Genomic DNA, 72,089 nt, shown 5'->3' on the forward strand with positions numbered 1-72,089 from the left:
AAAAAAAAGAATGCCTGGAGGATCTTTCCACTTTCTCTTAGGCATCTTCTCCAAGGCTATGGGAACTCCATGTGTGAATTCAACCCAGAAGTGCGGGTTAAAGCCCCCAGGACACTCCACACCTCTTGTGCCTGGCAGCTCTTCTCTCATCTGGTCTGTGGTGGGAAGCGTTCTCCATACTTCTCAGGAGATCCTGGGGAACCAGTCCCCAATATCCATAGTGACAGCCTCAAAAACACATCTGAATCTTGGCTTTTCTTCCCGCTCTGTCTCATTCTCCTCATGCCCTAATTCCTGCTTCCAAGGTCGCGTCTCAGGCTGCGCTTTCAGGAGAACTGAAACTAAGACATTGCCCCGAGCCTCATTCTGCCTCCGCCTCAGCTTATCCACGCAGGAGCACAGAATAAGCAGCTCACAGCATCCTCGTCCTTGTACTATCATCCTTCCTGTGTCCAAAGCAATTCTCTGTAATCTTGTTGAGACAGTTTTCTGGTTACAAGGTATTTTTTAAATAAAATTATCTACTGTGTGTCACACATGTTGCTACATGTCTTATACATGTTACTATGTGCAGTTGTCATAACATTCTACGAGTTATGTTAGTCCCATTTTATTGATGACGAAACTGTGATTCAAGGAGTTAATGGAATTTGTCTGATGTCACCAAAATCATAAGTCGCTTAGTCAGGATTCAAATCCATATCTGTATAGCTCCAAAGCCAATATTCTATCCACTCCTTAGAAGAAAAATACAGCCATTCCCAATGATTGAAATGGCCTATACTACCCATTAGATTTATTCAGGAACCAAGGATGTTTTTTGTCACTATGAAGCATCTCTTGGACAGCTGTTCTGCCTTTGCCTGGAGATGGGTGCTGATTGATTTCAGCATATGTGTGCTCAGTTACAGCAGAGCTACCAACTGGTGGAGTTAATCCTCCTATGAGAGACAAGAAAGACTTCATGGTGGACGTGCTGCAGGATGACTCAGATGGCTTCAGCATCATTTCTGATCTGTGTGATGTTTGGCACTTAATTCAAATAGCTTCCAGTATATCACGTCTCCAGCAGAAGTAATTTTGAGTAAACAGGATTCTAATCAACCAATCTTACCACACAAATTACACAAATTATTATTGTCTTACTAATAATGAATGTTTCAGTCAATACCATTATATCACCTAGATAGTGAGAGAAAAAAATGAGGTTATCATATGTTCCCATCTCCTTTTAATGTCACACCTTTTGAGAAATATTTGAGTCACTGAATGTGATGCTAATCTCATTTTTGAGAGGAGGGACCTGGAATCCAGGCAAGGTACATGATTTGTTCAAGGTCACAAAGCTAGAATTTGGCAAACTGAGCCAGACCCTGATTCCCATGTCTGTAAGCTCATCCCATATTGACTAAAATAGCCACATAGCTGCCTATAAACCCTATAATCTGCATGAAATCTGCACCTTACCTGTGCACACTGCTGCATACCAACTACCTAGCATAGCACTCAGCAAGTGAAGACTCTCAATAAATCCATCTGCGATGATTGGATGCAGATCCAACAGGAACTGCACTCAAAACACCAGCGATGCTTCCAAAACGCACTAGGAAGAAAACTGCATCTACATATGCCTTTAATTTCTCAGTCTGGAAGAGCAATATGTGCTTGGTTTTCATACATGGCTCTTCCAAGGAGGCAAGGCAGTACTCTATAAGAACCATGGAACAGTGGTTCTCGAAGTGGGGTCCTTAGAGAAGCAGCATCAGCATCATCTGAGAACTTGCTAGAAATACATATTCTCAAGCCCACCATGTCTCCTGAATTAGAAACTCTGGGAATAGGGAACCCAGAAACCTCTATTTTAACAAGCCTTCCAGGTGATTCTGATACATGCCAGGTGTGAGCAGCCCTGCCATAGGTCACTACAAATCCCTCTAAAGCACTGCTTGGAGTATGAAGCCACCAAAAATAAATCATGGTTATGGAATGGGAATTGAATCACCATTATAAGCTTTAAAAGGTTTATAAAGTGTGTGTGCGAATTCTCTTTGTCCCATAAGACTACCTGTGGTAAAATTTTCAGGATACTTGCAACCCAAGGGGTAACTTTTAGTTATGTAATATCAAATAATGCAGACAAGAGAAGGGAACAGAACCCTAGCCATCAGCCAGGCCCAGTCTCCCGCCTCCCAGCCCTAATCAGCTTCAGCAGCCTCAGCTCCCCAACACTCCTCATCACACATCCTAGACTCCAGCCTAGTCTGAGCCCAAGTTTGGGGTGCATCTAGTTTTGTGAAAATGTAGGAGAAACAGCATTGACTCACACGGTGAGAATGTCATTCCATTTTCGGTTTTCTTTCCTTCCTTCTGACTGTACCACTTTGGTGCGAGTGACTCTACGTATCTCTACAACCTTTTTAATAAGAAAGGGAGCATAATGCAAGGCCAGATCTTTCCAAGGCAACATTCTTTGATTGCAATTTAATAACGGTATTTTGTTTTCATTGCTTGAATTTGTATGGATCCTTTTGTTTAAGGATATGTTTGTTTTTCCTTTACAGTTATCATATAAATACATTTATTTGAAAGAAAAAATTGAACTGATTTAATAAAAATATTAACATTTTAATAACAGCTTATATCAAATGACTGGATTTGAGAAACATTCTCCTAACTAAATTGGAATGCTTGCTGTTTCCTATATTTTCTCCCTTCATACCTATTGTGGACTGGACTATACCTCCCTGAAATCCTGTGTTGAAGCTCTATGCCCCAGTGGGACTGTATTTGGAGACAGGGCCTTTAAGGAGATAATTAGGGTTAAATGAGGTCACAAGGATAGAGCCCTAATTCAATAGGACTGGTGTCCTTATAAGAAAGGAAGAGACAGCAGGAGTGTGCACGTACAGAGAAAGGCCATGCAAGGACTCCTGCAAGCCAAGGAGAGAGGCCTCAGGAGAAACCAAACCTGCTGATACCCTGATCTTGGGCTTCCCAGCCTCCAGAATGATGAGAAAGAAATTTCTGTTGTTTAAGCCCCCATTCTGTGGTACTTTGTTACAGCAGCCCTGGCAGAGGAATTCAATACGTTTATTTATTAATTCACTCAGCTAAGATTTATTGCATTCATCTTTGTCAGAACATACTCTCCTAGATGCTTTAGATGCTGATGTGAGTCTGACAGAGTCCCTGCTCCCAGGGGATTCTGAAACTCATGGCGGGAGAGGGGTAAGGAAAGGATTAATAAGCGTTTAGTGTCTTAAGAGCTAGCCTTCAGCAATGCAGAAGATATTCGGAGGAATGATATGGGGCACCTCGCCCTGACTCGGGTAGAGGGAAAGGCTTCATGAATGAGCATGGCCTGAGCTAAGGCTCAAAGGTTGAGTAAATGGCTGAGAACTGTTGCGGATGAGAGGATGGGTAGAGAAGGCATTCCAGGCAAAGCAGAGGGAATAAATACAGCCACAGTGTCAAGAAAAGGCCCTGCTCATGCACCTTGTGCACATAAAATACTGGAAGGGACTGATGAGCGCAAAGGAAAGGCCAACTAGATAAACAGCTTGTTTGCCACGTTAGAGATCTTTGATTTAATCTGGGGGGGTCACAGGGCTGCAAGAGTTTCTCAGCCTCAGCCCTGTTGACATTTTGGCCTGGATAATTCTTTGTTGTAGGTAACAAAGAATTAGAATGTTTAGCAACATCCCCGGCCTCCACTCACTAAATGCAAGTGTCACCCTGTGACAACCAAAAAAAGTCTCCAGATGTTGCCAAATGTCCAACTGGGGGGAAGGAGGACAAAAATGGACTTGGATTGAAAACCAAAGCACTGCCTTAGAAGGTTCATAATGATATGAACCTGGAAACAGCGTGGTCAAATTTGCATTTTTATCCACAGTGAAGAGCAGTACGGAATAACAGTTTAAAAATGAGGACTCTGAAGCCAGCATGCCTGGGTTCAAACCCAAGAGTTGCTACTTACCTGTTGTGCAAATTTGTGCCAGTTATTTAACTTGTGTGCCTGGGTATTTTCGCCTATGAATGAGATAAGTATAGCTCCTTCTAGAGTTGTTGTGAAGTTAAATAAGATATGTAAAGGGTTTAGAATAGTACTTGGCAGTAAGTGCTATGTAAATGTTTGTCAAATGAATGAAAAGACTTATAAGAAGAATGAAAATAGGGGACAGATCAAGGAAGAAGGATGGGTGTTAAGTTTGGTTGAAACTTGAGGCCTTCCTCAATGCCCTTAGCAGAAGGTAGTCTTGCCCTCCCTCAAAATCACATAGAGTTCTAAATACTGTGTTGTTACAGTTTATCTTGTTCTGTAGGTTATTATGCAGTTGTCACATTATCTTTTGTATTCATCCACAGTGCTTTTTAGCATATGCTCAACAAATATGTTTAAACTAAGGAATAGAGAAAAATAGCATGCCAACCACTAGCCTTCTCTGCTGAAGATAGGTACCAATTTTACACGAAATATGAGTGCCCTCGGTTATTTTAAGTGTAAAGGGGACAGTAATGGAGGATAACGGGGCCCTGAATTCTAAACTGATAAGATTGCTGTTTTTTTCACTCCTGTGGTAGCAAGAATTCCAAGATGCCCTGAATGAACCTCATCTTGCAAAGTCTCCTCCCCTTTGAATGTGGATGGAATCAATGAATGTGACGACGTGTCACTCCCATGATTATGTGACATTATATGACAAAAGAGATTTTCCAGGTTGAAAATAAATCTAATCAGTTCAAAGCAGAATTTTCCCCAGCTTGTGACAAAAGGGAAAATGAGAGAGATTGGAAGCCTGAAGTTCGCTGTGCCGTGGTTGGCTTTGAAGATGGAGAAGGCCACATGGAAGAACCTGAGAGCAATTTCTAGCTGCTGAGAGCGACCTGCCAACAGCCAGCAAGGAGACGGGTCGGCAGCTCTACCTCCACCAGAAACTGAATTTTGCCAACAACTTGAATGAGTTGGAAGTGAATTCTTCCCCAGATGTCCAGATTAGAGACCAGAGTGGCTGTGATTGCTGAGAAACTCCAGCGAGTGGCTCCCTTTGAGGGAGAGAAGGGAATAGAGATGTGAAAGGACCAGCGGGCAGGGAGCTGCGCCTGCGGTGCTGACAATAAGCTGTGTCATGACTAGGGGGTGATTACATGTGCGTTTACCTTGTGACTAGACGCTAACAAGTAAAACTTGCTTTATGTACTTTTTTGCATGTTTTATTTTACAAATGTTACAAAGTGAATACAGACGTGCATGGTGTTGGCTGATTCATTTTATCCTAGTGCACACAGTTGGAGGCTCATGACTGCCTCAGGAGGGGAAGTGAGAAGTACCACGCACAACAGCTGCCAGTCAAGAGCCCAGGCACATCAGCGAGGGAGGCATCTAAGAAATGTGCACAAAGGCTCCTCTTGCCTGAAAACCTCACATCTTTCCTTGCTCGCTCTGGGCTCATGAAATGGACTATTTTCTGTTCTTTAACTTATTTATTATGTGTTTTTTTGGAAGCAGTCACCATCTTTGGAACAGGAACATAAATTACCTCGGAAGGAGCCCATGCCTGCTCTGATTCACCGTCCCTGCTATTTTCTTAGATCAGCTCTTTTGTTTCCTGTTCTGTTGCTTCTCTCCAGAAGGCAGCTGAGATTTTGCCAGGGCAGCTAGTGCTAATGCCTCCTGCGCTGTTCCTTCACCGATGCACTGGCCTCTTTTACAGCAATGTGACTGGGAAAAGCAGTAATAAAGATAAACTGCTGATCGCTTTGTTCCTTCTCCAAAACAGTCCCCTGGACACTTAGAATTGTCCTGCTCTATTCCATATGTCTATCAGATAGTTTTTTCTTTTAAAAGATATCTAAAATTGGAACTTCATCACCATCATCGGCATTCAGTATTAGAGGGTCTAAGCTATTTGGCAGGAGAGAGGATGGATGTCCCTTAAGCCTGCTATCCTGTGCTAAGAATCAGCTTGGCTGGAGAAGGGCGTAGACCAGTCCATCTGATTGCCATAAAAGAAAAAGAAAGAAATGCCTTTTTGTTTAACCTTACAGATGTGCTGGTATAGGTTTCTAAGGAGGTTCAAAAGCAAGATGGAATAAGCAGTGCTTGCAATACCTGTAAAGCCTTACAACATCAGGATTCAACCTTAATTCCATCTCTATATTAGCTGACTCCCTGCCATGCAATCCTTGCTCATCCCTATCTCTAAGTAGACTCCAGGATTTTTTCATTGCCCCTCATGTAAAGTGCCTTACCTCATCACTTTTTCCTGCTCAAATTCTACCCATCCTTGAAATCACAGCTCAAGACTTCCTCCCTAAAGCCTTTTCCAAACTTATCAATATACAGGTCCTCTCCTATAAGTTCTTGCCACTCCTTAATCATGTTCCACTTAATTGGCATCTGATCATGTTACATTTGTTATCATAGATCATCACCTCCTTAGGAGGCAAGTCGTTTCTTTTTTTAATCATGTACTTCATTTCAGGACATGTTAGGTGCTGAAAAAGGGAAGCAGGAGAGTCATGGGACCATGAGACTTTAAAAAGCAGCTCCTCTTTGGAGAGAAAAATAACCTCATCCAATCTTAAAACTATAAATTATAGATACTCAAGAGAAGTATGATTGAGCCAAGTGATTCCTGGCATGTATAACTGTGGGTAGTTGGTAGAAAGTCTTGTTAATTGGATTGATTTAATATAGGAACAAGAATATGGCTGGCTTTTCCTGGAAACACACAAAAAGGAGAGAGTTTATTATCTAGGGGGATAGTTGGAAGTAGAAAAGGATCTAAAATCAAATGAGTTAGGAATAACCTTCGTTTTTAGCTTCAGCTGAATCTCTGTCTAACTAGAAGTGAAAGAGTCATTGGCATCGTCATCACCGCCATCATCTTCATCAGCAGCATACATTTAATAGGCATCCATATATTTTACATGGGTAAAAAATTCTCATCTGATGTGCTTAAAAATTCTAAAGAATAGGAATCATCATTATTCTCATTGTCTCATTGAACTGAACAAACTGAAGTTTAGAGAGGATATATTAACCTCCTATAGCTACTGTAGACTCTATTACTAGAAACTTTTGGCTTAAACCACACAAGTTTATTGCCTTATACTTCTGGAGGTCAGAAGTCTAAAGTCAGTTTCACTGGCCCAAAATCAAAGTATTGACAGGCCTAGGTTCTAGGGAAGAATTTTCGTAGTCCCTTCTTCCATTTTCACGACCAGCAGTGTATCATCTTCAGCTCTCTCTCTGTCTCTTTCTCTCTCTCTCTTTCTCTTTCTCCCTCTCTCCCTCTCTTTCACAGTCTGACCCTTGTAATTATACTGGGTCCACCCAGACAATCCAGCATAACACCCATATCTCAAAATCCTTAACTTAGTCATCTCTCCAAAGTCCCTCCTGCCAGTTGAGGTCTCATATTCACAGGTCTTCAAGCACACCATGCTCTGCCTTACCAGCAATACTGTGAAGTAAGCTCACTGTAGGTACAGGTGGTAAAGAAGATGGCTAAGAGCCTGCAGAATCCACGTCCAAGAGGCTGGAAAGCCAGTTTGATGCTAATCAGATAGAAGATGCTAACCAAAGAAGGTCTAAACAACGTTTCTCAAAATGTTGGGCAACCACCTCACTGGAATTATCCAGAGTCTCTTTTCAACGCAATTCTTGAGACCATCCCAGCATACTAAATTAAAATTTCCTTATACCATGTTTCCAAGGTGATGCTTATTCATGTTAAACTGTGAAAGCTACTGGGACAAGAAAAGAAGACCAACAGTGGGGGAGGGGTGGCTGACAGACACAGGCATTACAAGGCTCCAAAGAAAAGTTCCATGGTTAAGAACGTGCAAAATTTAACACGAGCAGCACTAGTAAGCAGATATTACGAAAAATAAGTGACGCTATCAGTGTGTCCTGTCCCAGAGTGCAATCCCTGTGAACCATTAATATTAGCTCCAACCAAAGGGACTCAGATGAGGCCCAACTCTTTTTAGGCAGAGCAGCCTTGTTCCCTGTGAATTCTTCATAGTACACACACACTCATGAATTCTTCCCCAATCTTTCAAATCTTGTGGAGAGTCATGTTTTCTGAGTTTACAGACACAAATGCTCATTTCTGAATATGACCACCATGCTAAATAAATGGATTAAAAATAACCTTGTTTTATCTTGCACATTTCTCTGAAGAACTCAAGACCTGGACAGATACGATTTAGTTGCTCTCCTTTCAATCCCAGGGATTCAATCAGCAGAACCTAATATTTGCTATTGATCTTTGAAATACTTCTATCGCTAGCACATATCCTATCCTCAGGTGTGTGATGGTCACGACAACTTTGCTCAATAATTGAGATGGACAGGCAACCTTCAGGAATAGGGCCTTGGTTTCTTTTCTCATGTTAAATGGCAACCCAAGTTTATTCAAGGGACAGTGGAAAGCCATCAATTATTTCTTCTGAAGGAAGCATAAATAAAATCTCATTTCCGAGCCATACCGTCTCAGTTCAATTGACCTTTTGTTTGCCATGTCACCAAAAATGTTCCTTTTATATACAACCTCATAAGAGACTGCAAATTTGTTTGTCTTTAAATTTCCCAAGTTCTGACAAGCAAGGTTACAAAACAAAACAAGAATTCTCAATAGTAGATGAAGATTTTATCAAATTTTTTCTCCTTTTCCCCCCTCTCCTTTTTCTCTCTCTTTGGCTCCTGGGCATATCTATTTCATTCCAGGTCCCAGCACAGTGTCTGAAAGGCCATGAAGACCCAGACTTTTCTCAGAGCCTTGAGCCCTCCCAACCTCAGTAACTGCCAAAGCCTATTAGTGCCGAGCGAAAGAACAGGCACAGTGGTGGTTTGGCAAAACATCCTATAACCATTTGAGGGGGCCGTGTCACTGTGACAAGTGTCATCAAAAAATGTCTTATCTACTCTAGGGATTTCCTTTCTCCAGTGACTGAGACAGAAAGAAAGAGAGGAGAGAGAGAGAGAGCCAAAGATATTTTTCTGTCTATTGTGTCTCTAGAGATTTATTTTCAAATGTGCCCAAGGACTCTATTATGATTCCTTGAAGAGGGAAGCGTGTACAAGAGCATCAAGGTGAAAATGGCCTTCTTATCACTTGATGATGTGGTAATGTCATGTACTAACTGGGCACATGATGCTGATCTCTGCAGATATTATCACAGATCCCGCCATTAAATGAGCCACCTATTACTGTCAGAGCTGCTCACCAATGAAATGGGATTTGTATTCTAAATTCTGGTGTAAATTTGTCCTCTGTCCATATCAGCGAAGGCAGCCTTATGGAGAGTGTCAAATGAGAAAAGACCTAAGATCCATAAGCCAATTATTAAAACAAAAGTCAAAATCAGGTGACGGCATTTGAATAAGAGAGAGGAGCCATCGTGCAAGATGATGAGCTAGATTCTGAAAAGCAGCCAAACAGCTCCTATGCCTGGACCTCATAATGGTGTATCTCCATTTATGGATAAGACGACTGGGCAGCTACGGGGTGGTATGATTTGAGGACTCAGAAAAAAATATATGATACATACTCCAATGCCTGAGTCTCCAGCACTCAAGAGTAATGTGGACTTTTGTTCATTCACCTATATAATATTTATTGAGGCTTACTTACCACAAGGAGCAAAATAGCCACATTCCCTACCTTTGGATTCCTGGCTTTTCCAAGGCCCTAAGTAGCAACTATCTCTAGAAGCAGCTATGGCCGTAAGTCATGACCAGGTATTAAGGGAAGGAATGATTTCCAAATTTTATGTAAAAAACAAAAGTTTACTCTCATAAAACAAAAACTCCAGAGCAAGACCCTTTGAAAAAGAGACAATAATGCGCAGGGATCTGTGAGGTGAATGAACTGGACCAACTGCGGGCTGGGCTGAGCTAGAGGCCGTGCCCATCCCTGCCAGCAGCGCTCATCAGCAAAGCCAGGTATGTCAAGTGCACACATGGGAGAAAATTCCTTTGAGGTCTCCAACAAGGCAGATGACTCTTAATAGCAATTCACCAGAAATAAATTTGAGGAATAAAAATAATTTCCTTGCCAAATGATATGAGTAATCAGAAATAGAGCTAAGTCTTCTGAAGTGATGGCTAAGTGGGGCTAAGGAGATGTCAAGTCACATACACACAAGACACACCACCCCTTAAGAATGGGCTTTAACTAAGGGTCATGCATTGCAACAAATATCAGATTTGACACAAACCAGAACATCATTAAGTTATAGTTATATTTCTTTTTTTCCCCAGAAAGTTAAGTGTATTTCACACAGAACATATATGATGGTAATCACTCATCTCATGAGTAAATGATTAACATGTATGTAAAACCCTAATAAAACCACACAACCAGCTTATACCACAACAGCCTGCGGTTCTCAGTCAATAAGAGACAACCTCTGGGGGCCTTAGGGGAGCAACACGGAGGTATGATTAGAGACCATCATATCTATTTGCTCTCTAAACGGTCTATAGATTGAATAAAACATACTTCACACACTTCTATGCTCCTTGTCTTGTATATTAAAATGACTTGGTGGTCAATAAAATATTTTCAAAATCTTTACTTAATGTATATAAACATCAGTCATTGTATATTTTTTTTAGTCAACAAATATTAAAAGCAAACTATTAACCCAGAAGGGAAGAAAATGTTGTCTGGAAATTTTATTTGTTAAGATAAAGGACCTCATTCTTGAGAATATAGGGAATGACTTACAAAGCCATTCCCACGTGGAAACCCAATCTCACAGACCTTTATACCGTTCACCTAACTGCAGAGAAGGGAATTTGGTAAAATAGATGAAATAAAGAAACAAATAAATATTCCAAGAGGCCAAAGTTAAGCCTGTCAAAATTAAAAGACATTCCAGCAGGGTTTGTAATTGATTTCAAACAGCTGGTCCTGCAAATCCAAAAGACTATCACCCCTCACGCTGGCCCCTTTGTCTTTCGGGTCCATATTAGGCTTGTGATCCTTGAATGGAAGTGCAGGCTGGCACTGCCTGATAAGAATGCTGCCGTCCCCAACTGCAAGGTTCTCCCCTCCCTGAATAAGAGGAAACAATACAGAGGAGGTTCTGACAAGTGAAGTCCACTGATGACGACTCTGCTTTGAGAAAAGTTATAATAATGACAGAAAGTGGGAAAATTACAGATATGGTCAACCCAGCCGCTGGGGGATTAAGAACCGTCCCAATCTTTACCAAGAGCCAATATTTCCTCTTTTTTAAAGAAAACTTGATTTAAAGTAAGGAAGTAGAAGATGGCAAGATTTGAGGAGAATGGGAGGGCATGTAGAAGCAGCAAGGTCTTGCCAAATTCTTTAAGAAAAAATGTGAGAGAAGAATGCTAGTAGGTTGTGAGGCCAGAAGTCCAACTTGTATTGTTCCTGACATTAAATTTTCTCAAAAACAGCATTACTATAAGTGATATTTAATTCTCCAATCCACATTCGAGCTATTCTCATTCTCTTGGAAATTTAAGGAAAAATTTTAAAAACCCTCTCCTCCTCCTCAGGTGGCCTGAGGAGAACCCATGCGGGTTTTGGGGCAGGGGAGCAGCACACAATCTGACAGGAGCCAGCAGGAGCCCGGGGATGAGCTCGTCATATGACACCAGGAATCGTACCTCTTCAGAAAATAGCATGGCAATTATCACAAATAATTACTTTCAGAAACAAAGCTTCTTTTGGTAAGTCAGAGTTAATTTTCAAGTGTGAAAGTTCCTGCTACCACAGCACACATTGCAAAAAAGTCACAAAGTTGAACAAAAGTATAGCATTAGGTCAAATAGAAAACAGTTTGGAAAGTTCAGACCCAAGAAATACTGAAGCAGTTTAGAATAATGTTGCTGTTCTAATTAAATGCAGCTTTCAAATTTCCACAAGCAAGACAGAAAATAGCACAAAATTTCTAAAATGAGATCAAGATACAAAATGAGAAGCCCAGAAGATATAAATTGAGGATTAGGTGGTCCTCAATTTATAAACAATTGTATCAGTAAGCGTTTCCACATAAATCTGAAACTGCCTACTCCTCGTGGGTGCAGTTCTTTTATCTTTTGATTCTGAACAATGGGAGATTGGTTATCCTGAGACACCCTTTCTGTTACATGGATACAAAACTACATTGAGTAAAAAAGTTCCTTGATGCTTCCTGGGTGTGCCCCCAAAACTACCTCCTCTGAAGACCCCGCTCTACATCAATGCTGGAAATGGCTGCTACTACTGACGGGGCAAGACTTAGAATTAAGAAGTTATCCCTTTGAAACAAGGGAACATATGATGTAAGATGTATTTGAAACAATTCCAATATATCTAGGTACCGTGTGTTTAAAGTAACTTTGCCAACATTGGTCAGAGAACATAATAATCACCCATTATGTTATTGGTTCAGGAAAATGTCTTCCAAGATCTAAAGGAACTCACTTACAAAGGATTTTTAGAATGCTATGCACTCATCACTTGAGAAGAGTCTATTTAGATAATAACAGAATGGCTTGGAACAAAGGAAATGATTCAGGACGCTTCCCCGCTGGCAAAGAATTGCATTAATATATCTTGCTAGTTCATCTCGTTTGAAATGTCCTAATTTCCCTTGAGAGAAATTTTGATGTGTTTTTTTCTCCCTCCTCCCATTCCAGATATATATCAAATGTCCTTAAAAAAAATTTTAATGATCAATAAGCAAGATGAGAGATAGAGCAAGTGATATCATTGAGATCCTAGAGACAAATCTACATAGAGCACTGGACCTGTCCTAGAGGCATCTCATTGGCAAATGTCTAGGGCTTTCTCCCTCATCTACCAGCTGAACCATATGAAAATTACATTTTGAAAATCAAAACTTGTCAAATATTGACTATTTCACTCATTTCTGCCTTGATGAAATAAGGTTTTATTAGATGGACTCTAAGATGCACCCCAGCCCTGATATTCTATGGTCATATAAGTCCATTCTTGGTGAAATATAAATAATCCTGAGAACCATAGAGATTTACATTTTCTGGGGAACACGGTTAATCATATACAAGCAACTTTTTCAGAAAACATTCTTTCCAACCGCTTTATATTTATTAATCTTCATTTATACTCAGGATGGGAAGATGGACTATAGAGATAGATGGCTTAGCACGTGTGTGTCATGCAGAGTGTACAATGAGCCCCAATAAACCATCTCTTCTTTAAAGAAAAATATAACAGGGCCAGAGTTTCAGTAGATCTGGAAAAGCGGCACAAGAAGTAATAGAAGTAAGGTCATCATGGAACCCCTATAAATAAAGAAAAATTCAAATCACGAACTAAGGACTGAACACCTTTTCATTATAGACAAAAGAATTGTGATGTATCTAAAACTATAAATAAATCGTAAGATAACTGTTCCATCACTAATCGTTAGGAAATATGTGAATATCTTCCTGAAAAAGGGTGAATCGGAAACATTTTATTTCAACACGGGTCACATCTATTGAATGTACGAAATAAAAAATTACAATACTGAGGCTGGCATTTTTCATTACTCTCATATTATCCAAGCATGAAGCAATGGATTGTTTGCAGTTGAGTAAGTTTAAGTCATATTAATGGCTAAATTAAAGCAACTATTAAAGCAATAAAATTGATAACTTGATGTCAACAGGAACAACTGATTATCAAAATATAGGCTCTAGTAGAAAGAAAAAGAATAAAAGGGAGCAATGTTTATATTGGGCTTTTCATTTGAAAAAATAAACCAGATAAATTACTGAATTGGATGATCTCTTATAGGGGTATGCGAAAATCAAGGAGCAAAGAATGCAGGGCAAGTTCCCAAGGATGGGCTAAAAATTAGCAATGGATCAAATAGTAGTTGTGAAACAAATGATCCTTCTGGAGTCCATGTACTCCCAAATATCAAGAAGTAAGATAAGTAGGAAACAGAAAAAAAACAAATTTAAAAAAATGAGGTGAACACGAAATGCCAGAGAGCAAGTAGGACCAAAGCCAGAAGCTAAGAGTTCAGGAGATGGCCTCTAACGGATAGGGAAAAACAGAGCAAACTGGCGGTATTACCAATAAGATGGACTTTTCATCATCACAGAGGGATGTTTTAGGACCCAGTGAACTAAGCTGGAGACAGCAGAAAAAAAAAACAGAGAACAGCACTGGAGAGGGCAATGAAAGGACCAAGCAAAGGGCCCTTTCTAACTGTCTACACCAAGTCTAGAAAAACTCAGTAAGGAAACGTTGGGTGTACTAGTTTTAAATGAAAAGAAGGCTTAGGATTTGTAGAAAAGAAAAACACCAATGAAATTTATTTTAAAATGAACTTGTTTCACTCATTTTAGAAACGCAATAACTGTTAGAACTGCCAAGCCAGGAATAATGGTGCAGGGGAATAAACTCTTAGAAGGAGGATCCCAGGTCCATCTCTCAAAGGGCAGACAATTTAGTGGTGAACTAAGACAGAGACCCTCAATAACTAGTCAAAGACATTGCAAACATGGATTCAATGAGAAATAGAAAGTGCTTTCCAGATGAAGAAAAGAGATATTCTGTTATTTTCAACTAAAGGATTAGCACTATTGCTGCATAACAAACCATTCCAAATCTCAATGGCTTAAAAGAGTAATCATTTACTAAGGCTCACATGTCTTTGTATGAAGGAGCCCTTTGAAAGTATAATTGCTGGGAAAATGAAGAAAATAGAGAAAACATGATGGAAAAATTAACGTTGCTGTGTTCATTCAATGGAATCCTTACATGGTGAAAATGGGTAAATTATACCTGTAAGTATTAACAAGAAAATCAACCTTAAAAAGCACAACGTGAAGAAAAGCTAAGTTTCAGAGAAACAATTCTATTGTGATAACATTTCTATGCTTTAACAACACAAAAATATTAAATACTGTTTCAGAATACACACATGTGATAAAAGTGTCGCCAAACATTGTTTTGATAAACAACAATGGTATCCGCTATTTCTGAAAAGAAGAAGGAGGAAATGGAAATAAGGATAATTGAACAGTGGGAGTCAAATGAATCTGTAAGGTTTAATTAAAATATCCAAAGCATACATGACAAAATATTAAGATTTGACAAAACTGGGTGAGAGTAGATATTCATTATGATTTTCACTATATTTTTCTTCATGATTAAAACATTTCATATTAAATAATGAGTTATGTATAGAGAAGTTCTTTATTCAGAGAACTGTATTATTGACAGAATAGGAAGCTTAATTAAATCTGTTAAAGATGTTCTTAATAAAGCTGGTGCATCTTCCACTCACTGGCTCTGCTCTTGACACAGGCATAGCCGCTGTTTGTTCAAGATACTCAAACATGTCACAGAGGTTTTTCTAGAGAATTCTAACATGTATAGAGAGCTTAAAATCAAGTACTGGAGAAAATATGTTCCAGACTACTTCAGATGTCCTCGGTTCGAATAATATTTTAATGAAAAATTGTGTGTAGGCTAGAGCCTGAAGCAAGAAAGTCTGGTTGAATGGATTTGCATCACAGCGTTAAAATAAATAAATAAATCTCCCCACTTGAATCTGTGCATGTGCTTTAAAAGAAAAAAAAAAACAGATATTTTACGGTTAAATATAACCATAAACTTAACGGATGTTTCATATGAGGTAAAATTCTGTCATTTGTACAATTTGATGTGAATATTAGGAAAATGCAATAGCTATCAGGCTTACTGAAGAAATAAGATTATATTCTAAATGCTTGGCTTTGAGAAAACACTGTTAAAGCACATTCTAATAAATTCTTTATGTTAAATAGAAACTTTAACTTTAGTATATTCTACTTATTCTCACAAAAGTTTGGCTCTCTAAGGCTAGCATAAGTGAAATACCATGTACATATAGCATAATATGAGCAGGGCCACCTTGAGGACTCCTGTCCCAAACAACCTCCTCTGCTGGCTAGTCCCAGCCTGGAAAATTCCCTCTAGCAGTAAGGATCTTTGCGATTGGCTGCAGAAGAGAAAGGAGGCTCCTGAGCGGAAATCTTCTATCCTATAGAAAACAGAGTCAAATAAGTGAACCTAGGAAAAAGAGAAGCTCTTGGAAAGCGTGCTGGAGGATGGAGATGAAAACAAAAGTGCCCTTGGAATGACGAGGACAGAGTGTATCCGAGAGGAAAGACACCAGAATCTAACTCGCTTGAGGCGTACCACAGCCTTCTGGAGTCACTTCTGCCCCTACGGAGGAGGGCTAGGTCTCCAGGCTGGATGGTCTTCTACCTTGAAGAACACATTGCTTCAGGTGGGAAACTGGAGGTGTTAGCTGGAGATGTGAAACTCTCTAAACTGCTCTCCATAAAAGAAAATGAGAATTTGGGGGGTACAGAAACTCTAGTAGAGATTGGAGGGCAGGGTGAAAGCAGAGGTGAGCAGAACGAGGCATTTGTTGGCAAGATCTAAGAAAGGACCACGAAATCTTTTCATCTCATCCTTTTGGCATTGAAAGTTGGCCCTAGAGGAATTCTGACACTGCCGTGCACAGCATAAGAGCCATTTAGCCAGAAAGAAGTCGTAACTCTGCATCATGCAATGATCTTGTTTCTGTACCTGCCTCTCTGTTCCTCCACCTCTGGTCTGAGTCCTCAGTGCGTACCCCTTCTCCTACCTATTTCATTTGAAAGCACAATAAACAGAACTTCCCAAGCAAAGGCTTATATTACTTATATTTATTAAATGATAGTTGTTCATTATTAAAATTGATAATGTTATTAATTAAGTTCAAGCTGCCTGTATTCAACTTAAAATGAATATGTCTGGTAGAAATAATCAACATAAAAAGTTAAAAATGACCAACAATACACATATCAAAATATGTTATTCATTAAAAATTGTCCGAAAAATCAACTTTTGGACAAAATTTAGATTTGGAAAATTTAGCATGGGGAAATTCAAATTATTATTAAACCCCAAAAGAAAAACAAAGAGCTATAATTGATACAATTTCATATGGATAAAGATACTGATCTCCAAGATAAACCTTTCTATCAAAATTTAGCCTACAAAGAAACTGCCAAATTTTTTAAAATTCAAGAAAATAAGAATAAACATTAAAAAGATTTAACTTTGTTGTCTAAAAAGATTAATCACTTGCAATTACATTTGATTAATTATTTTCTCTATTTTTCTGCATAAAATACTTTTTACACGTGGATTACATTTTATGAATGGATATTCATACTGAATTAATTCTTATAAAATGTATTTATTCAAAAGTTCCTCAGGAACAGCGGGGCCAAATATCCTCTACCTAATGGAGCTCTTGGAGAAATTTTGCCGGTTAGAAACTTCTGTCTGTTGGTGCGAAGGATGAGGTGATAAGAAAACAACTTCATGTGCAGCTAATTTTTGACAAAGAGGCCAAGAACACACACCAGAAAAGGGAAAGGCTCTTCAATAAATGGTGCTGGGAAAACTGGACAACCACATGGAGAAGAGTGAAAGTAGACCGTTATCTTACATCATACACAAAAATTAACTCAAAATGGATTAAAGACTTGAATTTCTTTAATTCAAGACCTGAAGCCATGAAACTCCTAGAAGAAAATATAGGCAGCACGCTCTTTGAGATCAGTCTTAGTGACATCTTTTTTGAATATATCTCCTCAGGCAAGGGAAACAAAAGACAAAATAAACAAATGGAACTACATCAAACTCAAAAGCTTCTGCACAGCAAAGGAAATCATCAACAAAACGAAAAGAAAACCCACAAACTGGGAGAAAATATTTGCAAATCACATATCCAATAGGGGTTAATATTTAAAATGTATAAAGAACTCATACAATTCAACAAGAAAAAACAAACAACCCAATCAAAAAATGGGCAGAGGATATGAACAGACATTTTTTCCAAAGAAGATATACATATGGACAACAGTGCATGAAAAGATGTTCAACATGAATAATTATTAGGGAAATGCAAATCAAAACTAAAATGAGATATCACGCCACACCTGTCAGAATGGCTATTACTAAAAAGACAAGAAATAACAAGCGTTGGAGAAGATGTGGAGAAAAAGGAACCCTCATACACAGCTAGTGGGAATGTAAACTGATGTTGATTCTATGGAAAACAGTATGGAGATTTCTCAAAAAATTAAAAATAGACATAGCACATGATCCAGTTATTACACTTCCAGGTGTTTACCCAAAGAACATGAAAACACTAATTAGAAAAGATACATGCACCCCCATGCTCATTGCAGCATTTTTTCACAATAGCCAAGATTGGGAACAACCTAAGTGCCCATAAATGGATGAATGGATAAAGAAGATGCAATATTCATATGTACACTGGTATACTACTCAGCCATAAAAAAGACAAAATCTTGCCACTTGTTACAACATTGATGGACCTTGAGGGTATTACGCTAAATGAAATGAGTCAGACGGAAAAAGCAGTTACTGTATGACTTCACTCATAATTGCAAGATAAAGAAATACGTGTATGGTGACGGATGGAAACTAGACTTTTGGTGGTGAACACAATGCAGTCTATACAGAAGTTAAAATGTGATTATGTACACCTGAAGTTTATATAATGTTATAAACCAATGTGACCCATTAAATAAATACATACATAAAAAGTAAATTTAAGGCAAATATTTTAAGATTTTATTTTCCATTTTTCTCCCCAAAGCCCCCCGGTACATAGTTGTATATTTTTAGTTGTGGGTCCTTCTAGTTGTGACATGTGGGATGCCACCTCAGCATGGCCTGACGAGTAGTGCCATGTCCGCGCCCAGGATTCTAAGCGGTGAAACCCTGGGCCGCCGAAGCAGAGCGCACAAACTTAACCACTCGGCCACGGGGCTGGCCCCTCAAATATGTTAAAATGTTGGCATTTGTTCATTCTGAATGATGAATGATATTGTTCTCTGTAGTTTTCTCTGTTAATAATGTTTTCTAATTTTAAAAAATTAAAATGTGACAGAGAATTTCTGTGGTGTTCTGAGTTAACAGCCAGAGGCTAGAGCAAAAACATTAAAAAAATAAAAAGGAAAGGAAAGAACTTCAAAGAACAGGGGTATCTAATCCTCACTTTTTAGGTGAATTGCTGTATATGTTACTGCAATGCTCCCTCACCTATCCCCTTGACTAAATCTTCACTATAATCTGCTGTATCTATAAATGTTCTCTGTGCCTGGTAGATGGGAGAGCTTAAAGACATGGGCAATATTCCTTATTTGAGTAGCTTATAGAGAAAGCAGCTAGCAGAAGTGACAAATAGATCAAATTCAGAATGAACCAGAAATTGGAATGAGAAGTGACTGTGAGAATGCTCACTCCTGGGAATTCACAGAAATGCTGGGAAAAGCATTGGATTTCTTGTTGGACATAAAAGAGGGGATGCAAATCAATTTTATGTGTATCTCAAAGGAGAGAGTAACTTCTAATGATGTCATGATTATAGTCCACACCAAGAAAATCTGTCTACTTCCCAGAGTAGACCTAATGGACTTCAAAAGTGTAACTATAAAAATAAATAATAATCCTATTTTGTAAATGTATATAACATAGTTATATATATATATATATGTAAATGTTTATAGCACAGCTTCTTCTGGGAGGAAAAATTACAGATTTTCTCTATATAACTAAGTCTCTTTCTGTGTCCCAATAGGAAAACGTCATAAATATGTAAGAGTTGTACATTTTCTAAAATAATTAAAACTTTACCACTGAGACCACATTCCACGTGAGGACCATAAATAAGCAGGGTAGCTACACAATTTTCACACTCAGGAAGAGAACTAAACCCAAAGGAGGTTCTTATCAAGTCAATATTTCCTCTTAAGAAAGAATGAGACCCAGACTTGTCAATACTCAGTGCATAGTCTTTCGATATCTTAACAACAGCACACGTGAGAGAGGATGTCTCTCTCAATTTTGAACTTGGAAGACTTGCCATTTTGAGAGGCACAAATCTCACTTCATATTCTCAGATAGAAATAGCATGTTTTTAGGGGAGACCACTCTGATCTGCTTGGGTGCCACTTAACTGAATCCTTCAATTTACACACATGCAAGGAACAGGCCTTTCTATTGTTCTTGAGGAAAACTTGAGACAGTGGGTTTGCTCTTTGGCCTATTAACTTTACTCGGTTTCCTTAGCAGAGCAGTACCCAGAGAGAGGTGGACAAACCCTTTATCTAATCATCAATGTATTTTGTGTTTCCCTCTCAACGAAATCTGGATTTTGTAAGTCACCTCGACTCGCTCCGTGTTTATCTTTCTGAGGAAGAGTGTGTATGCATATTAAAGCCCTGTATCAGACTGTGCCCTGAGAAAAATAGAGTCCCTGCCTTGCTTTCACCTCATGTAACAGAAAAACTATGCAAAGGAACAGCCATGGACTTGGCGCAGCTCCAGACCAGACTAGGACACGATGAATGACATAATTTAGGATTCAAAACTCAGTTTTGAAAAATATACTATAGGATAGCATGATTGACCTACCTGCTAAATAAAATTCACTCTACAGGTTTGTGGTGAAGGCAATAATGGGCATGAGAATGTTGTGGAAATTTCTCGAGAAGATGTCAGGTTCCTGTGACAGGATAGGAAATCGGCTGGAGGAGGAAAGAACGTGTGTTTCTCAGAGGCACGAAAGGAAAGTATATGTAAAAACTGAGATACACCAGTATCAGGAGATTCCCATTGTGGGGACTGAGTTTACCCCATAGTCACACAGGGAAACCTTGTAGGAGCTGGGCAGATATCCTGAAAAAAGTCTTTGAACAAATTAGTAATTACAATTATGTCTAGGACAGATTTTAAGCTATTCCATGTGTTGTCCAGTACTGTAAGGTTTCAGCAGTCTTGTTAAAAGTCCTGTTCTGGTCTAACTTGTGCTTTGGGGAAGGAAAGGGAGTGAAGTTGCCTTCTTCAAGGCCAAGTGGTGTCTGGGCTGAGGAGGCAGGACTGGAGGAGTCAAATGACCCAGACGGAAAGACCGTATTTCAAATTGAAAGGAACAGGGGAGGATGGATGCAAATTATAGGCCACGTATTGTTGAAAGCAGTGCAGCAGAAGGGCTGGCAGTGGAGGAGGTTTGCTCAGCCAAGAGCTGGCTCACCTGGGTAGCCAGCAGCTGATACAGCTAGGTGGTGACCAGAGTAAAAGTGATAAGACCAGATCAGAGGTGACGGAGGGCCTCTTCCGGAGCTCAGTAAGATTACTGCTCGAGGAAACTTCCAGGAATAACATAGAGGTCTTTAAAGGGGTGCTACTTTCCCAGAAAGAGATCAGGGATGAATCACCCCCTAGCCATTTTGGGGGAAAATGGAACCTAATCTTATTTGATAGTACCAGGCTGGTGAAACAGGAGCACATGGTTACACAGTGAAAGACGTTATAAGCTGTCCAAGGATGTACAGCTTTGTGCGGACACGCCGTTTCCACAACAGGAGTGAGGATTCCTAGAAGGAATGGTCAGATTTTACTCTTGGCTGACAAATGCAGAACTGCCTCTCCTAAGCCTTCCTTTGGAGAACCCAGATTTCAACTCTCCATGCCACCCATTTCCCTGCCCTGCTGCTAGATCTGGCATCCATCCTCAAGATGCCCTCTCACTCAAGGCAGGAGTTTACTTTTGGCTTTCTTGCTTTTCTGGTTCTGCTATCCCTTCCCAGGTATGCTTCCACAGAATCATGTAGGATTGCCTTCCCTTCGCGGCAACTTTCTAGGGATCCTTTGATCTGGATAACGTTCCTAAAGGTAGCGATCCAACCTGGAGAGAAGAACCCAAATTAAACCGTAATTGACCTATACCAGAGTTTGCAAGGCAAAACTTTGATAATTCATTTAGTAAATATAACCTCCTTATTAAACAGATTGACATTACTAGGACCTGGAGGTCTTAAATTTTTTATAGAAGTCAGTTCCAATGACTGCATTTTTAGGAAGCCAGAGGTCAAGAGAATGAAGAGCCGTGAGTACACCGGACAGGGAGCTCGTCAGCACACTGCCGGCCGCACAGCAATCTTGTTAAATGATGATTTCACTCTCAAAGACGGGGCATTTCTACGACTCTTGCCAGAAATCTTGCATTCCTGCTGGACTGAATGCTCAGATTAATCCCAATGCTTAACTTCACAATTTTTCTGAAGCAAATTTTATACTGTATATATTTGCATTTCATTTTGGAGTCATAAAAGAGAATCTGATATTTTCCCCTCAATATCTTTTATAATGGATTTGTTTTTTGTCTTCTTTTCTTTAGTCAGAATGCTCGTGGGTCATCTCCTCTCTGTTTATAGTTATAATTTTTTAACCTCCAATAATGCTCATGTCTCTTCTTTGCTGTGCTCAAAGACAGCCAACCACTTCTCCAAAACTGTTACCCATAATTGTACTTATTATTCTCTTTTAAATCTGTGATAAATAATCCTTGCCTCAATTACTTATTTAGTCTTATGACTTAAAACATCTATCAATAAATGTAATTCGGCCTTGTACTAGTCTTTTTTTTTTTTGTCTGCTAATAGCTTGTATAAAAGAAATACTTTCTTTTCAGAACGCTGCTAGTTTACCAACACACAACAAAGCTTTGGTGCTCCCATTTATTTGTTCTTACTCAATCCATTTTGCTTATTGATTGATGTTTTAATGCCATTAGATAATCAGACATTTTCTCTTCTCTGCAGCCTGAGTGAGACCCTAGGAGAGCTGCACAAAGTACACAGACTCTTGGAGGAGAGCAGGAGGCAAGAGGATTGTGAAAAGAAATTACTAGCAAGGAAAGTGGGAGAAGATATTCTGTTAAAAGGAATATATTGAACAATTTATTGGGAAGGCTTGGCTTGAGTCATTCACAAGAGTTAGACCTAGGGGGTTTTAGAGACATACAAATTCAATATAAGTCAACAGTATGAGGAAACAATCTGAGAGGAAAAAATCTAACTCAGTCTTAGGTTGTACTAATTTAAGGACAGTGTCATGTTCAGAAAGGTGACAGCCCTGATGGCTTCTGTAATCACTACACTCTACTCAAAGTAAGTTCAGTTCCAAGTTCCTCAGTCATTCTGTCAGAGTGAGGTAGGATAAGGAAAGAATTAAATTTTGCTTGTTATCTGCTATGTGCCAGCAATTGAGCTGGACACTCACATAAACTAACACATGGAATGTAATGCTTAAATCAACCATTTGACCTCGGTATTATTTTTCTCTTTTGGCTATATGGAAACTCAAAGAGATTGACAGCGCTTGTAAATGAATTAAAATCTAATGGCCAAGTCCATGTTCTTGCATTTTTTAATACTGAAAAATTAAAGTAACCTATATGCCTAAAAATAAGAGAATGATTAAAACAAGTATTGCAAATACGTGCAATAGACACTTCAATATATCCTCCCTTTCAAGGATTACCTTTCTCTAACATCCGTTACAAAGGAAAAAACATCATCTCAGATGCCTCCCAGCTGGTTGACTCAGAAGGGTTCTGAAGCACTCTATGTCCTCAAGGCACGTGCCCACTCCCTCTGTGCTAATTAGTCACCATCCCAAACTCCTGGGTGAGTCCTCCCTCTCAGTGGGCAATTGCAGAGGTTAAATAAAAAGCAGGCGCCACAGACTGTAAGGAGGTTCACTCTTTTAACAAAGTATTGGGCTAATTAAAGGGAATTATAACGTAAGAGAAAAAGCTGAAACCTATTTGTTAATTATTACTGTTCCTATATGACAAAGGAAAAGAACCCAAGAAATTAAACCACCTCAGGACATTCCTGTATGAACATCTCCCACCACGCATCCAAGCACTAGCCACACCGCCTGGGTAGGGAGTATGGGCAAGAAAGTCTGCGTTAAAAGACAAATTAATTTGGCAATTCAATTGATTGATCTATCATGGGCACAATAGTTTATCATGTTTCTATGATATTAATAGTGAAAAAAGCTTATGATAAGACTTCTAATGTCCTTTAATGTAATCAATATTCCTATTTGAATATTCAAATATTTTGTGGTCACTATTATAAAAGGAAATCATTCACAATGAGATATCTTTATTGAGGATGGAGAGCATTTAAATAATATCTCTATCACTTTTTAAAGTTTTTTCGTTTAGATTTAATTTTTCTGCATTCATATTTCTCAATTTTGTAATTTATAAAGACTTTTGACAACAGTTTCTAAAATTTCAATATTCTCTCTGCTATAAATTATTGCTGCTTCTAAATCTAAGTATTATTTATCAACTTCTAAGGCTTCTAAAGCCAATTTCCTCCTTAAACTATTTTAAAATGCCTTTCATGTTCTCTTTAACCTCTTTGCTGGGGTTTTCTCTTTCCTAGTACCTATAAAGGCTATCAGCTATTTTTAAATTACCTCTCTAATGTTTTTTATCTTCTATAACCATCATTCAAGCTAATCCTACACATTTTTTTCAATGAAGATATTTGTTTTCCTGTTGACTTCTGATAATTTCATGGTAAAGAACTATTGGAAGTTTCCAGACCTCTATTGGCGGAACTGTAATCTGCTCTGCTTCCCATGTGGTGTCCTTTAGAATACTCATGAATTTTCATATTTCCTCTCACTGAAACATAATAACCAGATACTTTAATTCCTGCCAAATTGATTTATTGGAAGCTAATGGTATTGAAACGCTGTTGTATGTGATCTTATTATTTAATATTCTAAATTTTAATATCTCGTAGGCTCTAAGTGCAAAGCTTGCCTGACTGTAATAAAAGTGTCCTGAAGTGAAAGGCTTTAGAGTTTGTCTTCTTCCATTTCTTGCTTTGGTAAAATGATAATGATGCCATATTGAACAAACATAAAGCTATGTTCTCTCTCTAGCTCTCCAAAGGACATTCAAGTTATAACTAGGTGGTTTAAAATCTCTGGATGTATTATTGAATTATTTAGAATTTGACACAAAGATCTCTGAAAATTTTTACACTAAAATAGGTTAATTCAGACGGCAGCATGTTATATCAGTGCTGACATTCTGAAAATGGACATGAAGTCCTGTGTGCACCTTTGCATTTACATCCACTTGGATTTTCTTGTGTCTGTTCTATCTAAAATCCCTTGTACTTTTTCTATAGATGTTAAATATGATATGTATCTTTCTTGCTTCAGTTTGGTACATCTAGAAGTCCTTCTGATCCAGAAGCAGTGACATGAAAAATGAGTAAAGTAGGATATTTTTCTTCGTAGTATTGATAAACAGAATTTCTCTCTTCAGTACATCTCTAAAAGTTTATACATGCTGGATTTATTAGTCAGAGTTCTGCAGAGAAACAAAACCAACAGTATGTGTGTATATATAGAGAAGGAGATTTAGTATAAGAAGTTGACTCCCGTGAGTATAGACACTGGTGAGTCCAACACCTGCAGTGTGGGCTGGCAAGCTGGAGACCTGGGGGAACCACAGATGAGGAGGAAGTCTGAAAGTGTCTGCTGGAGGATGCCCTCTTGCTCTGGGAGAATGCTGTTTTTGTTCTATTCAGGCTTTCAACTGACTGGATGAGGCCCGCCTACATTGTGGAGGGCAATCTGCTTATTCAAAGTTTACCAGTTTAAACGGTAAAAGTAAACCAGTGTATCACCCTCCAATTTGACACATAAAATTAATCATCACACATGCATTAAGATATGTAATGATAGATGTATTATCTCAGATGTTATCTATCTCAGTGTTATCTCAGATGATAGGCTAAACTGCAGATGTGACTGATAATTTCCCAATAGTGGCATTCTTTGTGTACCCTGGGACAACAATCCATGGTACATAATGTAACCACTCTACCATGTTAACATCAGTTCAGATTTCAAATTGGCCTTATCTCCTTACTCCAGAACTGTGTAAATTCCATCAGTATAGGGCCCTGGGACAAGTAGCATTCCTGGCAAAGGACACTTTTTAAATTAGTCAATACAACAGTCTATTCTTTAGTCTGTCAATAATCTCCTAACCACACTGTTTAACAGGATTTAGAAAGAATCTAAATCATCTTCTTTGCCCTTCTAAATTATCTGTAAGATACTAGTGTGTTAACATAATAAAAAAATCCCCTTGCCTCTTTATTACACGATTTAGTAGGCAAATATTTCATAACGTTATTCTGTAACTTAGCACTTTAAGCCCAACATTCACATTGTCTCATTTGGTCTTCGTAGCAACCATATATGGTAAGTAAGAAAATATGAGATTATCACTACTTTACTGTTTTGAAAACAGACAAAGATAGTTTAATAATTTTCTAAAGGTCAACCATTTGGTGACAGAGGCTTAACTAGAAGCCAGAAATCTTGACTATTAGTTTAGTATTCTCTTTTTGGTCTACAATACACTGAATGTCAACTGATCAGTTGACTGTTACACATTGATTACGTAAACTTGCTTTTTGTATCTTGTCCTGTATGTGACAATTAAGTGGTTTAAAAATTGCCTTTTCATTTCATCATCAAATCATCATCCAAAAACAATTTAATATATTCAGCATCTACCACGTAGAAAGCATTGGATTACATCAACTATTTAATGGCCACCCCAAAAGATTCTGAAGTTCCTGTGAAACTCCGACAGACGTGACTCTGTAGATAAATGGGAAGCTAAATTGGGAATACAGATGTAATTAACACTAGAAAGCCAGTCTGTCTGGATCAGCTTTCTCATGGTATTGGTCCAGAATTTTCACTGAAATGTTCACTAAGTCAGAAGAATTTATCTACAGTATCATATTTCTTCCCAAATTTTGGAAGGCAGCTTGCTGACATAGTAGCGTGTATGGGTGTGTCTATGCTCCATCTGCATTCTACACACTCTCAAATTCCCACATGTCATCAGGTTTATATTTCCTTGCTTCATGAAGTTTGGAAGGGCTGAAAGCAGAAGCTGTCTAATGATAGATTTGCTTTATATATTTTATTTAAGCCTTTTCTTATTAAAGAGAGTTTGCTGGGTTTTGAGGAGAGGAAGAGAGAAAGTGGAAATTGCCTTTAAGAGTAACAGGGTAGTATGAGGCTGCCTAGAATGGAGATGGAGGAGAGAAGTTCCCAGCATAGTGGAGAACTCTATGGGGCAACTCCCTCAGACAGTGGGCAAATCTCAGAAAGAACTAGGTACACGGTGTGCCTAGGGAGTTTGGAGCCTAAAAGCCAGATTTAGCTACTCTGGGTCTACGAATGGCAGAGAAGTAGAAAGCCATTGACCTGTAAGGGACCCTATGACCTTAGAGTGAGCTGCAATTGGCCCTGTAATTCATAAAGTAGATCATAGAGACCACACAAATCTTCTATAATCAGTTGCAAAGTTGAGAAAGAAAGGGCATCTGAATAATAACTGAGATTGCATGTCGAGCCAGAATCAAATCAAATTAAACCAAATAAGGCTGTATTTCCCACACCTCTGAATGCAAAGATTGAAATTGACTCCCGTTACACAAATTTGACTCTAACTAATGTTGCAACTCAGTAGAATGAGAATAAGAAACTGGCCAAGTGGCCCATTTTCTTTATTTTTGGCTTAGAGGTGGCGAGTAGGAAATGAATATTAGGTTCCTGGCCTTGTAGTAGCTGTTTTACTCACAATTATCACATTTAGTGTACACAGCAGAGCTTTGAGGTATACAAATGAGGAATTTAGGCTGAAAGTGGAGAATTTGTCATATAACTTGTAAGTGGCTGAACTGTGACATGAACTGGGACCCAAATGCCGCTGATTCCCTTCTTAATTCTCTGCTGCCTCACTCCAGGCCTTTCATTCTGCGATCTGTTGGGGTCTGAGGCTGGGTTTTCATTGTGTGGCTTGACAAGACCTCTTTCGATTTTTGTTAAATATTGGGATTTTCCAAGCACTGACAACTCATCCACTCTGCCCCTGAACATGGTTGCTTGCTGTCTGGCTGCCTACTTTTCAGGCTATTTCTGCTTTTTCACTTTTCTCCAAAATTTCTGTCCCACACAATATCGTCTATAAGTGGGAGAGAGCTAAATGTCCGTCCACAGAGACAGAAATGGGCAAGCTATTTTGGTGAACCTAGATTGGATGAGACAGGCCCCTTTTTACAACTGGTTTATTAAGATATAATTCATATACTGTAAAGCCTTTTGTTATTTTCTGGGGTTTTGAAAAAGTTTATTCTGATTGACCACTGTCTCCAGCATCCTCATTGCTTTTATGGAGTAGATTTTTGGAGTTCCTTACTTTGCCATTTCAGAAGTCTTGTTTCTGAAATGGACAATTTTAGGTATTTTTCCCACCTGCTTTTCCTTATTAGAAGAAACAGAAGCATTGTTACCCCAAAGAGGTAACCACAGAACCTACTTTTTAATCACTAAGCACTTCAATATTTAACTGCTGTAGGATTCAGCCTTAGGAACAACAGGACAAAATGTTGCTAATGATATAATTATACTATAATTACTTTGTTAGTCAATATGCAAAATTGCAAGTATCCTACCAAACAAGAAATATTAATAATGTGAAATGCCAAATAATGAAAAACTGAAACTCCCTTTGTATAGTTGATCCTTTTGAGCTTAGGTTTACGAAGTAATTAAATTATACAACGTGCACATCAGTAAAGTTTCTAGTTACCTCACCATCTCATTCTGATGTTCTGTGTAGACAGTAGTGTTAAAAGAAGGCTTCCTCCCCTAAACCACAGAGACAGATGAGATATCTTATGACCAAGAGAATGAGAACGAAAAACTTGTAAACTTAACCAAAACCTATGAAAGTTTTACTCTCATACCTTCTGTGTAAATGCTCTCAAGTTAAAGTTATTAAAATCCGATTTTCCAAAACTGAAATTTTTTTTTAGGGGCCGGGCCGGTGGCGCAGTGGTTAAGTGCACGCGTTCCGCTTCAGCAGGCCCCGGTTCGCTGGTTCGGATCCTGGGTGCAGACACGGCACCACTTGGCACGCCATGCTATGGTAGGCGTCCCACATATAAAGTAGAGGAAGATGGGCACGGATGTTAGCTCAGGGCCGGTCTTCTTCAGCAAAAAGAGGAGGATTGGCAGCAGATGTTAGCTCAGGGCTGATCTTCCTCAAAAAAAGAAAAAGAAATATTTTTTAAATGTAGCTGAATTCACAAAAGATAATGGGATAAAAATGAGAAAGCTTCTTAATTGTTTCTTTCCAATATCAGCAGCCCCAAGACATCAAGCTCATAATACAATTAATTAAATTGTCACACCCTAAATTCTAATGTAATACTGGGTAGTATTAAATCTCCTGATGCAGAAACTCTATAATGCACTCAACAGACTTTATTTTGGGCCTGAAATATAATGCTTCTTGCTTGACTAACATTCAAAACATATATGAGAGAATGTAACTTAGCTATTGATATATATTGTAGTGCCCCTAGTCAAAGAACCTAAGAAAATCAATAAATCTAATTTGACCCCGGAACTCTAATTTGGAACCACTTAGTGAGGGCTATTTCTCATTTTTAATAACACAGAATTGGGGAGCTAAGATAATGGAAACAAAATTGCTCTAATGGTAATAAAATATTTGTAAACTAAAAAATATTCATTTTGACTGCAGAACAGACATTTAAATAATTTAACTGCTGTGAGTTAAATTGAAATAGGGCTGTGATTACTCAGATTTTCAGCACCCCTTCCTTTATGAAAAGCAAGAACCGCTGCTGGTTTCCCCGTCACAGATACTTCTGTCCTGCCAAATAAAATATGAAAAATATGTGCCAGCTGCAGCGAGAGACAGCCTGCAGCAAATTAACAAAATACAGGTGGCACCTTTTCCAATCACCCTCTCTTATTAATGTGATGTCTTGCAAAGATGTATTTCATTAACTCTGTAAGTATATACATGAGGGATACATAAGCCTGAGGTGAAAGCTAGAAAACAGCTAATACTTTTTCAATTTTGAAATCCTTTTTCATTGGCTCTTTAGGAACTACTAAAAATAACCCTTAAATCAAAACTACAAAAATGTGGCCCAAAAGCTACCTGAGTAGTTTTCTTGCTCTTCCCTGGACACCCCCCAATAATCTGAGAATCTATGAATATCAAAGTTCAGAGTCTCAATAGGAAAACAAAAGTTGGGCTTAAATATCACTGTGATGCTTTTTCTAGAATATTTGTAGATGATGAGACGATTTTAGATTAAAGACATTCTTCAAAGAGTAAATCTTTCTGCTACTCTGTCACCACTCCTGCTCCTCTCGCCACAAAAAAAGTGGAGGGTTTCTTACAATACATCTTCCACTAATGACTATTATCCTCTAGTCCCTGTTCTTTCTCCTTCATCCAGTCACTGCGTTTTTTGTCCTTTGTTCCGTATCAAATGTAGGTCGCTCTCCCAAATTTTTGCCACATGCAAGCAGTCAAGGACCACTATTATTTTAATAGCCACCAATTTCTTCATTGTTTAACTGAATCTCTCTTAAGTTTAGGTCACTAAATTAGATGTCAGGGAGAAGGATTAGAGCGTATATGTTCACCCTTACATTTACGCAGCTTCCTATGAATGGAATGACTAAGAGGATCCACCAGAGCTGATCCTAATGAGGAAAAATAGTTATCACTACTGTCTGTCCACAAGCGGTGGGATCCAGACGTCAATCACCCACATATGAAATATGTCAGGGATGAAACTGGAAGCTCCTGAGTCATAGCAGTCTTCTACCAACAATTCATAACCTACAACTTTAATATAAATACCCTTGTCTTATCAGTGTGTATAACCAGGCTTCTGACTCATTTTCCCATCCCTACTGGGAACAGAAGACAGACTCTGATCCATTTTGCTGGTGCCTGACCCTAGCTCTTGTCAGATTTTTCTCCCAGGTGATCTATCCTTTTCTCTCCTCCCCTAGTCACCAAACACTGGCTGAGGACCTATGGAAAGAGGTCACCAAGAATTAAAAGGCCATAGCCCCTTCACTTGTGATAGCACATAAATTCTTTTTTCTTTCCAGTACTTTCTTCTATTGATGGAGAAATAAACTCCTTCCTTTGATAAATGACTCCTTCTACTCTAGTCCAACTATGTGATTCCAGTAGTGGCTTCCAATTATTACATTTGTCTGTAATCCAGCCATGGAAGTCCTGTATGACCCATGCAGACTCAATCATAATTACACTGTCCTCAAGCTTACAGAATTAGTTCAATAAGTGAACACTTTCCTAAGCTGCTCCAGAGTCTCTAAGGGTTCATTTTGTTTTGATATTTGTGATTTTGTTTTTGTTTTGCTGAGGAAGATTTTCCCTGAGCTAACATCTGTTATCAAGCTTCCTCTTTTTTGCATGTGGGTCACCACCACAGCGTGGCTGACAAGTGGCGTAGGTCCATGCCCAGGATCTGAACCTGCGAACCTGGGCTGCCATAGTGGAGCATGTCAAACCTAACCACCACCCCATGAGGCCAGCTCCTTGATATTTGTGTTTTTCATTTGTATGTGTTTTGTAGTTGAAAACAATCTCTTAGGGATCACTCAGGTTATAAAGCAATTAGGACTGAGTTCAGGAACTGCCAGCCAACTCAGTTCTATTTTGTATTGCTTAGTGGCTAGAGATATTGAAGCCACCAAGGAAAGAAAGGGAAAGAGAAGAGAGGATACTGGTCTTAGTCCCTGATGTCTTTGGAGATGTGTAGGGCCTACCTTCCCAAGGCTTGGTTGCTTATCTCTTTTTTCAATTTAGTGAATTAAATAATTTTTATTTTCATCTAAGTTAAATTTAGTCGCATTACTAAATTCTTTGCAAATCCCATGCCTGAGCCCACTTGATTTATGCAAATATATGGGATGGTCATCTGTATTACTCCGGCAATGATACCTATATAATGTCAAGGCAGTTGTTCTCAATGTTCAATAGAGCTTAATACTTGGTACTGTTTTCTTTCAAGTATCAAAATTAGCCCAATTCAAATCATTGGTATTAGTCTTAGGGTAATATTTAAATACTTAAACTCATATTACAAAATCATTCAAGTTATGTCTACCCTCAACTACGAATCTTCTCCCTCAATAAGATTAAAAATCCATTATCAACTATCACTCATTCCTAAAATTGTTGTACAGTGAGATTTTCTTTATGGTCAATTTAAATTATGAGACAGGCTCACTCATATTATACAAATAAGCCCACAACCTTTCAAATATTTTTACCATTTTATTTTAAAATATACTTTCTCACTGATTGTATCTCAGGCATCATCTAAAACTATGTTGACTCTACTGCTTTTCACAGTAAAGTATATCATGAGTGAGACAAAAAATGAGAATGTATCTCCGAGCTCTCTTTTCTGTTTTCAGTAATAACTATTGCTTATAAGCTCCACAACCATCAAGGATTAAAAATATTCTTTTGTATCATGTTTACGGTGTAAGGTAAACAACGCTATGAAAATGTTTGCAAGTAAAGGCTTTTACAGAGAGCCTGCTGGTCTGCCCATGAGGATGCACATTAATACTAAGTAGTCTCATTTTTATTTGCCATTTATTTTAATTGTCTACAAGTAATGCCATTACTAAATGCTGCATAAATTCAAAGTGTCACAGAAGCCTTCATGGAATAAGTGGAATTGTCTTTGAGATTTGACACATGGGTAGAATCTTGCTGGATATGGTTTAGGAACGGCATGGACAGAGGGATAAAAGCCATGTTTGGGGAACTGTGTGTAGGTATGCATGGAGCTACTGAAGAGGTAAGATGGAAAACAAGGGCAGAATTTGAATTATGGAGGGATCTGAGTATCAGATGTCAACGATGCTAGCAGCCAATCAAAGTCAATCTTCAAGCCGTATCTACTGAGTATATACCATGCACCAGGTGGTGTGTTTGGCACCGATGATACAAATTTAAATTTGGTTCCTCATAGCTATTAGGAAAATGACAAGCAACTATGGCATGTTGAGGAATACTGAAGACTGAGAAAGTTTCCTGGAGGAACTGATGTCTGAGATGAGTACTGAGAAATGATAACCATCAACCAGATAAAGGAGAGGCGAGATTGGAAGTGGGAGAGATACATTAATTGAGTGCCAGGAAGAGGGCAAAGGGACAGAACCAGAGAGAATATCACATACAGAGAATTACAAATAGTTCTGTAAACTTGAATTTACAGTGTGGAAACAGAATTCAGAAGGCATATTTGGAAATTGAATTATCATACCTCACTATTAATAGGAAAAAAGAACTCAAATATCACTTAGTTCATGTTGTTTTATTCTTACAAAGTTAGAAATAATTTTGTGCATTTTCTTTATATAATTAATTTGCCTAGAAAAAATGTTTTTCATGATACTCTTCAGTCCAGTTTGTAGCCCCATTATCTCAGTGTTAATTAGCCTAGTTTATGCGGTGAGCACCATGACAGCAGGATGTTTATTTGTTCTGTTCACTGCTGTGCCTCAAGATCTTAGCTAGAAGATTTCATATTAGAGTAGTGCCTGGTACAGATAGAGTACTCATAAAGTATTGCCTGAATGAAATTAATGATATACTAATACATTCTCAAAAGGTAATCCTTTTTCTTTTTACTTGATGAGGGCATTGAAATAAATGAAAGCCTACCATTAATTTTCTAAGTTCAGAGATTCATAGGATTTAACTCCATGGAGGAATAATGGAGTTTTATTTGTCCTCCTGCAATTACCTTTTGGAAAAATAACCCAGGTAGCAAAACTCCTTCCCACTCTGATTGTTCCATATTGTCTGGGAAAGGCTCCACACAGCAACACACTGAATAAAAATCTGGATTGCATAAGATCTCGGCCAGCGCTCAACTTTGAGTATATTTAAATTAAAGTGCCTACTCAAAAAAGCACCCATGTGGGAGTATTCAACTTCTCATGCATTTGGTAGAGCAATGATCAGCTGCTAGCCTCCTGTTACTAGTTAGCTTTTGGTTTTCACGTGAGTTCAAGCTTAAAATTTGTAGACGTTTATATTTCAAATTTCTGCAGATATTTTAACAGTCTCAAACTCAATCTTTTTAAACTCTAAGAGTGGGGGAAATAAATCAACAATCTTTCAGTATTTGTTCCTGAAAAATTAAATTCATTGCAACATTTGTGAAAGGTATTAGAGCTGCACAGTGTATGCAATTGCCAAACAATCAAAGTCCTTTGGTCCATAGTGCAAACTTTCCTGAGAAATGGAATGAGTACATTCAAGACTAGACTATCTGAAACCATGAAGGGTCACAATACAGGAGATGCATTTCACTGTAGTAAGTATATTTGTTTCCCAAGAAAACTCATTCCTACACTTCTTGTCCTCTTTTCCTTAAAACACTTTGAACATTTGCTATAGGTAGAGTACTATTCGTTTTCTCTTTCTCAAATATAGAAGAAATCTTTTCACAGTAACATATAATATCAATCAAGGGACAGCCTTTTGTAGACTTCTTTTGATAACTGTTGTTTTCTATTTATTTCCTATTTCCTAAATGAGTCAATAGAGTCTAACCTATCTTCTGCCTCAATTTGCCCTACAGTTATAACATTATTACTTTGAGATGTACAGAGGTTATAGTAACATACCGAAGATTTTACAAACTCTTGGATATGGGGTCCACATACCTTCTGAAATGTGTCTGAACATTCTCCAGGTAAGTAAATTATTATTCGCCAAGTGCCTACTATGGGCTCCAAACTATGAAATGATATTTAATGTTTGATGCCTAAGTGCATAGTTCTGAATTTTACAGGTAAGATAAGATAGGATGTCAAACAAATATCACCATTTGAATTGAGGGCAACATAGCTCTTATACTTACCAGCTTTGCGTCTTTGGACAAGTTTCTTAAATCTCTTCGAGTCTCTTAGCATTTCATTTTCCGCATTTGTAAATTAGTGATAATAAAAGTAAAGAGTTAATACATTAGCCTGATTAGAACATTACTGCAACATAGAAAGGAATTAATAAATACTAGCTATTATTATCAAGGCTATGCCCACTGAAAATCTCCAGGACTCATCATTGCACTTTGCCCACAGTAACAAAAAAATATTTTGCAAGAAAACAATTCAATCGTTTTTGGGAAGATGTAATTATCAGTTATATAAGTCACAGTTTAAAAGAAATGAAATAAACGAATTACTCAGAAGAAGAACAATTCATCTTGGTGGTAAGATCAGACAGTAATTTCTTCTGGGGTTCCTGATAAAAAGGCCGTTATATGATGAAGTGAACGGTATTCTTCACAATAGCCATATAATAAACATAATGACAACTTCAATTCTCAATATAGGCTGATGGCTTCATACCAGAGCCCAATTCAGCTTGGCAATTCGGGAGAAGCAATTTTGCACTGGTTCACAAATTTGGGTGCTTCCCAGGTCTAATCTGAAACTGGCCCCTTTACATGGAGGGTGAGGAGAGACTGAAGAAAGAGACAGCCACTCCAGATTGGTAGATGGCAGGTTTAATAAGCAAAGGAACTTGACTTAGGAGGCTTGCCCTAGTTGCCACAAAATGAGTAGATCTCTGGACCCGCTCTCCAGAATCTTAAAGTTTGTCTAGAGGCCTTACCTGGGCTCAGTCACATATACCATTCAGATGGCCTCAATAACATATTGCTCTCTTGATCAAAGGTGCATCCTTGAAACAGCTCCTAGTGAGGGAATGGTGAGTGGAATGCACATTCCAAGGACAGAGGGGGAGCTGAGGAGCCTCCGATTGACAGGACAAGCTCACAGGTCAACCACGTCCTCTCAATGACCTCTTCCAACAGATGCTCAGGAGCTGGGTGACCTGCTTTCTGCTATTTTAGCTTCTTCTAGGAATATTATCCATATTATCTGTAAAAGGAGATGGACTGCTTGGCATTTTAAGCAATGCTCCTTGAATATTCTCTCCATCAAATAATGTTTTGAAAAATGAGTGACAGCACTTGAGATTGTATTCTAGGCAGAAGATGCCTGCAGGGCAACTCGTCCATGTTGCCATTGGAGTATAAAGATATTTTCCTTACCACACAAAATTGGGAGGTAAATCACTTTGTAGAAGCTGAGGGGTCTAATGGAGACAGTTAGTGATATATGAAGCCGTCCTCTCTTTGCTCTGTAGTGATGTTGTCAGGTATTTTCTACAGACAGGTATGTTAAATACAGCCCAGTGCACAGGCAAATTCGAGGTCAAGTGTCCAAGATTTTGCTCCATAAGACATAAAGTAAATTACTTTATTTTGAAAAAATAAGTGGTAATTATAAACAAAGAACTGCCTCAGGAAGATAAACTCTCAGTAGCGTATCCACAGAATGCCTACTGTTGAGCAAAATAACTTCTAGATAGACTGCTTGTGAAAGAACACCAAAGTAACCAAATGAGGTAATTTATTTTATGGCTTTGTCTTTTATAAACCTGTTAAAAGCAGGGGAATGTCTATCAAAGGTAATTGGCTCTGTTTTAGAACCAGTAGTGTGTTTTTCTTGGGAAAAGATTAGGAAGCAGAGTAGATTGTTTCAGAACAAATCAAATTCAAGCCAATAAAGTTATAACAGACACTTGTATGTCTACTATTCAAAAGTGGTGTCAGATCATTAGGAAAAACATTTTAAAGAAAGAGAATAAAACATACCTTTTTAACCCTTTGAAAACTTAATTCTAAATCAGAAGACTGTTCCTACCAGTTCTCATTATTGCATTACCACAAAGGTGCAGCTTTCCATGAGCAGCAAACGGGTCTGTAGCCACAATGACAGCCCACCTATCATGAACTGATGGCCACAGAGGTGGAAGCTTAGAAAACAGTTTTCTTTTCCTGGTGGGTGTTTCCATGAGGTGATAGAGAATTCAGCAAGAATAAAAGCTGTCCCTAAAGCCTGCCTGCTCCTTGGGTAAGTATCATCCTGAATATTCAAGATTAGACTAGTTCCAAGCAAAAAGCACAAGGCATTTGGGATATCCAACCAACTAATTGCTCTGTACTTTACTTGGAACAGAGAGTTTTCCTTTTTGAAGTGAATCAGCCATACTCTTATAAGGGCAACAGACCACGACTGTTGGTCAATCCATACAAAATAATTAACGATATTCTGCAGATTCCTTAGCAGCCTTGGATGAAAGGAGGAGGAAGGGAGGGAATCGTCTCTGGAGGCTTTATCAGACAAACATTTTAAGATCAAAATGAGAAGGACTGTCAATGGGATCCACTGGAAAATAACCTAGAATTCACAAAATTTAGGACCCCTTTATCTTGTTTTGTAGAACTAGGAAGAATGAGTCTCAATGATGTAACTGGAAACATAGGATTCCACACTCTCAACCCCTGTTCTCCCTTAATACCAGATTTAAAAGCTTTAATCATATTATCCAACAAAAGTTTATACTAGCTAAATTTTTTTGAAGCACTCAGATATATACGATAAGCATAAAATGGTATAAGGTCTCATATTTTAAAATTTAATTTTTTGAATGACACTTCACTAACCTCACTAAAATATTTTGGCCTTCTGGTGGTCCTCATCAAACCAAATCGCCACTGGAGTCTTGAAGAGAAGACTGTATCTTATTGATTGTTTCATCTCCAGAACATTGGCTCACAATAGTAGGGTCTCTATATATCTGTTGTTCTGGGACCGTGAGCTAGCATAGTGGAGCTTATGCTTGTTTCGACTTTTTGGAATTAAGAATTGTTTTAACTCATCTGACAGTCAGAGAGTACAGAAATTTCATCCTGAAGACATCCAAGTGGAGTTTTACATGATACTTGCCAAAAAGCAGTCGTGAATAGAGATTGAATACTAATTCATTTTAATCATTTTTCCCTAGCTTCTCTAGTTCATTCAATTGTCCTGAGAATATGCTGGCATAGAAATAATTAGGCTTAAAACAAGGGGAAAATAATTTTTTAACTTAATCTACAGCATGCATTTTAAAAGTGGCATGGAGCAATAATGGGTAGGATGGCTAACTATAGTATAATCTATAAGGCTGTCTCTTTAAATCAATATGTGGGTAACATTTCCTTTACATCTATCCTACACAATATTGTAGAGCACTGCCAAGTACTAATAAAAAGTGAACTTGCTGAGAAGTTTTCTATTAATAATAATATATCTGTTTCTCTGAATGCATGCCTTGTAGTGAAGCAATACTTTATTCCTGCCCAAAGCAGAGCACTTTCAAACCTAACACCAATCCTGGTACTCAGAAACCTATAAATGATTATCTCAGCCATGGGCTACATAAAATAAATTAAGTTTTAAAGATCATAAAAATAAAACCATGTGTCTAAACATATGGCATGTTCATTGGCAATGTGAATGCTCATCATAAGAGAAATCTCATCCAGTTTGTCAGGAAATGGAACCAAACATTTCCTCCCATGTAAGCCAGAGAGCCCATAGTAGTCTCCCTAAGGGTTGTGATGAATGTACCCGTTGAAATACTTACTACCACTGACAGTAAGCGGTAAAAACCTAGAGCTATAAATGTGGAAAAATAAAAATCCTAAAATTAATATTTAGAGGAAATCCAAACCTCAAATGGATGCTCTGACACTACCAGGAAAAAAAATGGAGCCATCCTGGTAATTAGGTTGGATGAATTCTAGAATAAAAATGGTGCCAGGCATTTAGCCACACAATATCTACATATCTTCCTATTAATGTTTCTTGAAAGTTCTAAAACCATCTGGTTCCATAGCTAAGTCAACGCAGGAGGGAAGAAACTTGGAGCTCCACCTGCCACTTCTTATCACCCTGGAAGTGATACACAATATTTTCCATTTGTATACTGTTAGCCAGATCAAATCATATGTGATGACTATCTTCCCACATGCATGGAAATAGATCCAAACTGGATATTGGCATAAAGCTGGAGGCTATGACTAGGTAGGACTTTGGGACTGTGGAATTAGGTAAATCCACCTCTTTCTCCTCAAAGTACCTAATTACAGCCTTGATTTACACGAAAGTGGAGTAGCCTCCAAACTATATCCGCAATTGTACATGAATACAATGGTCTTAAAAGGACTTAACGTAAATTAGGTACAGTGGGAGGGGCCCAAATTGTGATGACGGACAACAAAAGGGAAGAAGGCACGTGGCATTTTGAGACGGTCTCAATAGACAGGCCTGAGGATTGTAAGTGAACGATGGCTCCACAAACAGGTTAGTAATTGTTCCATAGTGAGCATGATTTTCTTCTACAATAAAAATATTTTTAAAAAAATTTCTGGAGTAGCATAAATTTCCATGGAGTCAAATGTCAATATTTCCTATTCTTATAGCAATAAGTCTTTAAAGATAATGCCTTATATAACTTCAGAGCGGTCAATGAGCATTTGCCCTTCCTTATCAAGAATTCAGTGAAGCTGCTTATCAGTACTCATCCAGCATGCTTCCAAATACGTGAAAACGTATGCTAAAATGCCCTGCATGCCATGTTTCTTCAAAATAGAAACTGAGTTATTTTTACTTTTTAAAATTTATTTATAGCTCTTTTCAAAATTGCAAACTACTGGAACATAATCTTGAGAATAAAACAGAATAATATTTTTCTAAGTGTGAAGATCATAAGACATGGTAGAAAATTTCTTTCTTTAGACTTCTGTAATGTTTCAATTACTATTTTTCTCTTTAAAAAACAACAGAAGAATCCTAACAAAGGCAAGTGAAAATTGCCAGGTATGTAAATGAATATTATAATCCTCATAGTGCAATTGTCTGTCCACTCTGCCCTTAAAATATAATTTCCTGGGAAAACGGCCCAAATTCTAACCTACTCCAGGCAAGTTTTAGCATAATCCTGTAAGGCAAAACACAATAAATCAACTTAATCCATCTCAAAAGATAAGGAGACAAATAACTCTTAGTTCTAGTTTCAAAATCTGTGATGTTTCAATGATCTTAAGTTTCCAAATGCAAAAGATAAAATTAAGGTGCTCAAAATGTCATAAAAATAAATGTGTAAATAAATAGAAAAGAAAGAACTATAACTGCTAAATTTCTTCAAAGAATTACAACCTTTAGGGCTGAATCTAAGCTACTTCTCCATAAAATTCAAGTGATGCCAGGAGAATCGAAATTATCTGTCCCATGCAATCATAAATAGCATGGTAAACATGCTAGTCAGTGCTGATTTTTTCTCTTAAAGACAATGTTTTAGAAAACAGTTAGGATCCGGAGCTAAACAATGGTGTCCCAGAAAGAAAGAAATGGAGGGAGGGAGAAAGGAAGGAAGACTCCAACAGCTAAGAGTCCAGCACAATGACTCCTACACTGCTTAACTTATAATTCCCTCAAAATCATTTTGATTTGTATGCTACACTGAAAGGTGTGTATTTGTTCTCTTTATAATGATGCTACCATATTCAAAAATCTTTATTGCTGTCTTTAAAAGTATGTCTTTTAAAAAATATGATGGAATTTCATAATTTAATAGTGCTTTTACCAAAAATGTTAGAAATTGAACAAAAAAATTTTATACAGATTAAGATAAAGGATTGATACTTCCAGTTTGTGACTATTCCTTATTGTTCTTTCTTTCTTGGAACTGTACTAAAATTTCTTATTATAGGTCATTACAGCAAGTTATTTTTATGTGTTCTAACTGGAACAAATAGATTCAGATTAAAGCTTATGGGATTTAAGTTAGATATCCGAAGGGATCTGCTGACAGAAGGGTCTGTTAAGCCCTGAAAATAAGCTTGGAAAATCATTTTATCTGTCAGCCTTTAAAAGGAGTATTGGATGGTTTTTTTCAACTAAGTTTGCCCAAAGACAGAGAAGATAGACTTGCTGACATTTCTCAAAACTTTGTCGGCACTAATTTTCTCTGATTTGGTGATTATGTAATGAGGTCCTTGTCATAAATATTTCTTTTATTGCTTTTCCTGTATTTTTACTCATCACCACCATTCCTCACCATCCCTGCCAATTCTTACGTATTTTTTTCAAAAGCAGCTTCAGTGTAGAAAAGATAAAGAAATTCAATTATTGTGAGCAAGTGAATTTATTATATGAGTATAAATATTTTCCAATAAGGAAAATTAATGACTTCCTGTGACTGTCAATATTTAGGGATACATATGAATTAGTACTCATCAGTGATTAAAATTATTGAAAAACCTCACTCATTTTCTGTAACTCTGGGTTTTTTTTATTATTCTGCCCTACTTGGCCATTCTATCCATAATTTTCAAGTAATAAATGTATGAATTGGGAGATTTAGCTTAGCACTTCACAGTAACTGATTTCCAGAGGCACCTGAGTGATTTTGTATACAAATAAAATTGCTGCCTGTGTATTTCATTCAAGAAGTATTTTGGAAAATCTTTTATAATACTCAGTTGAGTTGGGCCTATTTAATTTGGTTTGGTCTCAGCTTTCATGAGTTTTCTATTTGAGTCAGTGATTTTCAAAGCCCTTTTAGGAATTTTGTAACCTTCCCATCAACCTTGGAAAGGGATCCTGTCTGCTAAAGTCTTGTAAATTACGTTATTTCACACTAAGCGTGCTAATAATTTTTACCAAGCAGGAAGAGCAAACTTACAGATATTCAGGCTACATTTGATTTTAGAAATTCAGTTATTATTTTGTATGTGATCGACTGTTAAGAGTAAACCATCTTTTCCAGAGAATTCTTGGGTGACCAATGACAATGTAGTTTGTGGTGGGAAGTTGTATTATTTCAAATATCCTATGTAATCCTTTACTCTGATTAAATACTTATTCCTGATCTAGGGCAATAACTCTATTCCACACATTTCTACCTGTAATCTAGAAGCTTTTGATGAGTATCTTCTTTTGCATCTGAAATTTTATACAGCTGACACGTGTCATATTGCAACTCAGATTCTTCTATCTTCTTCTCTTACTCCTAATGAAATTGTCATGCACTCAGTTGATATTTCTTGCTTTCCTTTTCATAAAACCACAACAAATCTTTGGTGTACTTCCTATGTAACAAAACCCTCAGCAAACAAGCAGGTTCAACTTTGTCAGGATTTCAGTTTGGTGAGCTACATTGACAGTTGTTCTGGACATAACACACCCACCCTGGATATTCCCGGCATGAATTCCATATTAATTTTTAAGTTAGTTCTAAACTCCAATTTTTGTTGCCCTTGTTGTAATTCTAAAACTGGATGCTGGTGTTCAGTACTATGTTTACATCTAGGTTCATGCAACTTGTCTGTCGTTTTACGTAATCACTTGTAAATTTTAATCCAAGTGAATCATAAAGCATGTATGTCGCCCATAGATCTACATGGTTTCCAGGCAAAAGGAGACAAGGAGGAATGGTATATCCCTTTCTCCTCCCTCTGCAAACCATGTACATTGTCATCAAATGCAGCTCTTCAGCCTAGAATGCTAGTCTTGGGACCATCTAGCCATGATAGTGATAGGGAGAAACTGGGGGATCTTAGAATAGGAAGGGGAGGAGCCAAAAATACTGAATGTGCTGTAACATGCTTCCTTGACCTCTTCTCCTGCCACAGCCTTCAACTGCATTTCAACCAGCAGCATTTCAGTAGACAGAAGAGAAAGGTGGATCTGCACTTGATGCACAGCAATAATACAGATGTGGTGGTAACCGAGCAGTTCCCTGAGTGCCAGACGATCAGTCAACAGAGGAGGCTGCTACAGGTAAATCATCCCCACAATCACTCCCCTAAACTCAGCCAGTTACCCAGCGGCAGGTGAAGTCTGCACTCGTTGCATACCACGGCATCGGGTGCATTATGTGTCTTTCTACGTTCCTTAGGACATCAGAAGAATCTTGGCTCACTTAATCCCAATCTCTCACTTGTTAAAATAATTAATTTTTTAAATTTATATCAAACGTACTCTGTGAATGTCAAAATTAAGAAAAATCAATTTAATTATTGAATGGCTGGTAAAATTCTGAAACAAATTCTATGGTAATATTTTTGTTTGTCAGTTTGCTTGGCCAGTACTTTCCAATGTTTTCGATTATATCCAACAAGTTGCATACTTACAGACGCTCTTAAAAACAGAAGGCCTTTGGGCCAGCCCAGTGGCATAGTGGTTAAGTTCACACACTCTTCTTTGGCAGCCTGGGGTTCACAGGTTCAGATCCTACGCGTGGACATACACACTGCTCATCAAGCTATGCCGTGGCAGTGTCCCACATACAAAATAGAGGAAGATTGGCACAGATGTTAGCTCAGGGCTAATCTTCCTCACCAAAATAAAAACACAAACAAAAAACAACAAGGCCTTCAGTGTTTATACAACTGCTATTACCTACTTAAATATAATGTCTTTGTAACTTTTGTCTGCTAGAAGAAAGACTGGATTTTCTGGATATATCTGATATCTAATAGCAAAGGTTATACATTTCATTATTTGATGCAGCTGATAAGCAGATACGTATTCATCTTGAGTTATTCGCCATCATTTTGGCTTGGGCTGTGATTGAAATAAATGTATTGCAACTCTGGACAGTGCTGCAATTGGCCAACTCAAAGAATCTGTTTCACTCCCCCCCCCCCTTCCTCTCCCTCCTCTTCCTCTGTCTTCCTCTACTTCTTCTTTCCAACAATCCGTCAAAAATTTAAAAACCGTGCTTAGTGTGCTAGCCATACAAAGACAAGCCACAGTCACATTTGTCCTACCAGTATGAGCTGTAGTTCACTGGCCCCTGTATTGGCCTACGATCATTTCTATTCAACCTGTTTTCCTTCCTCCATGAGCAGCTTACAGATTCTTAAATGGAGAGGCTTATACTATCTATTGTTATCACGGAATAAGTAATTTCTCATATTTTAGGCGAACAGAAAAATATTTTCAACAGAATTCATGAATATGTCCAGAGAAATTCAATTAAACTGTGCCTTCATCATTTACCACATGGAACATTCTTATGTTACTTCTCTGTTAATTAAGAATTCTGTAGAAAGCTTTTGTGTTAATTTGGCCATTCTGTACAGAGTTTACACACCCTGTATTCACAGACATTAGTTTCTAATATTTGATCCTTCACTCAGCACGGTGTAAGGTACTGGGAATATTAGGATAAATATAACCTAGTTTCTGCTTTTAATGAGTTCACAGACTAGTAGGAAGGACAGACAGGTAAATAATTACAATATTAAGCTAAAGAATTTGAAATTTGAGAAACACTTGGCTGCTTTTCCAAGAGGCCAGATGCACGAAGCAGAAACATGCACTTATCTAGGACCTAGGAAAGCGATGTGGCCTGGAGAGACATATTTGAGACTTGACAGTGTACAAGTGAGCTGAAAATGTATATGCACACAAGCCCCTTCAAAGAGAGACGAGAGTGGAGGAGGAACAGCAGTAGGAGCAGGAGGTGGAATAGAAGGCAGTGGGGCAAGGGAAGCCTAGGCAAGAAAGGTTGCAAAGAAGGCAAGGCCATGGGGCCTGCCCGGTGGTGCAGTGGTTAAGTGTGCACGGTCTGCTTCTCAGCGGCCCGGGGTTCGCTGGTTCAGATCCCGGGTGCGGACACGGCACTGCTTAGCAAAAGCCATGCCATGGTAGGCGTCCCATGTACAAAGTGGAGGAAGATGGGAACGGGTGTTAGCTCAGGGCCAGTCTTCCTCAGCAAAAAGAGGAGGATTGGCAGTAGTTAGCTCAGGGCTAATCTTCCTCAAAAAAAAAAAAAAAAAAGAAGGTAAGGCCAACAAGTTTAAAGGCTTCAAGGAGCTCAGCTAAGAGAAGGCTGGAAAGTGGCAGCAGAGTTTGTCGTTTGGGAGGCATCTGAGTGAGAAGACTGGGGAATGGCATGAACTGTGAAGCAATGCATTAAGACAGCTACTCTCACACAAAAATCAGCTAGGGAGCGTTTTTCAAAATTGAAGTACCTCTTCCCCAAAGGAAATGTCCAGATGCACTCCTGCAGAGGAAATGTGTGTTTGAAACAGCTTTCTGTTGTTCTGTTACCTGCCTTCTTCACAAGTTGAAAATTAAAGGAAAGTGAAGGACTTGAGACAGCAAATGTACCTTATTTTCCAAGAACCATAGCTTTGTTAGAAAGAAAAGCGATAAAACCATAATGAAAGAGAAATTTGGGGTTAGGAAAAGATTTCTTTGCTGTAGTTTAGGATGAGAAAGATTGGAGAATTTTACAAACCAAGAGCAAGTAAAAGGTCAGAAGCTAAAGATAAATGATAGAGAAAAGAACACGATGTCTTGCCTTGTCCCTGAGGCAGTGAGAAGCGATGAGCCCCAGAGTAAAGACAGAAGGGCAAGTGCAGAGGTTTTCATACAGAAGACAGTTTCTTAAGCAAGCAAATTTGCATAAAGATCTTCTAAACAGCTTCAATCCTAATTTCCTCCACTTTAAATTATATTTGTATTTGAGGAAGAGCAATAAAAGGAAAAGGTGGCTGAGAGAAGAAGCTGATCACAGGCTGGTCTGTGTAATGGGTTTCTGCCCAGCATTTCTCACGGGATCAGAGCACTGTAGGATCATGAGGGGAAAGAGGCACTATCAATTTCATTTGAAAGATGACCTATAGAAGAGGCAGAGAGGATTTCCCCTGCCAGGGAAAAATCTTAAATGATGTTCTAAGGTCTAGCATATATCTGAAATACGTGAATTTTGCCTATAAAGTGTTAATTCACTTGAGAAAATGGGATGTATGGCGTTGGGTCACCTACGAGTCTATTCATGGGGAAAAGAAACCCACTAATAGAATTATCTAGAAAGCAAAAATGCCATCTAGAGGCTGGTCACGCACCTTATAGGTATATGATGCTTCATATTCACACAGGGCGGGGTTATTGGGAAGAACACAAGAAGGAGCTCCAGAACTGGTGTGTCGTGTAGCACACGTGTTTGTTCAAGGCTCCCGCACTGCAAGCGAACAGAATACTTTGAAGGAGAGACGCTACTTCAGTTCTACTGACTGTAAAACATTAACTCATGTTTTCAGCCAAGTGGCTGCAGCGAATCAACTTGTGATTATGAGCATTCAACATTCTGTGTGCCACTTATGTACCTTCAGCATCAATTTTGCAGCTGGCAAACTATTGCTATTTATGTTTTCAGTGCATCTGAAATAATCTAGAAGTTATTTTACTTCCATTACACATTAAGAAAAGAACCAACTGTAAAATCATTACTTTGCCAATTTACTGTGAAACCCAAAGGAAATCTCTCAAAGGTATCATTTATTGAATGTAAAAGTGAAAAAAGAAGCAGTTCTTGGAACTAGTTAACAACATTTTGGTCAGGTAGATTTATCAAAAGAATATTAAAGATTTTCAGACTTTTTCCATTTATATTGCTATAGAAATAGCATAAAATAGCTGGTTAAATATCTCCTATATGCCATGTATTATTAATAATGTTATACTCCTTTTAATTCTAAAAACTCAGCACGTTAAAGATTAGTGGTTACCAGAGGGGAAAGGGGTTGGGAGTGGGCAAAAGGGACAAAGGGCACATGTGTATGGTGATGGGTAACAATTAGACTACTGAGGGTGAGCACAATGAAGTGCATTCAGGAATTGATAAACAATAATGTACACCTGAAATTACACAAGGTTATAAGCCATTATAATCCCAATAAAAAAAAAAACTCAGCAAGTTAAGCATGATCTCTGTTTTCCACATAAGGAAACTAAGGCTGCAATTCATTCAGTTACATGACTAGCTAATTAGTGATAGCCAGAATTCCTGTACAGATGCTCCTGAATTAGAAGCCAATGCTCTTATATTCTCAAGGGAGTCCTTTAGGAATTCAGATATATATTTTTAAAACTCTGAAGATAATAGTATCTATATACAAAATAGAATTGAAATATTAAAGCTTAGATTCCTTAATTAGACTCCTAAATTTTCTTACCTCCTAATGTGTGAGATGTGACAAGTACAACATGTGAAACCTCAGGACTTGGATTATCAGTATATTCCAAGCTGCTTAGGCCACTCATCAAAGCCCTGTGAGCGGGTCTCACCTCCCTGCCTCTTCTGAGTTTCGTTTTCCCTTTCTCTGCTTGGGCTGAGCATCGTAGGAGGAATATTTAGAACTATGCAGATTTGACCCACTACACAGTTATCCCATTAAGCATTATCAGGATCCTGAATATTATTTGCTATCCTTTTATGCATCCTTTTAAAAATTCTCCAAGGCCCCAAAACACTGTTTAAGACTAACTTGCACTTGAAGCCTCTCATTGTCCACCCCTCCACCTCATATGAGCTTCTTCACTGATCGTATATTCTGTGCTCCAGGTTTGACCTTTTCTCTCCATTTCAGTGACTCTTTCTCTCTTTCTATGTATCTCTATAGAGATCTGTATTTGTATCTTTTTCTGCATGAGCTCTCTCTTCCTTCTTTCCATTGGTAGATAAGATGACCTACCCCTCCTGACTCAAGTTAACTTGTCCTTCTTGACTGATGAGGCAACTTTCTGTTATACCTATATTTTCCCTTTCCAGCAGTTCAGTCTGATCCTCTTCACCGAATTCTTCTACCTTAGCTTTCACATCGCTGCAGGTATGGTGAAGGTAGTATAATGGCCTCTCAAAGATGTCCACATCCTAATCCTAGTACCTGTGAATGTTACCTTATGTGACGAAAGAGGCTTTGTATAAGTGATCAAGTTAAGGACCACGAGATAGGAAATGTATCCTGGTTTGTCCAGATGATCCCAATTTAATCACAAGGTCCTCAAAATTAAAAGAGGGAGGCAGAAGGCAAAGTCAGAGAAGATGTGACAACAGAAGCAAGGTCAGAGTGATGTGACATGAGGAGAACCTGACTTCCCTTTCCTAGCTTTGAAGATAATGGAAGGGGCCACAAGCCAAGGAAAGCCGGTGGCCTCTGCAAGCTAGAAAAAGCAAGGAAATTGATCCTTCCCTGAGCCTACAGAAAGGAATGCAGTCCTGCTGACACCTTGATGCTAGCCTCACGAGATCCATGTTAGACTTCTGACCTACAGAACTGTAAGTAGTAAGTCACTAAATTTGTGATAATGTGTTACTGCAGCAACAGAAAACCAATGCAGATTTCATCCATCTTAAGAGAATATTTATGAATACTACAACCTCTTACAGCTACTTTCTTATTTCTCTAATTCTTTCTACATTTCAGAGCCTCAAATTTGTAATCTATATCTACCGCCTCCATTAATTCTTTATCTACGCCCTACCTTCTTAATAATGTAAACTTGTTATTCTCACAATTTTACTAAAACTGTTCTAAAACATTACAAAAACATGGAGGCCCTTAAAAGAGTTTTCTTACCAAATCCAATGGAAGTTTTTCTCTCTTTATTTCCTTGACATCTTTTAGTATATGTGATCCTGTTGACTTCCTCTTATATCTTGAAATTACTTCCTTGGTTTCTCTGATCTTTAAGAGGCTCCCGGTGAAAGGCAAAGGTTATTTCGATTATTCAAGACACAAGTGGCCACTCTGGGCCATTGCCTCAAAAGTCGGTATCCTCTGGAAAACGCTGAGACTACCAGCTCCCTGTTTCTCTTTCCAGGTGACACTTCTCTCTTCAAGAGAGCAAGAGAGGCTCCTTAGCTGCTGCTCTCAAGGCCCACTGCCTTCTCTCTTCTGCCATCTAATCTTCTCAAGTGTTCCCCACTGACGTTAAGACTTCAGAACTAGGGAGACTACGTGAGTGAGCCTGAGCATTTAAGGGCAGCATCCTAAATTAGTTTTGCCTTCCTTCTAAAAGAGCTGAATCAACCAGATTATACATGAGAAGGAAACTTTACTGATTGGAGTTCATCTTCTTTGTCTTATTAAACAATTAATTGAAGATTGTAACAAGCTGAGGAATTTCAAGTATTAAGAGTTTTGAGTAATTTACGAACTAAATAATAATTTCTTGAATCTTTGAGTTAGTCATTCAGTCATAATGGATTTTATTGACAAGGATATAGTCAGTAAAAATAATGTTTCTAAAGATTATAAAGCAATTGGAAACATGCTAGTTGTTTAATGCTAAGCGAAACAATAAGTACTGAAAATGTAATCGTCACAGACATGGAAAATAAACTTAAAGACACAAAAAAACAGTTAAAAGAAATTCACCAAAATATTAGCAAGAGTTATGTTCTAGTACTATAGTTTTCTTTAATACTCATAGATTGCATAGAAAAGAAAAGATTGGTTTTAAAACAGAAGCAAAATGAATGGAATCTCGAATGTTCTCTCGAGACTAACTTGCTCTCTGCTGGATGACTTTGGCACACCTTCTCCGTGGCTCCTGCTGCTCAGCGTGTGTCACATTTTATTCCACAAGCTAAGCTAAGAGGAATTTGGAACACACGTCAGGGATATCGCCATGCTCTTTATCCCCTAGGAAGCAAGGCACATGTTGAATTATTCTTTAACCCACCCAGACCAATTTTATGTGCTTTTTAGGATATGCTGTGTGCAATTTTTATAAATAAGTAGCCAAATAATGAGATTTTTCTAATGCTTAATGATACAAATAACAAAAAGTGTCAGCAATAGGTAATAAAACATAACTGAAAATCTACCTTTTTCTCCTTTGTAGCCAGAAACGCATGCTGAAATATTCATCTTTTTAAGGACATCATTTAAATAGCAAAAAAGTCACCAAATAATCTCTATGCATGTGAAAATAAGTTGTAAAAACTGCATGTGGAAGAAATTCATCTTCTAGACAAAAAGCCTACCATCACCACTGAAATAACATGACAAATATGTGTCAAATAGCAATGACAGATGCAGGCACTTTCTAAAATAACACAAAATGAGGGTTCTAGGGACGAATAATTTAATTTGCATCCCGGGGGGATGTTTTCATCTTCTTGTCAAAGAATTTACATTCACAACCTGCCACGCACAATTACAATAAAGAGAGGTCTGGGATGTTGTTGTTTGTGTTTCTGTTCTTTTTCACCGGGAAGCAGAGAACAATAACTTTGGAGTGCTGACCATAGGAAGCAAATCATTCGGAATGTTTCCCCTTTCACGTTAGCAAAGTAAATGGTCCAATTTGCAAATTCCAGAGGTTTGGGGGATTACAGTGGCACTAATGTTCTGGACCAGAGGTCTCTGTTGGCTCAGACCTTTTCAAATCAGTGTTTGTGTAGTCACTACCCTATTTCTCCCTTCCCACAGAAGCACTTGCGCATGTTGAAACAATGAGATTGCTGGCGCACCCATCGGCCTCCTCAATCTCTCTCATTTGTTCTGCTTCTGTTCACGAGCTGAAGGAGAGAAAGGGAGATGTTTTATTGAGGCTTCTTGGCTCCTTTCACCTTTGAAAAGATTTATTTTTCCTTCTGTCTTCATTTTAGTGTAGCTTTTTAAAAAACTGAATTCTATTGCATCTCCTTTGAAAATGCCTTTTCAATTCATTACATTGCAGGATGTTGATTTCCTTTCTCAAGCTTGCAAGCAGCTAAACATGGTCTACAAATTTTCTGCTAGAAGAGTGGACTGCAATATTGCCCAAACTTGCTCCTTCATCATTTATTATAACTGAGGTATGGACTTCTTTAATTAAACCCTTCCAAGTGAGTGACATTGTTCATAACCCTCAAGGGCTGCGCTATCCAATGTGGTAGCCGCTAGCCACGTGTGGCTATTTGCATTTAAATTTAAAATAATTACAATTAAATAAAATTTAAAATTTAGTTTCTCAGTCACACTACCCACATTTCAGGAGCTCAATCACCACAGGTGGGTGATTGGACAGCACAGATATTATTGAACATTTCCATCGCCTCTTAAAGTGCTATTGGACAGCACTACTTTAGAGGAAGTCTCATAGACTGAGGAGCTAGAAATCTAACCTGGCCTTCTTGAAGTGTGAGAGGTCAGAGGTCTTTTGTTGCTTGCTTAATGTATGAATGCAAAATATACCAGGTAGAACGTTTTGATTAATATGTAAGTGGAAAACTAAACTAGTATATTAGGATTTATTTACCAATACACATTACATGGAAGGGAAAACAAAACATCCAACCCACGATTCACCTACATTCCCTGCTCCTGATTCAAACTCTGTGCGACTCTTGTAAGCAATCCTCGGGACTACTGAGGCTCACTCAATCCTAAATGTATCACCCACCCACTATAAGCAAGATGATGACCTGCACATTTTGTTACAGGGGAAAAAGAATGAAGAAAGCATTCTCTCTTCTAATGGGGAAAACAGTCAAGTCCTTAAATAAATATAAGATAAGCAGGGGCATATCCAGGCTTTGTGAGGCCTTGAAGTTTATACAATTTGGAAAGCACCTAAAGAAAACAAGAACCCCTCAAAATTGCAAATGTATAAAACTATGATCATGTGAACACATTGCCAGTGGCACTCTCGGAATTTTGGAAGGAACCTGTGCAAGGAAGTGTTCCTGAAGTTTGAGCCTCATTACTCTACTGTAAAGCCACTCTGCTGCTATACTCAGCCTACAATAACAAAATACCATAGACTAGGTGGCTTAAGCAATAGACATTTATTTCTCATAATTCTGGAGGCTTGGAAGTCCCAGGCCAGAATGCCAGCATGATGGGGTTCTAGTGAGGGTCCTTTTCCTGCTTTTTTGCCTTCTTGCTGTGCCCTCCCATGATGGGGGAGGCAGTGGGAGTGGGAGAGATCTTGTCTGTTCTTAAAGAGCACTAATTCCGTCATGAAGACCCCACCCTTGTGACTTCATCTAAACCTAATTACTTCCCAAAGGCCCTAATTCCTAATACCATCACATTGTGTTTTACAGCTTCAACATATGAATTTTGGGAGGACACAAATATTTATTCCATAACAGAAAGGGTCAATCCTGGAAGGAGGGAATAGAATTTGCAAGGATATGAAGTGAAAGGTAAAGAGAATGTTTGAGCATCTGTTGTAAGGCCGGCTGTTTTCCTGCCTCCCTGGTTCCATATCACAGAGTTCTTCAGACGTGACTAGGACCCCCATCCACAATCTCATCTTAACATCCCAGGGAGAAAAGAAATGGTAAATGTCCAAAATGCATTGGAACCTAAAATGATAATTAAATTAACTATGTAAAATGGGAAACACAAGTCTTCAAGCTAGACATGGGCCAAAAAACAAAGATGAACTATATATTCTTGTACATATATCCTTCTCAGTCCCTACGTCAGGCTGGCCCCTTTCACAAGTTTGTGTTCTCTTTTTTGACATGAAGTAAAGACATGCAATGAAAAATGCTGCAAGTTCCAAAGTTTAGCAGAATGGATATTTTGGATAGAGTTTTATAATGCTTTTTTCTAGGTATCTTTTGTTGAATTTACAGGACTCTTTATATACACCCTGTGAGGTCCAGGTTATTCTCTGGAAATGTTTGCTTTGTAGTTTGTATGGTTCTGAAAGTCTAGAACCAAAGTAAACATCATAAATCAAAACAGTGTATTCCAGCCTGGCAGATCTATTAGAAACTTCCTGCTGGAAAAGTCTAGCAAAGGATGCATCAGTATGTTGCTGTAACCATAGAAACCGCCTTCATGAGTCTCTTAATTCAAGGTTTAACTCAACAACTTCAATTGTTTTTCTTCTGGAACACTGATCCTGCAAGCAGGATCAAGGTTTCCACTGTTAAAAGTCATTCTACTGACATTTGTGGAGCACTAACTTTATGCAAGACATTCTCCTACCATGAGAATAGAAAACAAGAAAATATCGTCCTGCTCTCCAAGAAGTCACTCTTAGCTGGGGAACAGAGACTTAAACAGACACATATGGGATAGAGTGACCAATTCTGTGATGGAGATTAGCACTCGCTATTCCTACAACAAGATGTGTTAGAAAGCTCTGTCAGTCAATGAAATAAGTAAATCAGGGCAAAGAAATATCAATGGGAAAATTATAATTAATACATGGCAGTGAACATGTTTTCCTTGAATAGTAAGCTTGACAATCATAATTTTACATAACATATTCATTGTGGTCCATATTTTTGTAAGAAATTGCTCCTAGTTCCTCAAATGGAATAGTTTCGACAAATTTCAGTATTTATTGAAGAACATGGTCTTCCCCCGAAAGCATCACTAACTCTAGCTGCTCCCGCCAGTTCTATTCAAAAAGAGATTTGCAAAATGCTTTTTCTAACTCACAGGGCTTCACAAAATTTATATGTCGCCCAAATAGCATATGTTTTGCTTTAGGCTCAGCCCCTTCCCCTTCTTCCATAAAGAAATCCAGTTTCACCTAATAAATTATGATTTTTGCCATTTTACTGAAAACATTTGTGGTAAAGGAGAAGCACCACATTTCATGGATCATAGTATTTCCCCAGGAAAAAAAAAAAAATCCATTAAGTGAGGGGCTGGCCCCGTGGCCGAGCGGTTAAGTTCGCGCGCTCCGCTGCAGGCGGTCCAGTGTTTCGTTGGTTCGAATCCTGGGCGCGGACATGGCACTGCTCATCAAACCACGCTGAGGCAGCGTCCCACATGCCACAACTAGAAGGACCCACAACGAAGAATATACAACTGTGTACTGGAGAGGCTTTGGGGAGAAAAAGGAAAAAATAAAATCTTTAAAAAAAAAAAAATCCATTAAGTGAGAATCTTCTCCCAGGACACTTGTGTTGAGTACCAATCACTGTGTCTCCCCTTTTTCCTGAGCTGCCGTGAAGCAAAGCCTCGCTCACCTTACTCCTCTCTCCTCTTTCTCTGCACAAAATGGCTTGCTCTTCATCCTGAAATGTAGCAGGCCAGAACACAGGATGCTCACTTACAAACCTAGAGAGGGATTATCAAATATCTTCTCAAATATTATCTGCCAGGATGATAACTTCTCCTCATATCCTTATACAAAGATAAGCCTTAATTTAATTAAACCTTCTAAATAGGTTTAATCTTTTAACTCTAACATTATTAGAAGAAATAAATAATAATAGTTAATATTTGAAGAGTATTTAATATGTGCCAGATTTTTTTTGATTATTGAGATATAATTGTCATAGTTTCATGTGTACAACTAAATATTCAATACATGTATATATCGCGAAATGATCTCCACAATAAGTCTATTTAACATCCATTACCACATATAGTTACAATTATTTTTCTTGTTATTGAGAACTATTAAGATCTACTCTCTTAGCAACTTTCAAATATACGATAAGGCACTGTTCTAATAGTTTTATATAAGTAATGTCATTTAGTCTTCAATGTAATTTTATGATCCACATCCTATATTTACATTTAATATCCACATTTAATAAATCCACATTGAATAAATCCACATTTTATTACATCCACCTTTAATAAATCAAGAAACCGAAACACAGAGGCTAAGCCGCTTGCCAAGGTCACTCAACTGGAGTGGCAGAACTGAGCCTCTGATGGGAGGCTCGGGCCCCAGAGCACAATTAATCACTTTATGATGGTGCCTCAGCCAGCAACTGAACTCTTTCGAATTTAGCAGGGGATACGAGCAGGAAATTACACAGATTCACAAAGCAAATGTTTAATAGATAGCACTTCTGTGTAAGAAAATGGCTTCAAAGGTGGCTCTGCACCCTCGCGCGGAGAAATTTCCACATTGAACTAGATGAACAATCTGATTAGAGAAGAACCAGGAAAAAAACCACAAGATCTGCCGTAATCTATAATATTTGTCGTTAACAGATATGTTCTTTTTCATTGTCCTTATGCCATTTAACTAATATATAACAGCTTCCGATTAAGGCAAGGACAGCGCATTTAAATTCTTTCCTGTCCTCCAAAATTCTCAAATATAATTGTTCACAAGTGAGTAAAATCCGCAAATATCAGAAAGAAGGAAAGACAGATGAAGACACAAGTGGAGTATGAGAAAGGAAAGAAAGGAAACATAAGCACAGTGGGCATTTGTTCGACCGTTTTATTTAGACCGACCCTCTCAAAAACCTTCAATTTAGTCCCAGTTTGGAGGAATGTGACTTCTCAAGGTGCCTGCATCTCCTGCTTTTTCCTTTCTGAATGCTCACTTCTGTATCATTCACTGTTCATAAGTTTTCCATTATGATATGGGCTAGAAAAAATAACGTGAAGTTAAGATTAAACAATTTTACTATTTAGGCCAAAAGTTGATCAAAGGTTCACTGAAGACCAAGGGAAATGTAATTGGATAAAATCAGATGTGGGGGATTTTCGTGTATATTGCAATTATACGCAGTTCCTTTATAAACAAACACAATGCTGAAAGATACATGGCTCTTTTCATTTTACAATGTGTGTTCACATACACTTCTGATTTATTCCTCAGGAGAAACTCACAAAATGTTCTTTGAGAAATAAATGAAGAGCAATTCAGTGGGAACCACAAATGACATAAAAATGTATATTTTACTCAAATTAGTCCAAATATTAAATGCTACTTCAGACAACTTTCCAACAGGGCTTCTATGGACTTGCACAAAATAATCTTCAAATCCATGTGGAAGAGTCACAGATACTATGTTGCCAAGGCAGATCTGGAAATGAATACAGAGAGGCAAAATGTCCCACCAGTTATTAAGATTATTATTAAGCTATTGTAATTTAGTGAGAGAGAGGGGGTGAGATCGATGACAATAAGTAAAAGGAACAGATGGTGAGCCAGAACAAAGATCTGTGCATCAATGGAGATTTGTTATATAATCAAGGTAGCATTACACATCTTACACATTAGTGGGGTTGATTCAAGAAATTATTTTGGAATAATGATTATTTCTTATAGGAAAGCAATAAGCTTAGCTCCCTGAGCAAATTCAAACAAAGCCGAATTCACAAAATAAGAAATCATAATGTCCAAAGGATGTTAGAAAAGATGTTTATCCTCACCTATAATCAAGGACATAAATAACAACACAAAGGAGATCCAGTTCACATAAATCAGAGCCGCAAAATTTGAGAAATTTGATAATACTCAATTGGTCAAGGATGTAGAGAGAATGGAAATTCTTAAGCTCTGGTAGGAACATAAATTAACACAATCACTATGGAGAACAATGCAGGCTCATCTGATAAGATTGGAAACACATAAACCCTACGAGCCAGCACCTCCTTGTCTGATATGCTATTGAGGAACACTCCCACAAATGAACAAGGAAACCTGTATAAGGTGTTCATGTAGGGCCACCTTGTTAATGATAGCAAAAAATGGAAAATAAAACATTCATCTGTTGTTTTCTTTCATTTGAAAAACATAGATGGTCCCTCCTATGTGCTGGCTCTATTCTAAGGAGTTGCTAACTTACTTGATTCTCATAGCAACTTCATGATGTAGGTACTATAATCCCCATTTTGTAGCTAAGGAGACTGAGGCACAGAGAGGTTAAGGAACTTCCCCAAGGTCCCAGAGCAATAAATGGTATATCCGAGTTACAAAGCCAGATGGTGCGGCTCCAGAGTCTACGCGTTCTCTTAAGCACCATGCTGTGCTGCTTCTCATGCACTGGAGAATTAAATAATACAGCATAGGATAGTATATACTATCAAGAACAGATCTTGAAAAATAATGAGGCGGGAAAAAGCAAGTTTCAAGATAGTATATACACTTTGATAGCATCTGCGTAAGTTTTAAAAAGTTGTAGGTGCGTGATATTTTATTTTTTATTGATGTGTATACACTCTTGTATGTAACTGGAAGAATTCATATGAAATTTATGAAGCAGCTGATTCTGGGGAGATGGGAATGAAAATAAGACTGGATGAGAGACTAAGAGACTTTCAAGTTTATATTTAAAGTTGGATTAGCGAAAACCTTTAAGGAAATGTGTGCGTGTGTTTGTGCACTCCAGTATACCAGTGAAGACTGACTCCGAGAGGTCGTGGCTTGCTCAAGGACAGTAAGAGAACAGCAGAATGAGAAATCGAACTCAAGGTATAGTTTGCATTCTAAGTCTAGTGTTTTCTCTTTTTAAACTTTGGCCAGATATTTGCTGCATATACATAAGCTACAAAAAGCAGCTAGAAAAAGAGATTATTTATATTGAAATGTAATTTATCTTTGCCTCGAAATTTTTCCCTATTATTAATATATCTAATAACTCATGCAGCATATTTATTGAACAACTGTTTTGCACCAGCCGTTGGGTTTCGATACTGTACACGAGTTGCGACTCTAGTGAGCTGTGAACTCATGATAGTGTATTAAAACAGGGCTCTAACCACTATCAGCGAAGGAGGCGGTAAAGCTAATAATTATTCATTGTTTGAGCTTCTGGAAGAAAATCTTTATAAATCTGACAAAGAGCTATCTTTATGCATTTCATTCTTCTTAATGGTGTAATAATAATTTCAGGCATTATTTTTGTTATTATTCTCTGTAATTATGTAATAATCATGATACTTCATTTCTAACTCTCCAGAGAGAGGAGGAAAAATCCACTGGGAAGATGACGAGAGAGATTAGACCAAATGGTCTTGATAAATTTTCTATTGTAATTTTAAACAAAGCCCTAGACACCATCTGACTAATTGCAGATATTTCTGGAAAGCTTGAAGGTCTCCAAATAATTAGTTTGGAGAGAGGGAGGAAACAGTTAGGAAGCTGACATCTCCCTGCACACTGCTGCAGACTGGCAAGTGGCCTGCGGGCCTTTGGGGTGCTGGCATGTGAGTGCCAGGCGGCCCATCCTGCGGGCTAATTTGGTCTCAGAAGCAATGGCGTGTCTATCCAATTTGGGAAAGCATTTTGGCTGGGAGAAGCATTTCCAAGCAAGATTCGTGGAGAGAAGAAAGAGGAAACTTGAAATTAAATTTAAAATGTCCTTGTTATAAGCTGAACAAACAACAATTTTATGTGCACTAACCAAAATGCTCTGTCATTCTTCATCAGCAACCGTTACATTCAAATCCTTTGCTAAGGAATAAAAAAGTGTCTGAGGTAAAGCTTTATTTGCTTCATTAAGCCTGCTGAAAACAAAATAAAACCAAAGTTGATAAGGCATCCTAGGAAGCCCTGGCTTCCCCGTCATTCTCATCCAAAAGAATAAACCCGCTACAGTGAAAGGAATACTAATAGACGTGTTTTTAAATTTAAGAAAGAGATCATGACAAATATCAACCCTGGCAGCAGGCAGGATATGATTCATCTATAAGATCGAAAGGGAGGAAAAAAGTTCTCCCTTGACAACAGTCTTCATTTCTCTATTGGAAATACTGAATTTCTTGCATGGATCCATCTCTTCCTGATGAAAATATTGATGTCAGCTTTTGTAACAGCCATGGCAGAGTGATATGGAAATCTGACTTTTATACCCAGTTGTTTCAATACATGCTATTCTTTACCCTATATTCTAGAGTTTTTGTGTATTTCTCCATAGGTGTATTCTATATCAAGAACTCACATTACAAGCTACCGCAGACTCAGACTTGAAACATCAGAAATTTAGTTCTGGAGGCTAGAAGGCCAAAATCAAGGTTCAACAAGGCTTTGCTCCCTTGGCAGGCTCTGGGAAGCATCTTGCTTACCTCTTCCTGGCTGCTGGTGGTTGTCCGCAGTCTTTGGCATTCCTTGACTTACAGCGGCATCACTCCAGTCTCTCCTCTGTCATCACATGGCTTCTCCCTTCTGTGTGTCTGAATGTCTCCAAATCGCCCTCTCTTATAAGGACACTAGTCATTGGATTTAGGGCCTGCCCGAATCCTGGATGGCCTCTTTTTAACTTGGTGACATCTGCAAAGACCCTATTTCTAAGTAAGGGCACATGCTCAGCTACTAGGGTTTAGCACTTGTGCATATCTTTTCAGGGGACACAATTCAACCCACTACAAGAGGTTAAATGCACATCTGGATTCTCTGAACCCGGAACAGATGAGGGAAATGGCTTTCAGAGCAATAGCTATCTATTCAATTAAAAAAAATGTAATCCTATGGTTACAAGGAAGGAATCTTTGCATGTAGTTATGCAGAACAAGAACAGACATGCAGCCTCGTGAATCCTGACACCCTACATCTAAGAAAGGTAAAGAGGAGTTTATTCATCCGTGTCAAGCAGCAAGGCTCTAGCAGGTCATGAAATATTATACTTAGACCTAGAAATAAGGACAAGGGATGACAACAGGGCACAGGAAGGAGGTCTGTTATGCCCTGTTCACTGAAAAGGAAATTGGGGAACAGAGAGGTTACATAAAGTGTCCAAACTCAAGCACATAACGAGTGGCAGGATTAGAATTCAAATTCTTTTAGTCTGGCCCCAGAGTTCTTATGTTCTTCAAAATTACATTTTTTCTTAAAGAAGTGGTTCAAAGGACATTCTTCTAGTCCTACACGACAATACAGTATCAGCTGTTCCTTGTAAGCTAATGCACACAACTGCCTTTGCCCAGACCTGCCCCGGGTATCTAATTCCTCAGCAAATCTCTTAGGATGCTTTATGGTAGCTGAAGTTCAATATTCTTCTTCCTGGATATTTCTCAACCCCTTTGTACCAGGGACATAGCTGATGAATTCCTTCAGATGATGCCGTAAATATCTGGGCACAATTCTACTTCAGACAAGCCAACTTACTCGCATTTTTCCCAAAGTCCAGTGATACACAGACGACTGTGCCTTGCCCAGCCTGTCCACTTGCCTTATAAGAATCCGTCACTCTTCCTCTCAATCTTTTTGGCTAAGTCCTCCTTAGAATTCCAAGCTACATCTAAGGTGTTACTCCCACATCAATTCATTTCCTGATCCCTTCCCCAGCTCACAGACTGAGTACAATTCTCCTCTCCTGTGACCGTTTGGGACCTACAGCAGTGGACATTCTTACCAACCAAACATTAATTCACACCTTTCTTCTTCCTTGCAGAACACGAAAATTATTCAAGTAACCAACCCTACCCACAATTCTAGTACTCAGAGAAAGCTGAGCCAGTTCCAGCTGGAGGGATGCACTTGATTTTTCTAGGGATATTTGCATTGGTTCTGCAATGGCATGTGACTCAATTCAGATGTTAGGAGAGGTTTCTGGCGCTTCTTCTGTGAGCGCTTCTGGAACCAACGTTTTCCCTATTCCGCTAGACATTGTTAGGTGTGGAAGTGAATTGAGAGCTAATGCAACCATCTCATTACCAGGCCTAAAATAGAGCTAAGTCAACAGAGAGGATAAGAGAGACTGGAGAAATGGAATTAGAGTGTGGATTATGTCAACCCTGAAGCTGCCCAACTTCTGGACCTCCTATTATAAGTGTCAATATATATTTTTTATTGCTTAAGCCAGTTTTAAGTTTGTTTTTCTTTTATTTCCATCTAAAAGCACCTGAGTAAATATACTCATCAAATATCTTTTGCATACTTCTTTAAAATTACTTTTAAAGTATTTTAAAAATCATTGACCAATTAACCATAAGCTCTTCGAGGTCAGGAACTATGTCTTTGTCCTCTCCATGTCCCAGAACCTAATTTTGACCTGGAACATGGTAAGAGTTCAGTAAATACTTAATAAGTGAAAAGCTAAATAACTTAAATCACCACTAAATATTAAATAAATAAGAATCATTATAAGCTACTCTGTGATAGAAGCAGAGTCATATTGTAAGACACGGTATCTCAGGCAAATAATTTTGGAGGTAGAGGTTTAGAAAGTAAGTCCTCTTCTACCACAGAAAATTAGATTTCCATGTCAGGTAGTTGCTCCAGCAGGATGTTAAAAGATACCTATTTTAGCTGTAGTTTCAGGTGCAATTGATAAGATAACTGATAAAATAATAGAAACCAAATTCTAAATTAAGGTGCAAAACTAATATTCAGGCTGTACAAAAGGAGATTGCAAAAACTTTTTGTGATCTTAGATGACCAGTTACCTGTAACCCAAACAGAGATGGGAGAGCCAAAAAAAAGAACTTGAAATTTCAGAAAGATTTTTTTAAAAGTTGTTGGTGCCTTATGAATCCCGTTCTTTTCTAAAGGTAAAGGTGGGGTTGGGGGGGGGGACTTCATCGCTTTGCCTACATTCTAGAGAGAGCAATTTCAGGGGATGGTTAGTAAACCTTATTACGCTTTACTTGCACTTTGGAGGACATTGAAGACTAACAACTAGGTCATACTTTAGACGTCTGAAGAGTGAGGTGCAGCGTGGCTAGCTGCCCGTCTGAGGGAGCAGTGAAGAAGAGCTGGCTGGAACGAGTCTGTACACCCAAGGTTTATTAGGGCAAAGGAGGGGCCACACAAGCGACAAATTGGCATGAGGCTGCCTGGAGGGGTCACTGGAATTCAAGGGTGAAATTTCCCACTTCACTCAGAGTAAAAGCCAAATTATTTACAAAAGGCTACTTAATCTGGGGTGTCCATCCCAAAGCCCCCCTTTACCTCCACCACCGGTCCTCTTACACCTCTCCTTTTGCTCACTCCCCTCCACCTCACAGTGGCTTCTTCTCCCCTCTTCTGCTTTTGGGCACTTTCACAGGCTATTCTCCCAGCCAGTCACAGGACACACTCCCTGACTTCCTCCAAGCCTCTGTGAAAATCTCAGTGTACTGGTCAGCTATGGCCAACCACACATTTCGGTAGTTTAAAGCAACCACAGTTGTTATTGATCATGATTCTGTGTGGTGTCTGGTCTAATCTTCTGGCCTGTGCCAGCTCAGCTGGAGCTGGATGGTCTAGAATGACCTCAGTTGGACAGCCTTCAGCCTCAGCTGGGGCCTTAGCTAAAATAGTTTGGAAAGCTGACAGCTCTACCTCCACTTGGGCTCTCATTCTCCAGCAGGCAAACGAGGCTCTTCAGCAGGTGGCGGAGGGTTCCCTGGCAGCAAGGGAGGACAAAGCCCACTGCACGAGCATTTCCAAGCCTTTGCTTTGTTCACCATTTTTAACGCCTGTTAGCCAAAGCAAATCACATGGCCAAGCCTACATTCAAGAGGTGGAGAGAGAGTCTACTTCTTGAGCAGCGAGGTCACGTTGCAAAGTGGTGAACATACGGGAATGGGAAGAGTTGCAAACTACTTTCTCACTAAGAACTTCACTGATCTCTCTATTTAAAATGCAGCTTCGCCCCACCCAGCACTCATGGTCCCTCCTTAACCTGCTTTACTTTTTCTCATTTCCACATGTCACATGCTAACACACTGTCATTTACTTATTATGTCTATTGCCTATTTTTCTGTCTCCTCCTTGAAAATACATGCTCCTAAAGTAGAAATCTTTGTTGACTAATCCACTTAGAAGAGTTTCTGACACACAGTAGGGACTCAATAAATATTATTTGAATGAATGAATGAGAGGTCCATCAATAATCTGAGGCCAATGGGAAGCTCATCCTCAGCCAGAGAAGGTATCTCATTCACATCAAAGGGAATGTGGTTAGAAACTTCCCAGCAATGGGACAGCCTAGGGCAAAATGATCCCTGAGGAATCCATTCAAACTATCCTGAGAGAGAAAATTCCATCTTACAAATAAATAAATATATAAAACAAAATAACAAGAGTGATAATCTGAGAGTCTGGCACCAATTCATGACAGTATTAGTCAAGTTATAACTTCCTGCTTCTTTAGGGTTGAAAGCATAAATCGATGGAACAGAGAAGAGACCAGTTGGCTCCCCGACTCGACCCATCAGGCAAAGGCTAATATGCAGTAGAAATGAGCTGAGAAAAAGGAAGTAACTGGAACTCAAATAAAGTTTTGAAGTTTTAATTATCACAGGAAATGAGACCTAAAAATTGCTTACCTGAGAATTTTGATTGTCTGACAGAGATCAGAAAAGTCATGGGGCTTCCCCTAAATTTCATCCAGGAGAAGGGGAAATCCTAGCCCCAATGAATAAATTAAGAGAACAGTGTGTGGGGCATGAAATAAAAGTCCTTCACGATTCCATCTCACAAACTATGCTTGTCCAACATAATGGGAACGTTGCCTTTCCGATAGGAGAGAGTGACTGGCTCGTTCTCTATTCATAGGAACACCCTCCACATGGAGGAAAAGAACGCTTATCAGAGACATGGGAGAAGAGAGCTAACACTTATTGAAAAGATGCAGAGAACAGGAGCAGTGCAGGAGTGATTCAATAAATCTTTCCCAAGTGTTATAAGCTAAGTATTATTATCATCATTTTATATACAAGGAAATAGAGGTACAGAAAAACTGATGTGTAGTTCAGACAACGGCAGAGCTTGGCTTGAAACTGGGTTCTTCGGACTCCTAACACCAGGTTCTTCTGTTATAAGCCACTGCCTTCCACAGTGAAGCAGAATCAGATATAAATCCTCTACTCAATGAGTTTATAATCTTGCAATATCAAGAGACCCTGGAGAGTCCATAAGTCACTGCCACACAAGGTCTAAGTGCTTTAGAAGAGGCCTTGGGAAAGCAGAAGAGGAAGAAATTACTTCCAGCTGAGGACCAGGGAAAACTTCCCAGAGGAAGTGGAATTTTAATCGCACCTCATCATTACGACAGAATCAAAGCTCTGGTTGGCTTTCCCTCCCTTTTTTCCTATCTTTGAGAAAATTATGAGTCATAGTTATGTTTTTTTCAAACATTTAAATAATCACTTAGAGTAATTAAAATATCTAAAAGTAACTTAGACCCTCTCTCTTATCTTTCTTTCCCTTCCTAAATTTATCTTGCTCTCTTTCACACACACAAAATCTAAGTGAAAAAAGCTGAGGGTAGACTTCCCACCCTCCATGTCTTCGTATATATGACACATCCACTTTCAAAGCAGTTTGGTCTCCTATTTACTGTTGAAATGATCTAAAAATGAATATAAGTACCTAAATCATTATAAATGTATTAATTAATGTTTACACATGCTTTGACAAATGTAATTATTATTTCTAGCGTTTTCGTCATTCTAGATTTCTAAGTTGTTTATCAAGCTAAATTGGCAATATCAATTACATCTTTTCAAGCCAGAAGAAAGCACAAACATGTCATAAACATCACTGTACATATCATACACTATGATATTCCGGGTCCAAAAGTCAAAAAGAACATAGTTAAACATGAAACTTGGAGTGATTGAAAATTATAGAGTAGAACAGGCACTTTATTTTGCCTAAAAATACATATTTAAAAGATGTGAATGACAATAATCATTTTCATAATTACATTTCTAGCATCATAAATTAATATATAAAGATAACAGTGTAAATTTATGTCATGTCATAAACAGCCATTTGTAACTTGCGTCGCTTTTCATTAACCAAGAACTGCAGAGCCCACCATGGGATAATATGCCAAATCTGTTCTATGCAAATTGATCCAACATAGAATCCCAAATTCTATTTAGCCAGCCTAATTCTCCTCGAGAGACTCATGCATAAGGGTCTCAAATTGAGCTCAAACTGAGCGGTGAGAATCAGATGAAGCCAACGCTTTAATTTTGCCCGATTTGGACACAGTCTCAAAATGTGATTTATGAATCATATAAATGAAGATTTACCTCTTCAATCAGATTAATAATTAAATAGAAGAAAATAAGAAAAACATTCGTTAATTACTATGTACCAAGCCCTTCATATATATTATTTCATTAAAATAGTACATCATAGAGCTGGGCTTTGAACACCCATAGTCTGTTCTCAGAGCCAGGCCCTTGACACTACACTATGCGTCTAATACTAGGGGATAGCTAAGCTTTTGTACCAATAAAAAAATGATTGATTCCACAGTGGTGCAGGAGTTTGAAATTGCTATTTTACCATGTGTAACTCAGTTTGAAAATGTACAGAAAATAATAGAGGAGTTTGAACCAATGGGGTTGTTTTACCCTAGATCTTTTTGAAACCTCCAGTACATTTTTAAGAGCCCCTCCCGTAGTTCAAGTTTGAACATGTTACCTACATCCACCTAGTGAGGAAGTCAGGTTTTTTTCCCTCAGTTTCCCTTTTCTTATTCTTTTTTGGATCTACAATTAGCAATGCAAGACTGAGACGCATGTGATGCCCCAAGTCCACAAAAACATGTTGGCCCACTGCAACCGTACGTCTCCAGCTTAAGCAAAGGCTGACCTTCAAGGCTTGTCAGTATCCCACTCACAGCTCAGGGTGACCGCCTCTCTCCATCTCTGCCGCCACTTCTCAAGGTTCAACTTTTACCTAGTAGGGCATCCACAAAGAGCCCTGGCCCAGGTTGCACATACACAATGGCAGTTCAATACAGTCACTGCCCCTACTGTGTGCTGGTTTTAGGGCTGCCAGCACTGCTGCTGGAGGGGCTTTTGCTGTCTGCTTAGTTTAACTCATCCATTTACTCAGTGTTGGACACGTCTAGGAGATCCCACTGCATCCTCGTTCTTGTCCCCATAGGGACTTTCATAGTAACTTCTTGGTGATGCAGACCCAGGAATGAAATTGCTGGGCCTTAGCTTATATGCATATGTAATTTGAGTAATAGCTATTAAGATGCTTCCCAGAATAGCAGCATCATTCTTACCAGAAATGCATGAAAATTCTTATTGCTTATTTTTATTCTTAGGGTGGTTGCCACTAACTTAAGTTCTGTACTTATGGGTTTTCCCTTTACTTTTCCTTTATTAGTTTCTTAAACATAGGAATGTTCGTATCTTACAGGTTTCACAACATTTTGGTGTTCTCTCCCTGTCTCCCACCTTTAACACAATGTTGATGTTATTTACAATTTATTTTCCTTGATTCATGCTTTTTTTAAATAATCATAAAAATCCTCTAGGTTTTTGGCCACCATTACTTCACATATCTCTGGCAGCACCCTTGTGCTTTTCCATGTCTTCTTATTTCAGTACATTCTCCATGACTTTTTCAAAGCGGGTCTCCACATGGTGAGTCTTCTGAGGCCTGATCGGATGTAATCCCCTTGCTTCTGCCGTGTCATTATGGCATTAAGAAGGCTGATATCAATGCAAATATTTTTTCTTAGTAGATGATATGTTCATCCTCTTTTGGAAGCATTTTCCATTTGTCTTTGACGTTCTAGAATTTAATTGTAATACATCTGGTTAATAATAATAATCACTAATACTAAAAGAGTGATTATGTCCAAAGTACTATTCTAAGGGCTCTACCTATATTAACTCATTTACCCCTCAAATATTTTAAGAGAGTAAGATAAACATTTTACTATCCTTGTTTTGTTAGTACGTAAACAGGTACAGAAAGTATGCCTTACCACTATTTCAAATAAGAGGTCTGTCATCCTTTTTTTAACTCTAGGATATTAATATTCTTTATTTCTTCAAACATGTCTTTCCTTTGTCCCCCACCACGACAACCACTACCTTCCTTCTGAAAATATTATTAATCGGATATTAGCAGTTTTATTTCTATTCTCCAAATCATGTAGTTTATTGTGATATTTTCTCTTTTCATTTGTCTCCGTTACCTTCTGAAAGTGTTCAGCCTGATCTTCCATCAAAAGAATTCTTTCTTCAGCTGAATCCTTTGGATTATTCATTTTATTTCTCCTGTTCTTTACCTCAACTATTAAATTTTTCATACTTACTATTTCTACTTCGTTCTTTTTTATGACTTCTCTCGTATTGTATTAACACCTTATCTCTGAGTATTTCAATTAAATTTATTTTAAATTCTTAGTCCATCTATTCCAAGAATTCTGTTTCCAGTGAGATTAGTGTGTCTCCTTTCTTTTAGAGGTTGTTCTCCCCAATATCGGGATTTTTTTCCCCCTATGAACTCATGACACTGTCTGATAATAAGAATTAGGGTTGGGCCTAAGTTATAGCCCCCCTGATGAATTTAAACAAAAGGGAAATGGTAAGACTAAGTGGGGACCTCAAAGAACCTCTCACGGTCACTTCTGTCTGCTGCCACTCCACCAGACAAACCTTCTGAATCATTTTTCAAGATGGCACAGTCGCCTTACAACAAAATCCACCAGCCCTAACATTTAAGGAACTAGAGCGGGAAGGTAAGGTCTCTGGCAGCTGACATCTGTTCCAATACATCTCACCCCAGTGGAGTTTTGTAGACTCTGATATCACGCCCTGGGCCTTGTGAGGTGCGAGCTGTTGCTGAGGATTTCTGTGTAGCCGATGAGGCAAAAACAGTCCCAAAGTGAAGGACAGAGAAGCAAGACTTGAGAACTGAAAACCTCTCTCTTGAACTCTCCTCCCACAGCTGCAGCACAGTCGGGCCGCCTGCCATCCCTGGCTGCTGCCCGCACCCTCGGGGGTTTCCGTGGTTTTACATCATTTCCAGATCCAGCTTCTCTCTGCTTCTATACTTTCTCAAGGTGGAACTGGAGGAGGAAGCAGCAGACCGTGCTAGTTCATTCTCTTCTCAGGAACCAAATGACGCCTTCCTGATTTTCCTACCTCTTTTATTTGGGAATGGGAGAGAGGAAAGGAAAATTCAGTCAGTCTCATCGAAACTTAGAAAAATGGTTGATCAGGCTTATGTCCAAACAGCAAAGCACTGGCTCCTCCTTTTTGTATGTTTCAACCATCCAGCCTCTTGACTCTCTAATCAGCCAGAATCACCTGCCAGCTACCAGAGGGTAAGCATGCACGACCTTCAAGGCCCCCTTTTTCTGGTCATGGAAACTTCCAGAGCCTTAGATACTAGTATATACATACATGAAGTCCTTAAATTGTTCTAGATAGATGGGTGTCCGATTACATCCAGGAACTTAGATCCGAAACTTCCTATTTTTCAAGTTATTTTAGGAACTACTTTGGACCTGAAATTTTTAACTAGTTCATCAATTACAAGGCTCCATAGCTTATTCAGTACACTAAGCAGTGCCCTGATAGCTTAAAAAAAAAAAAAAAAAAAAAAAACCTCGCAAAAGCTTCCAAACACTTGAGCTTGCTTCTCATCGGCACAAAGGGAAATTCTCACATTTTAAATTTGTTTTGGGAAACTGCAAAAGTCCCACCACAACTTTAGCTGTCACAAGTTGACATGCAGAATAACCTAAATTCAGAATTTCTTACTTCAAAACATTCTCACTCTTAATGAATTACACAGGTATTGAACCTCCTGTGCCTTTCCGTTCGAAAAGAGAAAAGCTGTTCTTTTCACTTGGAGCAGAGTCTTGGTTATGGACCAACTAATTAACTTGTCTGAGATGGAGGGAATAATGGAATTTTCACTTGTAGCTTTTCTCCCTTCCATACGGACAGGGTTGCCACTTATAAACTCTGTGACTGCTGTTAGGCAAAAGCTTGTTCTAAGAACTTGCTTTAAGCTCATTTCTATAACTTCCGTTAAGCTCCCTTAGCAACAGAGAAAATTTTAAAAAGCCAGCCCATCCAAGTTGAATTTTCACATATTCTTACTTATGTAAGGCAGGATTTTCCTTCGGTGTTTTCTGAGCTTCCTTCCAGCCTTTAATATTTTAATAAAATATCACTGTTACTTAAGAAAGCAAACCACGCCATGGGAAAGAGACACTGCCTATGCTTTCTTACTGCAGCTGTGCATGGCAAGATGGCAGGAGAAAACCAAGCCTTCTGAAAATGCCAGCTTCTGTAAGAGGGGCGGGAGGCTGCGGTCCTTACCCTGCCATTTTAGTGAGAAGTTCTGTCTCTCTTGCAGAAGGACAATTCCTGTTGTTTTATTGCTTAGAGATGAATCTTCATCAAAGTAGAGCATCAAAGTAAAACTTAAACTACTTAGTGACACTTGATTAAAAAATAAATAAATAAAAACTTTGCGAAAAACATTTGAACATTTTGCAGAGAAAGAAAAAGCCAGCAGCGTGCTTCCCATTGATCCCAAAGAAATCTGTCCACACCAGCTAGGGGGAGAGACACATGCCCTTCACCTAAAAAACAAATAAGAGCAGTAACGTTAATATTGATAAAAATAGTAAAGTGCTTTCCAAGGAGGAAAGCATTGACTACAAAAAGACATCTGTGATAGATAGCTAGAGAACTCAAAATTTAGATCCAGGACGCAAGGGATGTTGGCTGATTTATAAAATGCCTTACTGCCGTGGGTTCGAGTGCCAGTAAGCATTTTAGATCATGGATACCATCATCCTTAATATATGCTTTTTAGAACATTTAAATAGCTGATGCAGTATTTCATTTATGACCATCCTGAGAAGGGTTGCTTTATGCAGTGTGGAGGCTCGGAGAAGGGAAGAAGCCTGGTCAGGTGGTTAAACGCACGTCGGAAATTGACAGTCTTTCTCACACTGCCTCTACCTGTCCTGTGACCTTGAGGAGCCGATGTGAAATTTCAGTACCTACAAAGGACCTTAGAGATGTCTAATTCACCCCTCCAGGGTCATGCCCTCTCCTCTGGGAATAGTTCTAAGGTTTTGCTCACACCTTCTATTTCACACTTGATACCTAATAACAATAGCCAACATTATTAAGTCTTACAATATGGCAAGCACTGTTCTAAATTCGTGGATCAGCACATTTAATCCTCAACACAGGCCAATGGGGAAGGTACCATTTCTGTTCTCCTTTTTCAAGATGGGAAAGTTGGTTCTTAAACTTTTTAAGTTACTCATCCAAATTCATACCGTAACTCCAGAGCCCGCACTTTAACATTTTAACATTTAGAGTTTAATATTTTAATGCTACATTGGTGTCACATCAAACTCTTCTAAAAATTAAGCTCCCTGAGGGCACAGACATGTTGTTTATGTTTGAAATAGTCCATAGCACTTAACACAGTGTTTGGTAGGCATATGAAAACAGTGGTTAATAAAACATCCTTCTTCTTCTTCTTCTTTTTTTTTTTTTTTTTTTTTTTTGCTGAGGAAGATTTGCCCTGAGTTAACATTCATTGCCAATCTTCCCCAATTTGTATGTGGGTCAGTGCCATAGCATGGCCACTGACAAGTGGTGTAGGTCCGTACCCGGGAACCAAACCCGGGCTGCCAAAGCGGAGTGTAACATACTTAACCCACTAGGCCACTGGGCTGGCCCCAATAAATTTGTTTTATAGAATCTGAACGCACTAGCTATTCTCTGCCCTGCCAGATCTTTCTTCCATTTTCTACTCTGCTCTGGGCCCCCAGGAGGCCAACCTCTATGAATTGTTTCATCCAGTCCCTTTGCTCTCTGGCCCCTCATTGGGTCTGGAGAGGACAGTAGGATCGCAGGGTGGGAGGAGAGAGAGATCTGAGTTGTTTTCCTGGCTCCATCACTTCAGCTCAGGGGCTTAGCCAGGGCTGCGTTGCTCAATGGACGGTCCAGCAATGTCAGGCAGCAGCAGCTACAGCCACAGCTCCTCTGCTCCCGGCAGCTACCCCCTCTGCCTCCCGCAGACCTGGCAGTGATAACGCAGCCCTTGTTAGCCCAGAGGTGAAGCATCGTCCTTTTCTGGTTTCCCTTAATTTTTCCACAACTTTCTAATGAATATCTCTGTTAAATTCTCTTTAATCACTCTGCTTGCACGTGCCATCTGTTTACTGCCAGGAACCTGACTGATAAATGAAAACAAAGCTTAGAAAAATTAAGGAACTTGCCAATGATCACCATTTATCTCCCTCCCAGCAGATAATAATAGTCAACATTATTGAGTGCTTACTGTGTGAAGGGCACTATTCTGAGTGCAAACTGCGACTGGGCAACTGAGTTTAATATGCTTTTTAAGGAATGTATTCCAGTCTACGTTCGTATATTGTCTGCTTTCATTATATACAATTGGCGAGAACTTTGCAAGTTACTTATTAGTCTATGCCTCGACTGCATGTCTATGGAAGAGGGATGATGATACCTACTTCACAGATTTGTTACCAAGTACAAGCACGTGGTAAATACTCAATTCCTGTTAGAATATGGTGCTCTGAACTTGGAGGCATCACCATTTGCAAAGAATATGAGCCCTATAGAAACAGAGAAACAGGCAAATATAACAGCATCATTCAATCTACTCTGAATTTAATTCAGACTTTCCAGTGCTAGACGGACATCTCTTCTACTGTGAATATGGCTTAGCTGTTTTAGGAAATGCTCAGGCATTTTAATATTGACCCCCAAAATATACAAATATAAATATTCTATCCTGAAGATACACGTCACACATTCTAAAGTCCAATATGGAAAACATCAAATTAGTTATCATTTTAACATATTAATGCCCACATTAAGGGCTATGGATAAAGAGAAACTGACCATATTGACTATATTGGCCAGAAATTATAGAATATTGGCAATAAAGTGGTCCTTAGAAATCACTAGATTACCCCCTCTCATTCTGGAGATGAGACAAGAGAGGCTCAGAGAGGCAGATCAAGTGTGAAGAGTTGCACAGCTGCCCAGGGACTAGTTGGGTATAAGAATCAGACCTCTCAACTCCTAAACAAATTGTGGTCTTAACCTAAAAATGTTGATCTCCTCAAGATTTTTATGTAAATAGTAGTGTAAATGTTTTAAATCCATTCTTTTCACATCTCCTTCCATCCCAATATTCTTATTTCCACCCAGGTAAACAGATTCATAGAATAATATTTGGTGTTGGGATGAATATGACTCCTGAGAATATCTAAAATATAAGACAAGTACTCATGGTACGAAGAATTTAAATTCATGAAAGAAAAATTTTAAATTAGGAGTTCCTAAACTTTGGGAACACATAGGCCACTAAGTTTTTTAAAAATATTGAGCTAGGCACCTATTAGAATGGCCAAACTCTGAAACAGTGACAACAGCAAATGCTGGCGAGGATGTGGAGCAACAGGGACTCTCATCACTGCTGGCAGGAATGAAAAATAGTCTAGCCATATTGGGAGAGAGTTTAGCAGTTTCTTACAAAACTAAACATATTCTTAACATACAACCCGCCAATCATGCTCCTTGGTATTTACCCAAAAGAGCTGAAAACTATGTCCACAAAAAACCTGCACATGGATATTTATAGAAGCTTTCTTCATCGTTGGCCAAAACTTGGAATCAACCGAGATGTCCTTCAGTACGTGAAAGGATACGTAAACTGTGGTACATCCAGACAATGGGAATATTATTTAACGCTAAGAAGAAATGAGCTATCAAATCATGAAAAGATGTGGAGAAATCTTAAATGCATCTTACTAAGTGAAAGAAGCCAATCTGAAAAGGCTACGTACTGTATGATTCCAAGCATATGACATTCTGGAAAAGGCAAAACTATGGAGACAAGAACATCAGGAGTTGCCAGGGATTGGGGGGTGGGTAGGTGGGAGAGATGAACAGGCAGAGAACAGGGGATTTTTAGGGCAGTGGAAATACTCTGTATGATACCATAATGATGGGCACATGTTATACAGTTGTCCAAACCCACAGACTCTGAAATGCCAAGAGTGAACCCTGGGGTCAACTATGGACTTAGGGTGATAATGGCATGTCAATGTAGGTTCATCAATTGTAACAAATGTACCACTCTGGT

The 72,089-nt window shown here is 38.6% G+C and overlaps 1 long non-coding RNA gene across 1 annotated transcript; it reads left to right on the forward strand.

The window, feature by feature from the left end:
* The first annotated feature begins 34,104 nt into the window (after positions 1–34,104).
* On the forward strand, positions 34,105–49,768 carry LOC138918936 (uncharacterized). The gene is made up of 6 exons (XR_011428704.1): positions 34,105–34,198; positions 34,466–34,579; positions 36,628–36,809; positions 42,419–42,566; positions 47,690–47,859; positions 49,431–49,768. It is a non-coding gene; the product is annotated as an uncharacterized lncRNA (long non-coding RNA).
* The last annotated feature ends 22,321 nt before the right edge of the window (positions 49,769–72,089 follow it).

The sequence above is a fragment of the Equus caballus genome, chromosome 19, assembly GCF_041296265.1.
Source record: "Equus caballus isolate H_3958 breed thoroughbred chromosome 19, TB-T2T, whole genome shotgun sequence".
NCBI classification, from domain to species: domain Eukaryota; kingdom Metazoa; phylum Chordata; class Mammalia; order Perissodactyla; family Equidae; genus Equus; species Equus caballus.